Genomic DNA, 56,435 nt, shown 5'->3' with positions numbered 1-56,435 from the left:
AGATGCAGATATGTGTTTATGTAAGTTTGAAAAAGTAGAGACGGATATACAACAAACTGGTGACACTGATGACTCAGGAGAAGTGAGATTTGATGGGGTGAAGGGGAAAAAGAGGGTTCACTTCTACTTTAATGTTCAAATTGTTATAATGAGTTTTTATTACTTTTACAGGGTTTTTTTTAATTATAGAAATTTAAAAAATAAGTCTTCGAAGACTATGTTGATTAGGTAGGGGTGAGCCAGATAAGATCATGAGCATTTGGGAGGATTTAGAAGGTGTCTGAAGGTAGTTTAGGAAGGTTAGAGAAGTGGCAGGATGTTGAATAGATTGGAATCCATTTTAACCCCTAAGGAGATATAGATATAGATATATGTAGATATAGATATATATGGTATTGGCTAGAGAGGAACAAATTCCAGAAACATTTCTAAGAAAAAAAATCAAGAGGCCTTTAGTGACTGACTGAATCTGGGAGAAAAAAGAATGAATGTGAAAAACAAGCATCTGCACTTGGGTTGCTGGGGTCAAAGGCTGACACTAACACAGATAAGGCAGTTAGGAGGATAACGTAGAGGTCCCAGAAGCCTTTCTAATAATGAATCATTGAGTCAACTATTCCCAAATGACCATTCACTTTAATTTATAATTGTTTAGATTAGTTAAGATTTCACACGTTTTAGGCTACAGGACTAGGTGCTTTGAGTTAGAGAAAAGTGTCCGTAGCTTTTTGGAGTTTATTACAGTAAAAAATACTTTCGTTTATCCATAACTTTCTGCTTTTGTTCTTGACCTTATCGGACATTTTGTTATTTAAAAAGTAATTCATGTTCACTGTAGTAAGTTTTTAAAAAAACAACTAACAGAATTATAAAAGTTAAAAATTTCCAAATCACCACTCCATTTTCTACTTTGTATTAACAAAAAGGGAGTATGATGGAGGGGTAAAGCGTGCTTGCCCTGGAGCCAGACTCCTTGGGTTCAGATCCTGACTGTTACTAGTCAGCTCAGGCTACTATGACAAATACCATAGACTAGGTGGCTTAAACAGTAGAAATTGATTTCTCACAGTTCTAGAGGCTGGGAAGTCCAAGCTCAAGGAGCTGGCAAGGTGGGGTTCATTCTGAGGCCTCTTCTATAGGCTTGTAGGCTACCACCATCTTGCTGTGTGCTCACAGGACCTCTTCTTTGTGTACACGTTGTTAGGGGAGGAGAGGTCCTCTTCTTATAAGGGCACTAATCCCATCATGAGGGCAGTACCCTCAAGACCTCATTTAAACCTAATTACCTTCCAATAGCCCCATCTCCAAATACCATCACATTGGAGGTTAGGGCTTCAACATATAAATTTTAGGAGACACGATTCAGTCCTACATTTCTGAATTCCTACATTTCCTAAACCACAAGACCTGAGAAAATTATTAAACTTCTCTGTGCCTCAGTTTTGTCATCTGTAAAATGGGGGAGATAATACTACTTAAATCCAGGTGTAAATGCATTAAAAATATGAAGTATTTGGAATGTTGCCCAGCATGTAGCAAGCTCTTGACAAATGTAAGCTGTCATTTTATTAATATGTATGTAAGAAGAACTAGAATTTATCTTCTGACCAAATTATAAGCTATTGGAGAAAGGGGAGCTATGCTTTCCCACTGAAATACTTTTTGTTGTCAGATTTTTTTTCTCTGCTGGGGAAGATTCGCCCTGAGCTAACATCTGTTGCCAATCTTCCTCCTTTTGTTTTTTTCCTCCCCAAAGCCCCAGTACACAGTTGTGTATTCTAGTTGCAAGTCCTTCCAATGCTTCTGTGTGAGCCGCTGCCACAGCATGGCTACTGACAGTCGAGTGGTGTGGTCCCAGGTCCTGAACCTGGGCCGCCAAAGCAAAGTGTGCTCAAAGCTGGCTCAAGTCAAAAAGTTTTAAAGAAGCACTACATTTACTTGGTGCTTAGTTAAAAAACCACCACAGCATATACAGAAAAATGTGTTTCTCTCCTACTGCATCACCCAGTCCTCCAGTCTCCTACCCAGAGACAACAAATATTACAGGGGTTTTGTGTATGCTTCCAGAGATAGGCTCTGTATTTACAAATATATATATTCCCCAAGTTCCCACTCTTAGAAACCCACACACAAATAGAAGTATAAATATACAGTGTTCTAAACCTTACTTTTCTTTTTTCACCTAATACATCTTTGTGATCCCACTGACCCACAGTAATGTTATTGTAATGACTTCAGTTTGTATTCTTCAGTGGCGAATGCAGTGCTTTGCACCTAGAAGGAATCCAAAGCATACTCAATAGAAATACAGACTTTCAGAGCTGGAAGGGTATTTAGAGACCAGCCAGTCCATCTCTTATTTTACAGGTAGGATAATTTGCAGGAAGTCAAAATGACTTGCCTAAGGTCTTACAGCTAATATATATAATAAAGGAATGAATGAGAGTCAACTTAAGGGACCACTCACATCATTTCAATAAAAGTGTATATGTAGTTGAAATGTTAAGACAGTACAAGTGTAGAAATAAAGAGGATCCCTGTACATTAGTGATAACTAATATCTGGACAGTGTTTTCCAGTTTAAAAAGTGATCTCATACGCGATAGTTCTTATAATCTTCTCAAAGCAGACAGGTAGCCCTTGTCTCCATTTTACAGCAAGTATAACAGGCAGGAACATGGACTTTTTAAAAGTAGGTATTAAAAATAGAGAAATTTAATCTGTCTTTGGATCTAAGTAGAAGCACTGTAGAGTGCCCCTGAAAAAAATGGACCATGGTATTGAGAAGCACAGATGGGGAACCAGGAAGTAGAAATGGACTCATGCAATCAAGGTTACACTGTGCTTAGAATAGATCACAACATTCCTCACCGGGTTATGGGCAAAAGTCAGACTTTAATGTCATGGGTCAGTCCCAGATACTCAAAACAAAGATGAAGATGGTTCCGTGGTTTAGTAAATTTTTGCAAGAGATACTGCTGGCACGATTCTAATGATTTGGTTTGCACAAGTGGGTCCATGCACTTTGTGTGTGTGTGTGTGTGTGCAATGTCCGAATGTTAACTGCACTTGTGTGAGCGCATACACTTGCTGATGTGATGCACTCTCAGCTCTGGAAGGTGCCTCCATACTATCTGATGGCGTTTGCTCTAGGACTGCTTAAAGGTTAAGGCTCTGCTCCCTCGCCCTGCACTGCTAATTTGCAACTAGGCTTCGGGTTTCCCAAAGCCACCGAGAGACAGTGCCCCGCTTCCCGTACCCACCCAAGCTCCAGAAGGAGGGAGGAAAGTAGGGCGGAGGCCAGTGCCGCGCATGCGCTCAGTGCACGCAAGCGCAGCCTCCTCTTCCTCATCACCTCGCACTCCCACCCCACCTCCGGGAAGTCATCCCGTCCCGCCCCCCTGGGGAAAAGGAGGGATACGATTGGGCATTCCGGTTGTCTATCAGATCAGTCTCTCTTCTGCTCAATACCATTGGCAGCCGGGGAAAAGGCCAGCCGGTCGCCGTCGGCCTACTCCTTCGAGACTCAGCGCCACCGCGGAAGCCACTATTGGCGGAGGCCAGGGACCGCGACTGCTCACTTCCGGCGCAGGCCTCCACGATTCCTCCCCCGCCCTCGCCGTCGCCCTCAGCCTTCCCACCCCCCGCCCTTCCACCATGGCCGCCTCTGTGTGGTGTAGGGAGAAGCTGGTCCTCCGTGTGCTCCTATAGCGCTTACTGCCTCACCCTCACCCCCTGGGGGCCGGATCCAAAGGAACCTCGCTCCCCAACCCTTGGGGCACCAGCCAGAAAGATTTCCTGCCCCCTACTTCAGGGGCAGGTCTCCTCTTTCTCCCACCTCCTGAAGCAGAAACTTAGGGTTTTCCCTGCTTCTCTTAGGGTCAGAAGCCAGAAAGGGCTCCCCTTCCACTTCTGCAGGGGCAGAAGCCTCTCCTGCCCTTCCCACAGGGGCGCAGACCCTCACCGCAGCATACTTAGGAGCTAACGGCTTTTCCTCAGCACTGCCACTCCAGAGGCAGGACCAGGGCCGTCCGCCTTCGCCTCCTCCACAGCAGCGGCCTTTCCGAGAGGAGGGAGGAGTGGAGAGGCCAGCGACCCTTGCCCTCCCCTCCCCCACTTGTCCCTCTTGCCCCCAGTCCCTGGCAGCCCAGAGTTCCTCATTTCTAGGATTTCCCACCCATCCACTCCCTGGCCTTTTCCCGTCTCCTGGCTGCAGCCATGGAGTTACAGAAGGGAAAGGGGGCAGCAGCAACAGCTGCTTCGGGAGCAGCGGGAGGTGGAGGAGGAGCGGGAGCAGGAGCCCCAGGAGGGGGGAGGCTGCTACTTTCAACCAGTTTGGATGCCAAGGATGAGTTAGAGGAGGTAGGTGTGGGGGGTGGGAAAGGGAGTTAAGAAATCGGGTTGAGGAGGGATACTGGAGCGGATACGGGGTGGGGGTGGGGGAGGAGGCCTTCAAGTTTTTCTAAGGCAGCACAAACACTGCTCCAGACTTCCTGCTCCTGAAGGAAGAAGTGTGGGCCAACTTCCTGGACAGGTTGTCATAGCAACCGCAGCCACTAGTATGAAAATGGGTGGGGGGGTGTTGATGAGGAAGGGATACAGCATCCAGGTCTACGAATTTATTTTTGACATTCCTTTCCATGTAGGGCCACAGCTATTCGTAATATTTATCGTGTTCCAGACTTAGGTCATATATTGAGGTGAGAAGTAATGTATGTGTGTGTGTAGGTGTCTCAGGAGCTGATAGGAGCTTGCAGCAGACCTTGAACCCTCCTATTAGATAGTATTGACTTTGTGTAGACACAGTCAATTGCCAGTGATGTTACCTGGGCATTCAGAATGAGTGAAGACTTAAGGAAAAGTGAGTAGTGTTTAGTTAGGTAGCATCAACTACAGCAGTGGGGTGAGGAGCTGAGTGGGACCTAGGGAACTCTCCTTCAGAACCAGATAGTACACACACCAAGGAGAGAACACATAGATAGGAGAGCAGGTAGAGTGAGGCGACGTGGTGCACCTGGATGGGAATTTTAGACTACATGATAGTTGACCCTCCCCTCCCCAACTTGTTCCTTTTGCCCTGTCCCTGACAGCCCGGAGTGGATTGCGTACTGTATCCCTTTCCACTGCTACACACGAAGAGACACACTTAGGAATATGAGACCCAGAACTGGGCCATGATTGCTGAACTGTTTGGAAGACCCAATACATTCAACTTGGTGGTTATCCAGGGACAGGATGAGTAAATTAACAGGCTGTGGCTCTTCACTGGCCATTTCCCTGCTTCTAACTTTGTCACTGCCCTTTATCAGATATTAGAGGGTGGGCAGGCAAGTAGGTGGAATTCATGGTTTAGATTTGAAGAAATGTTAGTTCAGATACAAGATGCTGGAACAGATATGCAGAAATAAACTTTGTGCATCAAGAGGTGGCTGGATAGCAACTTTGAGGATTAGCCATCAGCAAATGTCTGCTCACAGACTGGCTTCCCATCATGCCTCGATCCCATAATTCTATGTGTATTTGGATAAATCAAAGTTTGTTTTCTGCTGTTGTTTTTTGTCAGCTAAAGTAGATATAATTAGGAACATAAACAGTGCTTCTAAAAATAATGTATTCCCAAAACAAATAGGAATGACTTTAGGATCGCCTGGCAATTTGAATTATCCACTTTTTTAGAAATGGCCACTGTCATTGTCAAAGTATTTATTGAGCTCTGTGTTCTAGTACTGGAGCTCTAGAATTGTAGAAAGAAAATAGTCGTCTGCCTTTGATCCCTGCACCAGTTTGGGGTGAGGGGAAAAGATCCCACGGGTTGGATGAAAGTCTGTTTATTCCTCACCCTGATTGCTAGAGGGGTCATCCTGCCTCTGCTCTCCTTTGCACCACAGAGTAGGACAGCATCCTGTTGTTCTGAGCAGTGACGTGTTTTCTAATAAACGAAGTGATATGGCTGGAGGGGACCACAAAAGAGAGGAAGCATTTATTTTCTTGCTTTTTTGAACTGTCTGAGAGTGAACTTTAAACTGTTTCCAGGGAGAAGGGCAAGGGAGGGTCTCTTTTTTTCCTGATATCCTTCGTGGTGTAGATGTTTTCCAGCATGTCTCCGGCTCCCTCCTCTCCTTCTTTGCCCTTTGTCCTTTGCATTTGAATTTTCCAGCACGTTTTCTTGCCGCTCAGTTTTTAACCCCATGTGTACGTGTGGTTCCCACTAGACCAGAGTGTCTCTGAGGGCAAGACTTATTGGCTTCTTCCTCTGGGTCTCCCCACAGATCTCTGCACACAGAAGTAATCAAAACCTGGTGTTGACTGACTGACCTCTGCTTGTTCTGGCTTGGTGATTTTCCAACACAGGCCTCCCTATTGCCCAGGAACACGGAGGTAGCTTCCTGACCATATAGTATATGCTTACTGTGTGCTGAATCTGATAGGAAAATAGGGACTAGGGAGAGAGAGCCAAGATCTGCCTTCTAGAGCTTATCATCTAACCACTGAGTTAACACACCCACAGGGAAGGTTAAGAAGGAAAAAACGAGGTAGTGTAGTGATGAGACAGGGGTCATTGTAGCTGGGCGTGGTGAGGAAAGGCCCTTTAGAGGCCTGGAGGAGGAAGCACTGGTGAACAGCATCCTAGGCAGACTAGGACTTTGGTACCCGAGGGAGCATTTGTTGTATCCTTTCTTCTTGGCCCTGTTCCTGTCTTTGAAGGGGAAATTCTTGCCCATCCCCATCCCGATTTGGGGAATGAGATAAAAATAGTGCCAGGGATTGGAGACATGTAGAACATGTAGCTTCTAGTCTCACAAGCCTTTCCAGCTCCTGGTCATTCCTCTGCTGAGAAGAGCCCGGTCCACCTTGAAGTCAGGCTGAATGCAGGTGCTGTGGCCCGAACAAGTCATAACTTCCTCCTGAGCTGTGGACAGGTCTCACGGTATCATTTGGTTAGGGCTCTGTCCCCTCCTGGTTTTCTCCAAGGAATAATTGATATCCTATCTGTGAGGAAGCTCCAGGGACTGGGCTTTGAGTCATCTCTAATTTTTTTCTTTAAATATTTTTTTATTTTTCCTTTTTCTCCCCAAAGCCCCCCGGTACATAGTTGTATATTTACTTTTTTTTTTTTTTAAATATATTTCTTTTTTTTTTTTTTTAAAGATTTTATTTTTTCCTTTTTCTCCTCCCGGTACATAGTTGTGTATTCTTCGTTGTGGGTCCTTCTAGTTGTGGCATGTGGGACGCTGCCTCAACGTGGTCTGATGAGCAGTGCCATGTCCGCGCCCAGGATTCGAACCAACGAAACACTGGGCCGCCTGCAGCGGAGCGCGCGAACTTAACAACTCAGCCACGGGGCCAGCCCCTGTATATTTACTTTTTTACTTGTGGGTCCTTCTAGTTGTGGCATGTGGGACGCCACCTCAGCATGGCCTGGTGAGCGGTGCCATGTCCATGCCCAGGATTCAAACCGGCAAAACCCTGGGCTGCCGAAGCAGAATGCGCGAACTTAACCACTTGGCCACAGGGCTGGCCCCTAATTTTTTTTCTTTAAATCCTCTTTTCACATACAAGTGACTCTGGTTGCAGAATACTTAGAACCCAGCTTGTTCAGTAATTCTTTATTAATGTGGGTCCTTGGGGATTTCGTAGATTAGATCACATCTTCTTTTTCCGAAGATGGTGAATCCTTCTTCAAGGCCACTGGCTTCCCATAAGGGGGCAGTATTTAATATGCACTTTTTATCAGACTGTTCACCTGGCTGAAGGAGGGGAAACAGGTTAGGGCATCCCTCTGACTTCAGTCTCCAGCTTCAGGTATATACTGGCAAACTGGAAGGCCTTCCTCGCTGCTCTGCCCCGTCTCCATCTACTGCTGCTGTCATGGAAACCATGGTCAGGTAGTCCTGCTACTAGAAAAATTAATTCAGGAGCTCCTAGAGATGGTAAATATTTACTCAGCTCTCCGAAGTGCTGTCGTGGAGGGCTTACTCTGAACAGAGCCATTCTGCCAGCAATTGCTGGCAACTGCACATAGGATTCCATCTGTACTAGGGGCCTCTGGAGACGGGGAAGGGGGTACTACTGCTTGATTGCAGGGATTTGGCCTCCTTTGAGGGGATGTGGCCCTCTGTCACCCTGAATGATTTGTACTTAGTTCTCCCATCCATGTTTGGAAAAGTAATTTCTGTAGTTTGGGAAGAGCAGCATCTTTTATATATACTCTTGTTGCCTCGAAAGGACTCGCCTTCACACTTCTTTCTTCATTGCTTTTGTCCACGCATCCAAATTCTGGACTCTCCCGCTTTCTACATCCTTAGCTGGGCCTCCCTGTTCCAGGAGGCCACTTTTCTTCTTGACTGGGCAGTGACCCAGAGAACTGCCTCAGGCCTCTGAGTGAAGTTTAGAATATCGAGGAGGGGTCTAGAGAGACCTGGGTCAGTCCAAAGTCTCTGTGTGTCTCATCACAGCTGGAGACTCGGCCAGCCCACAGGACTGTGAATCCAGCTTTTGCGGGAGCATCTTGGTGCAGGTCCGTCAGTCAGGCTTCCTCCCCTCTCCCCTACCCTTTCCTCTTCTCTCCTAGAAGGCGGAAGTTTACAAAGGGTTAAGTAGGAGAGGAAGCTTTTCAGCCTGGTCAGGGACTTATCTGTGTCCTGGCCTGTAGGAGGAGGGGTCAGTTCAGGAATCTTTGAGGACATGCCCTTGGAAGTAGTGGCAGGGCGTCTGGTCCTCATAGGTTTCGTTGTGCAGTTGCTGGGCTTCCTCACAAATGGAATAGATCCTTTCATCTGAGACTGGGTGCTCACGTATGTTATCTCATTTAATCCTCAGAGCAACCTTGTGTTATAGACTTTATGTCTGTTTTTCAGATGAGAAAACCAGGGTTTAGAGAGGCTAAGTAACTCACCCAGGATTAACCTGAGGCAGCAAGTGGTGGAGGGATCCCTCTGTACAGTGCTCGTCAGTTTGCTCATCAGCCAGCTGCCGTTGGACTTCTCTTGTATCGCTGTTGATTCCGCAGAGATCCCCTCCTTTGAGTAGGAGGCAATATCTAGAGTTTTAGGATGTTGTGCTGCTGCTTGTTCGCCATCTCCTTCTACTCTGAAACTGCTTGTTAACCTAGGCTGGGTAAGCAGGTCTGTCCCTGTCCTGTCCCTGTGTCCGTCCGTCGTCTGCCCCCCGCTCCCCAGCTCCCAGCAAGAACAGTCTAGACCTAGCATCTGGGGGAACTGATCCTCTAGTCATTGATAACTATCTTGGATGGTGGGGGATAAAATTTAAAAAGAGAAAATCCAACCTGAGGTTTTTCTTCCCCTCCCCTTGTCATACAGGAGCTGCGCTAGGTAGTGATGGATTCCAGAGCTTGTGGGCGAGGTGGGTTGTGAGAGTCACAGCTCAGCTTTCCTGTGATCTCACAGCTCCTTGTCACAAGTACGCAGGTGCTCTTCATTAAGGCTGAGCATACTGCTCTGACCTGATTTGGGGGGCAGTCAGACCTGATGTGGGCCTGTGGGTCTATTTTAGGTTGAAGTTTTGTAGCTATGGGAGCTCCTTACCTTCACACGCAGCTCTACCCTGTGCTACCCTATACTCTTAGACGGGGTGGTCGTAGACAGCCTTAGGACGATGGTTAAGGGAGAAGCGTGATTCTCTCGTTCCTAGACCTCTCCACTTGTCCTTGTTTGTCAGTTCCTTGCAATGCTGCTGTGGAACCAGTTCTCAGCAGGGTGTTCTGGGATGACCTCTAGGATCTCGGGGAAGTAAAATTACCTGCCTTTGTCCCTGTTGTGCCGACATCATCATGAGTGGGAATTGGGAAGCAGTTTTCCTTAAACGGTTCTTGGGTTAATTCTCAAGATAAAGTTTGATAACGGTGGTGGTGATAATGGAGAGGCTCACTGACTTAACGTGAAATACATTTTAGCGATATTCTCTCAGTATTTAGGAGTAAATACTGCTTCGCAGCAGGGGCTAGTGACTGAGACCTCCTTGGGATGTTGCGCATGTGCCGTGTTAGAGGTGGCCTTGAAATCACAGTGGCTGATGGATGGGCTTTAATGCAGCCATCCCCACCTGTATTTGACTAGAGACCCTTGCAGGTGTTAGTTTGGTGTTTTGTTCTCCATTAGTCCTTTTCTTTCCTCACACTCATTTTTTTAAGTTTAATTTTAGGGGGATACATTTCAAACATGAAAAAGTAGAAGAGTATACTTCCCCTGGAGCCATCACTCTGCTTCAGTACTTACCAGTACATGGCAGTCTTGTTCTCTCTCCCCACTCTCCTTTGGATTATTTTGAAGCAAATCCAAGATATATCATCTCCTCTGTAGATACTTCATATATTTGTCCATGAGAGAAGGGCTTTTTTTAAAACATAGCCACAATATCATACCTAAAAATATTACCAGTAACTCCTTAATGTAATAAAATATTTGTTGTTCAAATTGATGATCTCATAAATTCTTCTAATTGGTTTGTTCAAATCAGTTATCAAACAAGGGCCACATATTGCATTCAGTTGATGTATCTCTTTGATTTCTTAATAACTTTATTTTAAAATAATTTCAAGCTTAGAGAAAAATTATAATACATAGGGCTCTCATATACTCATTACCCAGATTCACCAATTATTAACATTTGCCACATTTGCTTTGTCGTTCTCCCTCTAGATACATACTGTTATTTTAACCTTTTGAGAGTAAGTTGCAGCCATGATGCCAGTTAAGATTTAAATACTTGAGTGTGTATTTTCTAAGAACAAGGATCTTCTGTTACATAATCACTGTTCTGTTACCAAGATTGGAACACTTAACATCAATATGTTACTATTATTTATAGTACCTATTCACATTTTACCACTTGTTCCTATCACGTCCATTATAGCAGTCCAGGATCACATATTGCATTTGGGTTTATTGTTCTTAATTCTTTAATCTGAAACAGATTCTTCGTCTATCTTTGTCTTTCATGATCTTAAACACTTTTGACAGGCCAGTTATTTTGTAGAATCTCTTTTAATTTGGATTGTCCGAAATTTCTTCATGATTAGACTGAGATTATTCATTTTTGGCAAAGAAAAAAACCCATAGAAATGATGTTATAGCCTTTTCTGGGCACCATATCAGAGGCAAGTAGTCTCAGGTGTCAGTTTGTCTCATTATTAGAGATACTAACTTTGATCGCTTGGTTAAGGTAGTATCCTCAAGGATTTCCTGCAGTTAGTACTTTTGCTTCATAATTAATAAGTATTTTGAAGCTACGTAAATATCTTCTTTCTTGTGAAAGTTTCACCTCTGGTTTTAGTATCCACTGATGATATTTACCTGAATCAATTTTTCCTCTCATCATTCCTTCTGCATTTACTAGTTGGCATTCCACTGCAAGGAAGAACTTTCCCTTCTCCTTTATTTGGTATGTCTATATCCATCAGTGCAGACTCATGGATTCTTATCTTATTCGATGGGTTATAATCTTAAGCCTCTTTTAATACATGGTTTGCCCTTCCCTGCTTTCTATCCTTGCAAATTATATGTTAAAGAAAGCAAGTCACTTGTCCTGGTTTCCACATTCTGGATTTTGCTGATTATATCCACCTAGTGACTTGACTTGTAAACTGGTGGTTAGATCTAGAGGCATGATGAGGGTTAAATTTTTTAAAAACTTTTTTGAGGCCAGAAATCCTTCATTGGTGGTGTGTGACTTGGCCTGAATTTTTTCTCACCCCTTCACAGAGGTTGGAAAGATGTATGAGCATTGTGACTTCGATGACTACGGGTGTCTCAGAGAGAGAGGCCAATGACGCCCTCAACGCCTACGTGAGTATATGCGCTCCCCATATCCATTTCTGCTGCCTTGACAGCTTTGAGACATGATCAAAAAGGTAGAAAGACATAAGTGGCTAGGAATCAGGGGACTGAAGTTAATGTCTTGACTCTCTGAACCAGGCTTCCCAACTCCTCTCTCTCTTACTGTGGGAATCCGTCTCTTGGGGCCTTAGCCATCTTTAAATAACTTTAAAAAATCACTCAGTTCTATAGTGACTTTTTCTTTGCACATCATTCTCACATATTGGATCTTTTATGTTTCCTAATCAATCTGGGAGACTGAGAGGATTTTAAATAGTTAGACGTGTAAAGGACTTAAAGTAATTCCTAGCACATAGTGAATGTTCAGTAAGTATTTCCTATTTATTATTAGTATATTATTCTTACAATGTCTTCACCTTACAAATATCAGAGGTTCAACGATTTGCCCAAGGTCTTGACTTGTAGGTATGCTTGTGACTCCATGAATGACTGTTTGCAGCTCCCTCTCTACTGAAGGCTGGTAAAAGTGGTGGAGTAGAATTTCTGTTCCCATTTTAAACACTATATTCTGCTTCTGTCCTGCATGAAGCCTTGGAGAAAACAATAAGGGTCCGTCCTTTCCCTCCACCTCTCTCCTAAAACAGATGCTTCATCACTTGTAGGAGAAGGAAATCGTCAGATTTAAGATTTGGTGATTCTCCTTTGCAGGTTACTCAGGAGTCCCAAGTTTTCGGGGGGAAACTGCTCGAGAGCTTTCCTCCTGTGAGTGACACCTAGTCTTTTCCTTCCTCGTATCCCAGGTGTGCAAAGGCCCCCCGCAGCATGAGGAAATCTGTCTGGGCCTCTTCACCCTTGTCCTCACTGAACCTGCCCAAGCCCAGAAGGTAAGACTCCCTGCTCTAGACCCACCAACTTCTCAGATACGATGCGGGACTGTGGTGAAACTTATGGTTTAACTGGCATGGTACCAGACCCTTTGACCAGAGCTGCGTCATCTTGTTCTCCAAATACAGGTACAACTCCCTTTCCACTCTCAGTGAACTCATCATTCTCTGACTTACGTCCTTTCTCTGTCTCTAGATTCTGAAGCAAAAGGCAAAAAAAAGGCAGTTGTGAAAGTGAAAAGCATTTAGAGTTTTAAATTTTAGATTTACAAGTGAAGGCTAAAAGACTTGGAATTTAATCCAGAAAAGAGAAGAGAACAACTGTGACCAAGCCCGTTGAGAGTTCTTTTCCAGAAGAGCGGGACCAGTAGTTTGCAGGTTCTATCAGTGGCAGGTGAATGGAAAGCAGGCTTAACGGGGCAGCAGGTAGGTTTCAGTTAGACAGCTTAATGTGAGCTGACTGATGCGGCCATAATGTGGTGGCTAAGAGAGCACTGGGGCACGCTGGCCTCAGACTTCCTCTGGAAGACTGTGAAAACTGTCTGGAGTTCTTCACAATCGGGAGAGCCTCCTTTGTGTGGAGTGAGCTAAGTGGGGTCCTTCCTTGAGGTGAGGGGCTGGGCAGGATGATCTCTTCACATACTGTTCTTTCTGTAATAAAGTAGCAAAGTTGTCTTTTGCCTCTAGATGCTCCTTTTCCTGCAATTCTGTGTCTTTTGTCTTGGCATGATGGTTTAGAAGTATATGTCTGACATTAACCGTGTGACACTAACAGAGAAGAGCCCGCTGTAGGGGAATTCAGTATTCTCCTTGGCCCTTCCTTAAACAAGGGGAGTATGGATGGAAACAAACATGCTCTGTGCCCAGCATTGTGTTAGCCTCTATCTGGACAAGATCTCATTTAATCCTCTCAAAAAGCCCTATGAGGCTGGTGATTTCGTCCTCTCCCCCACAACTGCTCCCAGTTTACCTGTTAGGTAACTGGAGGTCAGAGACATTGTTGTTTATTCAAGGAAATCCAGAGGAAAATCATTCCCAGGGACAAGGACAGGATGCCCATGGTCCCCTGGCATAGCTTGGGAAAGGATTTATGGGCATGGCAACCTGACGTGTTTGTAGTCCTCTGATGCCAGCTGGAGTAGGGTCTGAGGTGAGGGTGGGTGGTGGGGCAGTAAGTATTCACAAGTCCTTGGTTTCCCAGGCCAATTTCTGGGCTGGGGCCTTGTTGAGTTAAATTGCCATTTCATCTTCCTACTGAATTTGTCATCAAGATCCTTGAAGACAAATGAATGTCTCCAATTTGGTGGTTTTAAACAGTGATATGCTCCAGTCCAGCCCCTCTATTTTAAAGAAATTGTTGGCAAGGATAGGGGTGAAAGGATTGGGGTTAAAGTTTAATTTTCTCTTGTGTGGGTTTTTCTAAATACAGTTTGTGTCGTTTAGTCATCTCAGTGCATCTTGTGCGCTAGGTTTTTTTTGGTTTTTTTAAAGATTTTATTTTTCCTTTTTCTCCCCAAAGCCTCCCAGTACATAGTTATATGTTTTAGTTGTGGGTGCTTCTAGTTGTGGCACGTGGGACGCCGCCTCAGCGTGGCCTGATAAGCAGTGCCATGTCTGCGCCCAGGATTCAAACTGGCAAAACACTGGGCAGCCAAAGCGTAGTGCACGAACTTAACCACTCGGCCACAGGGTCGGCCCCTAGTTTTTTTATTTGTTTGTTTCAGGTAGAATCTGAATCAGCTGGGGTGAATTAGTAAACCTCAGTGAAGGGGCAAGGTGTATGTGGTATTTCTAGCTCTTTGCCTGGCCTGGCAGTGAGAGGCCACAGGGCTCTGCATTATAAATGCTATGTCATGAATTTGGCCATCCAGACACGGCAAGGGACTAGGCACCTTGTCTTCTTTTTGCCCTATGAGAGCCCCATGAGGGAGGCCCAGGCCCTCGCCCTGGGTCTCATAGCTAGTCAACAGTTCCAGCAGGATTATGCTCACATGCTAAAGATTTCCAAATAAGTCCCCTACCTGGGAGCCTCCTCGGCAGACAGGCCCCCAGGTCAGGCCTCTTCACACAAAGTGGGTGGAGGCAGGGAATTAGGAGGACACAGATTAGGCAAGTGAGGAACCATCAGGTGGTGACTCATTCGGAGACCTTGAGCCAGGTCAGGGCATGGTGGAAGAATTAGTGATGTATCTCTGGTAGTGCTTTGATCCCTCTCCCTAAAGGGGTGATTATCTTGTGAAATACTTCTGTCCTACGGGAGTTGTGGGTGGGAGTTACTGATGAGGGCTGATCCTAATGTATTGTTTTAGGCTTCAGCTTAAAACAGGGGGAGTGTTTTCTAAGGGTTTACTTGGGGTTAATTCTGTCTCTGGAACAGAAACCTCAGGATCTTTTGCAGGTTTGGCTGTTCCTGCATCTTCACAGGCCAAGAGATGGGAGGTGGGTATGGTGGAGAAGGTGGTAGTGGAAACTGAGTCCTGAACATGTTAGAAACCTGCTCTGGCAAAGCATGAGCTGAGGCGCCCCTGTCAGTGCTGGCAGGCAGGTCCAGAGAGTTAGGGCCAGCTCTCTGGGACTTCTTAGTGGGCGGAACTAGTGTGAATTGAACAGGTGGACAGAAGAACTCAGATAAGGAAAAAGTAGGTCAGGGATTGGTGGAGAGTGGAATATGCATGGGGTGACTTTCATTCCAGTTATACTTTCTTGACTTGCATCTGCCTACTCAGCAACTCTTACGTTTATATCCTTTGATTTTGTTTATTTCCTGTTTGGTGTCTGAATGAAATAGCTGGGAGCAGGCCTGGCTGGGGGACTGGTGAGGTGGGAGGCTAAGTTGGAAGCCTTAGCCTCTGTGTAGGCTCCAGCAGTCAGCAGATAAAGGGAATAGGAAAGGGTCTGACATCACTGCCCAAGGTCTCTCTTCATCAAGAAGTTATGGATCCAGGCCCTGGCAGTACTTGGTCCATGTGCTTTTCTCAGCAGGCAGCTCCAGAAAGAAAGTTGGGGCTGTGAGAGCCCAGGCTGGAATATCATTCCTTCTAACACGGTCAGGGCAGACGTGCTGCCTCAGCACCATGCCATCACCTCTCCTTTCTTTCGAGACTCTGCTTCTCTTCTCTGTTCCCCACAGAGTTTTTTTTCTCCTCATCCACTTATGTTCCAAGCCAGTCAGCAAACTGGCACAGAGGTTGGTGAGACAATTGACAGCATCAGAAATATGACACTCCTGTACCCAGCTGCCATGTGTTACCAGCAGTTGTGGTTGATAAGATCCCAGATGGAGCGCAGAATTAGGCAGATGGTCTCTGCTTTCCTGAGAGACCCTGTCTGGCCTGAGACACTTGTCCTCCTTCCCTGTCCTGGGTCTAGGGTCCACATTTCTGGGAATTCTGCTTTCCTTTGAACAGACAGGGCTCCTCTCTGGTGAGTAGTATCTCTCTCTTTGGCCTGGCATAGATTTTCCTTCTGCCTCTGCCTCCCTCATCCTCTTTGCCTGTTCTGTGACTCACAACTCCGGGGCAAGCTGCACGGCCAATATTTGCTGACCAGCATGTTGGCAGCAGTTTGCTGGGTCCCCTTGCTTGTACTTTTGATCTCCCAGCCCTCCCCCCAGATGGATTCAGAGGATAGTCACATGTTCCTGTGGGTATGAAAAGTTTGTGGTAAATGGGGGAATCTCTAAGTGTTGATATTTTCATCAAATCAGTAGGTTTGATTTAAGGATAATAGAGGCAAGAGCAAGTAACAATAGCTGGTCTCTTAGAAGTCCCTAGTCACACCAAGGCCAGGAAGCAGCTGGTCTTCAGGAATACTTCTCTTTTGAGTGGTGAAGATGAAAGAATTTGGAAATGTAGTGGTCTCAAAGCCACCGTAGTCTCCTCCCTCCATGCCCAGCAGCCTCTTCTCCTTTTCGTGATTTCTGACGTTGGTGTAGAGCATGGAATCTAGAATTAGACTACCTGGTCTTGAATCCTGGTTCTTCCTCTTATTTCTAATGTCACCTGGGGCAAATTAATTTGACGTCTGTATGCCTGTTTTCTCATCTGTAAAAACAGAGAAAATAATAAATAGTACCTATTTCAAAGGGTTGTTAGGTGAATCAGATGCAATAATATGTATAATACAAAGTTTGTGAATAGTACCAATGCTTGTTAGCTCTTATAATCGCTATTATTGTTGATGCCACCCCTGCTACTGGTCTTCTGAGGTCATGGGATGCTATTTACCTAATTTTTACCGTTTGTGCTGAGACCTGGACAGCACAGAACTCAGCAGCCTAAGGAGGTCGCTAATGAGGTCTGGTCTCTCTAGAGAGACAGATGAGGAAAGCTCTGGAGGGAGGGAAGCAAGAACTCTCAGGAAATTGGCATGCCTTCCCTCACTTTCCCCAGGGTTGGGTATGCTTAAGGACCCCTCCTTTTTTAATACTTGGCGGAAGCAAAGGGCAGCCCAGAGAAAAGAAGAAACATGTTTAGTTAAGGAAGTTCAGTTTGATTCTGCTCTTTCTTTCTGGGGTCCTGGTCCCTGGATCCTTATCCCTTAATACTCCTAGCCCTTTGCTTCATCTGGCTGGGCCGATACAGGTCTAAAAACCTCTTTGAGATCCTTTCTGGCCTATTCAACCAAATCCATTCTGCAGTGACCTTTTACTGGCAGATGAAAAGCAGATGGCCTCCACCTGGCTTTGCTCAGCTTATGGCATCAAACAGTGTGACACTTCCTAAGAAGGGAGTTGGGGAGACAGGGAGCCTGTCTTAGCAGGCTTTTCTGCCTTATTAGAGAGTAGCTCAGTCCCTTTTCCCTACCTTGTGTGACAGAGCAAAAGATAGGTTTGGGATAGAGGAGCCCTATGGAAGGAGAGCATCCACTCACGTCCCATTGGTGGTGTTTAGGTTGAAGAGGCTGGGGGCGGGGAGGGGGCCGGGCAGGGGACCCGCTATGGGTGGGGTTAAGAGCCTCTCCTCAGCTTGCTGGCTGCTCACAAACCTTACCTTTCACAGTGTTACCGGGACTTGGCTCTGGTGAGTCGTGACGGCATGAATATTGTCCTGAGTAAAATCAACCAGATCCTTATGGAGAAGTACTTGAAGTTGCAGGATACCTGCCGTACTCAGGTAAGGCCAGAAAGGAAAGAGATTCAGCTCAAAGACGTAGCAGAGGATGGATCCTCTCCTAAGGGGAAGGGAAGGAGGAATTGACACACCTCTGCCTTTGTACACCTAAATTGTAATGTGATCAGATTAGCCCCTTTCTCAAATTCACAGGCCCTTCTCTTCATCTGTCTTTTCCTCTCTCCTTTAGTTGGTGTGGTTGGTACGGGAACTAGTGAAGAGTGGGGTTCTGGGAGCCGATGGTGTTTGCATGACATTCATGAAGCAGATTGCTGGTGAGTTTGATGGCAAGAGCATAAAGAAGAAAGGAGAGGAGCCCAGAGACTAAATCCAGGCAATGGAGAATGGTTAAGTGCCTGAGGGACTCTTTCCTTCTGATACAGGCATCTTCTGACCACCTAAGTTGCAGAAAGAAATTGAAAAATCACAGGGGGCCTTTTGGAGCAATAAGTCTTGCCTCATTTTCCTTCCTGCCAAACTCGGGGCCTGACGTAGAATAGTTGGCCTATTTTAGCCAGTCCTCACTCTGGGGTTTTGTGGCGTGTTTGATCAAGAAGGATGTGGAAGGAATGGGGAGAAAAGTGAGGGCAAATAATTTGTTCCCATTACATTATGTTTTCAGAAACCCAGACATCTTCCCTGGCTCCACCCCCATGTTCTGAACACTTTCTCCCTAATAATTATGATATCTGATTGGGGCCAGTTTGAGGGACAAACTATGTCACAGAATAGACCCTGACATTTAGGTTTATTATCTTCTTGGCATCGGTGACATCTGTCTGAGCCACTGAATATCCAAGAGGCCTTCCCATGCTACCTCTTCTACTCCCAAGATCGCGTGTATTTGTTTAAAATTGACCCTGCCTTTCTATCTCACCATTGCGCATTGGTTCTTTGCTTCCTCTTCAGGATTTTATGGAACACTGATGCTCCTGTTTTGATGTGTATAAACCTTAATCTCTGTGATGTGTGACTATGTGCACATTGAATTTTCAAATTAGGACCTAGAACAAGGCATAACGTTGTTGTGCTGGCTATTTTTATCCACTCTCCTGGCACTTTCTTCCCTGTTTGGCACTGCCAGTCCCCACCTCTCATTCTAAGACTTTGTTCTGGCATTGCTGCATGTTAATTCTGCCCCAGGAAGTTTCGTAGCAAGCACAGAAGACTGTGATACCTGGAAACAGGAAACCCTTGGCCTGTCATGAAGCTGACACAGGATTTGGGACATCCAGATGCTGGACTGCAGCTGTTACTAGGCACCTGTCCCTCTCAGACCCTATCTGAGATACCATCCTTTCTTTCCAACTGTGGGCTTTTCATGTCTCCTTCCAGACGTGCCCTTTCCAGGGTCAGAATATTCCCTCGCCAAACCCCAATCTGTGGAAAAGGAGCAGCTCTGGTTTCTGGAGAAATCCCTTCCCTTCCCTTTCCTTCTTTCTGGAGGCAAAGAGGGAAACTTTAAAGCCTGACAAGGCGGTTTTTCCTGCACTCAGAACATCAGTGATGGGATAGCAGTTAAGGATGGACCAGCAAGTTGGGTGAAGAAGTGTATTGGATTAGCTGTCGCTAATCATAGCCATTCTGATTCTCTCTTTTCTCCCCCTTTGAAATCAGGTGGGGATGTTACGGCAAAAAATATCTGGTTGGCAGAGAGTGTTCTGGATATCCTGACGGAGCAGAGGTAGAGTCCACCGTGAAGGGTGGGGCAAGAGCCAGATACGGCCATGATGGGTGCAAGTGTGGGAAATGGGCATGGAAGGATTGTGAGAAAGCTCTTAGGGGACCGAGAACACCTTCGGTAAGAAAGGATGAGGTAAGGGAGGGAGAGGCAAGTGTGCTGGTGACAAGTGAAAGAATTAATGCCATGGTTTGGCCCAAGGGATGAAGGAGTGGGAAAGAAGGTCTTTACTAAAATATCTCAGAGCCCAGGAAAAACCAGTTTCATCTGATAAGGGTTTATTTTTGATCCAGACCGCCTTGGAATGTTTATCTTTGGGGGGTGGTGGGGGAGAATGAGCTCAGCAGAGTGGAACCAGCCAACTACCCAGGCCTGGCAGGTACCCCTTTTCTCCCTTACAAGCCTCTCCATCCAACCCATACTCTCCTTTTGAAGTGGCGGGGGGAATGGTGGGAGTGAAGAGGTGATCCAGATCAGTGAATCCTGCTGGAGTTTGCCTAGAGGGCTTGGAGGTCCAGTGGTAGAAAGGGCATAAGGGGAGCATATTGGGCTTTCTGGTTGATGCTTTCCCTTCCCCATCAAAGTAAAGGACCAGAAATTTTATGAGAGCTGTTTCATAGCTGAACTTGTTTGGGGGTGAGGGTTTCCCCTTGGTCCTGTGGCCTCAGTCTTCCTATTGATTGATTTCAGAGGCTGTTTCTGGGTAAGGATGCCATGGTGGTCAGTGATTGAGAGAGCTCATAGTACCCATTATTTCCTACACTGTAGGAGGATGGACCTCCTCCCTTATTCACACTTGTGAACGGGGTTGCTGTGTTCTGCGCTGTGCCCAAGCTTAAGCTGTGCCAGGTCTGCTGTGCAGTGCCACCTAGTGCCCTTGGCATGGACGTGCAGCTGGAGGCACTTCTTTCATTATTGGTACCATTGCACAGCGCACGAGATCCTAGCAGTTTCTCACTGGGTCTCTGTTTCTCTTAGGTCTCTCTGCCTGGCTAGTATCCTGGGTTGGAGGGTCTCACCTTCTTCTCTTTCTCTTCGTTATTCCATCCCAGGATTCAGATACGTTCGTCACCTCTGCTAGCAATCATCCTAAAAAGTGATTTTTCTCATTTTGTTCCTGGTGTCAGATACCTCCTGTTCTCAATACCCTAAAGCTGAATTTCCCTCATTTGGGCAACTAGAGCACAGTCTCTGTACAGCTGTCAGATAGCTGCCCTACCTTTTCAACTGCCCTACAAAAAATTCACATCTTGTGGTGCGAGTGAGTCCCTAGAAGTTTAAAACTTCCACACCCTCCCTCTCACTCCCTTCCAAGTGTTTTTAGGGCTGTGGAATTAAAAGGTAGCAGGTTGGGGAGGGGGACCCTCCCCAGTGTCCTTGGCTGCTGCTTTCATTCTGTGAAAGGAAAAGGCCAGAGTCTCTTAATTAGATGGCTGGAGCGCTTTTCCGGAATCAGGATGTTGCCTGGTTGGATTAATTAAATTCCCCATCTTCTTCCTCTGGTTCCCTGCCTTCCAGCAGGGGTGCCAAAGCCCTTACAGGCTGCTTGCTTGGGGGAAACAGCTCCCTAGTTTTGACGCTCTGAGACAGCCTTGGAGTTCATGAAGTCTCCGCACTGTGTCTTCCTACCCCTTTTAAAGCAACAGGGAACGCACAATTCTTTCATTGCCCCCTTTTCCCCAGGGAAATTCTAAAACTCCTGGGAAATGGGCTTTGCCATCCAAAATCACATTCTTTTCAGATTGTGATTTAGGGCAAATGACTCATTGTCTGGGAGTGGGATCAGTGGCCCCAGAGAGAGCCAGGGGAAGGTTTGTGGCATGGTGGGCTGCTAATGACAAGTGTGATGGAAGGGCTAGCACAGTGTGTTCTAAAACCTCCAGGTCCCTGAAAGGCTTGTGGTAATCCCCAGAGGTCCTTGGACATTTTAAGAACTACTGATTTAAGGACACCTCCAAAACTTTTTTCCCCATAGTCTGAGATGAGCAGAACCTATGGTTTATCCCTGTCTCTAGTCCCTCACACAGTGCAAAATAATTTTACTGGAAGCTAAGCAGTTACTTGGTAAAGAGACACTGCTTTCACCCAGTACTTATCTTCACTGGGCACTTGGTAGAGTGGTAGGAAGTTGTTCCTCCCTTAGCCAGTTGATGGTCTCAGACAGATACTGACAGCAGGAGCGAGCAGTCAAGCAACCAGAGAACCTAGTCCCCGTGCTAATCATCAGACATTCCTGAGGCGTGGGAGCCAAGCTTGGGGGGCATTGGGAGAGTGACGAGGTCTAGACAGAGTCCAGGTGCCAGTGTCTTCCTTCCCTGCAGGGAATGGGTACTCAAGAGCAGCATCCTCATTGCCATGGCTGTTTACACATACCTCCGCCTCATCGTCGACCACCATGGAACCGCCCAGCTCCAGGCCCTGCGGCAGAAGGAAGTGGACTTTTGCATCTCACTGCTTCGGGAACGGGTGAGGACAAGAACAGTATGGGGAAGTGAAACCCAGGATGGAACACCTCTATAGGTATTGCGAGGTGACATAGGCCAGAGGTCTTGTTTTGGAAAGATGGAGGTGGTTCAAAGTCTGGTGGTTTTTCGTCATTCTAAGACAGATGAGGTTAGAGAGTGGGGGAATCAGTGTGGATAGCCCAAGTTGCTAGAAATGCTGCCTGTTATGCTAGCATCCTAGGGTCAGCTTCATGGACACTGCTACACCACAGGCACAAGCTGTGCTTGTGTGCCCTCTGTTAAGTCATCCTTCCCACCTGCCCGCTTGGGTAACTGCCGTGGTCAAGTGGGGTTGTGAATTGTCCATGCTCAGATCTCCCAAGAGAGATCCTAGAGCTCTGCTCTCTAATGCAGTAGCCACTGGCCACAGGTGGCAATATAAATATTCATTAAAATTAGATAAAATTTTAAAATTGAGTTTCTTAGTTGAATTGGCCACATTTCAGGTGCTGGTTAGCTAGATGTGCCTCCTGGGTATCCTTTTGGACAGCACAGGTAGAGATCATATCCACTCTCACAGAATGTTCTCTTGGACTGAATGAGTTTTGGGGTAAGGTGTCTGGGACTCAACTTGTCAGTCCTCTCCTTTTGGATCTTGGTCTCCCTTGACCTGGGTCAAAACAATGCTGGGAGGAGAGGGGTGTAGGTTAATGTGAAAGCCAGCAGGGCTTCCGCAGTTTCCAGTAAACTCTCATCCTTGATATCAGTCCCCAGTTTCCAGCTCTCTTCCCCTGAGCAGTTAGGAGCCAACCCCTTGGTTCCAGAAGAAATAATATAGTCCCTTCGACCCTCTTTCCTTCCCTTTCTAGAACGTGTTGTTCCTTTGTCCTCCCTGTAGCAGGTAAACAATCCATGTTTTTCTTCTTTCCTGTCCTCCCCGCACCGCCCCCCCCATCAAGTTCATGGAATGTTTGATGATTGGCCGGGACCTTGTGAGACTACTTCAGAATGTTGCCAGGATACCAGAATTTGAACTGCTTTGGAAAGATATTATCCATAACCCTCAGGCCTTAAGTCCTCAGTTCACAGGTAAGTAAGGCTGGGTCTCCTGTGCTTGAGAGGTGGAAGGTCAGTGTATGTACTGCTAAGTCAAGAGGGCAGAGGTTGGTGGGTCAGAGGCTGTGGCAGTCAGGTGGAGGAAGACTGGGACAGGGCAGGCCCTGCCAAGTACAGCTGGATGTGGGAATGGCAGAGGTACAGAGCAATTCGTGTGGTTCCCAGACGGCCCGTACTTGGCAGACTCAAGCTGTCATTACTGCTATGAGAAAGTGAGATAGAGAACTGTGGTCCTCCTCCTCTCCCGGCAGCTCCTTGGCTCAGGAGGTGAGCTGATGACCAGTGTCCAGCTTCACTGAGTCCAGCAGGGCAGTCAGAGGTCAGCTTGTGAGACTGAGTCAGCAGAGGGGCTGGAATGAGTCCTGCAAGAGAAGGCTCCTCCCCAGAGCAGTCTTGCCTTTGAATTCCAAGGACCCAGCTTGGCCAAAATCCTCTGTGGGGGAGGGAAGAGTCTGTGTGCCTCCCTGTGACAAGGTCCTTTTCATATGGCTCCCCTTGCCAGGGTTCTGCTTATGGTTTGAGCAATAACTGTACAGCTTTGCTCCCCACCCCACCTCCAGCATGCGTGTGTGTGTGCGTACACAGCAGGAAAGCGGTAGTCTAGGACCTAGGAAGTCAGGAGAGAAGAGAGGGAAGTCCTGGTTCTGCCCTATCTTGTACTGCTCTTATATTGAACATGTATTGTGTTGTTTTGAGTGCCTGCTGTGTGCTAGGCACATGTATGTTAACTCATTTAATCCTCAGGACACCCCTGTAAGATGGCTATTTTACTTTCCATATTTACAGATAAAGAAAATGAGGTTCAAGGAGATTAAGTAATTTGCCCAAGGCCACACAGCTAGTAAGTGTCAGAGGCAGGATTTGGATCCAGGTCTGTCTGACTGCAGAGCTTGTGCTTATGCCACAACACCACATTGACCCCAGGACCCAGTGATGGGGCCCCCAGGAGCAGGAAGAGAGCCTAGGGTTGTCCACATTTTCCCCTTAACTTTCCCACATGTTGCCAGCTAGAATGATGTGAGTAGGGGACTCTGGATGGCCAGCAGGAGAAGAGAATGAATATATCTGGGTCCTGGGGACGGTGGTTGGTTGGAGCAGAACATACAGAATGCTGGCTAGAACCCCCACTTGTTCCTATGCTCAACCTCTCTGGGTCTTGTCTTAGAATTCCCCATGAGCAAGACCACTGGCCATCAGTCACCTGGCCCAGGTTCCCCACCTGCCTTCCATTCCTTCTGGTCCTTAGGCTTCTCTCTTTTTTCTTCCCTTCCACACTTGGTTCAGGTATCCTGCAGCTTCTTCAGTCAAGAACATCCCGAAAATTCCTAGCATGTCGTCTAACCCCAGACATGGAGACTAAGCTCCTCTTCATGACATCCCGGGTAAGCTAAGCTATTGCAGCAGGAGGAGAAGTTGCAGGCACTGGCTGGGCTGCTTCTTCCAGCCCAGAGATCTGTTTCCATTGAGTACTGACTGGTGGAGTGGCAGTCAAGTGGTGCCCCCATCTCCCTGGCATTGGGCATGATGGTGCTAAGAACTGGGAATGCGGTGTTGAATAAGAAAGATGCAGTTTGAACTCTTGTGAAGCTTTCAGTCTATCTAAAGCAATCATTAAACCAATAATTGTGTGCAAATGTAATTTCAAATGTGAAATGCGTTATTAAAGATTAGAGTGAGAGTGTTCATTCTGGGAAACTCTCAGGAAGAGAGCTATGGCCTTTTGGTTTCTAAACATGGCTGAATTATGAAAGAATTGCTTGAGGAGCATGTCAAAAATACATCTTCCTGGGGCCCGGCCCGGTGGCATAGCTGTTAAGTTCGCACGCTCTGCTTCAGTGGCCTGGGGTTCGCAGGTAGAGGCAAAAGTAGAGGACGATTGGCACAGATGTTAGCTCAGCAGCAATCTTCCTCAAGCAAAAAGAGGAAGATTGGCAACAGATCTTAGCTCAGGGCCTATCTTCCTAACAAAAAAAAAACCCAAAACTTCCTGGATCCCACTCTCCCAGAGAATCTGATGAATCTGTATTTTTAACAGACATTCCCGGTAACAACTCCTCTGCAGCCAGCCCGGAGTGAGGGAACCACTGCTCTAGCCAACTTTCAGTTTCCTAAGTCATCTAGGAGAACTGTCTAGATCAGTGCTGTCCCATGTGGTAGCCACTAGCCATGTGTTGCAATTTAAATTCGTTAAAATTAAGTAAAATTAAAAATTCAGTACCTCAGTTGGAGTAGCTATATTTTAAGTGCTTAGTGGCCACCATTGTTGCAGAAAGTTTTATTGGACAGTGTTGGCCTAGATGTATCTCTTTTTTTTTTTTTTAACGTTTCTGCTGTCTGTCTTGCTTGAATGTGGGGAATAGAAGAGGAAAACCAGATCTTTCCCCTTATTTAGTGTTGCTGTTTGCAACCACTTAGAGTCTGTTTGGGGAAGGACTTGCTGCAAGGAGGTTTGGAATCTCTGTACCTTGGATAATGATCCTGTCAGGTCATTCAACATCAGAGAGCTGTCAGTCAGTGCTGAGTGGGGAACAGCCTTAGCCCTTGTTCTCGAGGAACATTCCTTGCTGTTCATAAGTGGCTCAGGAAAAGAAGAAAACATTATGCTTAGGACTAGAGATTCGGTGACCAACACCGGAGTGAGGAGCCAAAACTGGACTGCAGTTGCAGTTGGGGGTAAATGTGACATCAGGTTGGTGACAAGAATGCATGTACCACTGGCACGAGAGGTAAGCTAGGAAGATTTTCGGCATTTTTTTAAATTAAGGAAGATTTAATTCAGGACGTCTTCCCAAAGGAGGGGAGACTTGAGAAGACAGTATGAGTTAAGGAATAAATGTGGGAAGAAATTGAAGTCTAGGTTGAATGGTTGAGTGGTGCTCATTTTCCTCTGTCCAGAGATTCCTTCCAGGTTTCTCTTTCCAATGTCCCCTTCCCCCAGGTGCGGTTTGGTCAACAAAAACGATACCAGGATTGGTTCCAGCGCCAGTACCTGTCAACTCCAGACAGTCAGTCTCTGCGCTGTGACCTCATTCGCTACATCTGTGGGGTTGTCCACCCTTCTAATGAAGTGCTGAGTTCAGACATCTTGCCCCGCTGGGCCATCATTGGCTGGCTCCTGACAACGTGCACGGTGAGGGGCTGGGCCAGAGGGTAGAGGCTGTTGGATGGTGAAGGGTCCCTCTGCCCTCGTCTTCCCCATATTTCCCTACTTCTTCCCAATTGTCTGGGCCACCTGCCCCTGAAAGGTCCTTCTTTCACTCTCTCTCCCGAGTGGCAGCCCTGTCCCTCCGCCTTCGTGTCTCTGGGTCACGTACGCTCGTTAGTTCCCATCTGGGTTTGGGGTTGAACAGGCTCATCTCTGCCTTTACTCCTGCTCCCCCAGCCTGGATTTCTGAGGCGCCCCTGTCTTTCCTTTTAGCTTCCAGAAACCACATGTGGTTATTCCTCTGAATCGTTCCTTTCTCAGATTCTGGACTTGTGTTCCTTAGACCCTGACTTTCATGCCTTTTGGCGGCAGCTTAGGACACTTCCCTTCTCTAAACGTAGTGCATCCACAGTGCACCCATTTCCTTCCCAGCCTTTTCGTCCCTGTGCCAGGGGCGGGGAACTCTCCTTCTCCCTCCCACCTCTCCTGACAGGGCCCCTCCCCCATCTGCCTGGGTCTTTGGAATGTGCTGATTCAGATGTGACAACAGGCTATTCCTAGGGGTCTTTCCTTCAGGAATACGCCTGGGGAGCCGGCAAGGGCAGCCTAGAGGCTGGTCAGAGTGCTCTCTCCACTGGGGTGGGGGGGGGGACAGGGGACTCCCAGGCCCAGATGTTCTCCCTTAGGGGATCAGGGACATGTTCTACCGGATGTATGAGAACAGGCCAATCCCTAGCGCCTAGGTTGGTGAGATCACAGGGTGCTCACACTCGTGTACGGACTTGGGTGCCCCTCACCCTGTGGGGGTTCCACCCTGTCTCACTAGGAGCTGAATTTCACAGGTGGAGCAATCACAAGAGCCCTGGAATCTGCCTTGGGCTTCTGAAGGGGAGGGAGCTGGTTGTTGAAATAGCCTTCTTTTTTCATTTCTCTTTTCCAGTCAAATGTCGCTGCCTCTAATGCCAAGCTGGCTTTGTTTTACGACTGGTTGTTCTTCAGCCCAGACAAGGATAGCATTATGAACATAGGTATGTGACCAAGACCAGGCCGTGCCTCTTCCATCCCCCTGGCCCCGCCGCCTTGTCTCGGTGAGAGCAGTCATAAATCTCAGAGCAGTGTGGAGCGGAGCCTGCTTATCTGGGAGCAGTTCCGTTGTTCCTCATTGGTGCTCCCTTGACCTAGAAGGAAAATTGCTTCACTGGGGCCAAGCGATCACTCCACCTGCTTTGCTCCATAGCTTTATGCTTGGACTTCGGGTGGGGAGGGCCTAGGTAGAGGAAAGGGCTGTACCATGTCCTGCTTTTCCTCTCCTACTACCTCCCTCCTCCAAGCTGAGTGCTCGGGACAAGGGAGATGAGGACTCCCAGCTGTTTTGGGGGTTGTCTGCTTTTGAGTCTTCTCGATGGGAGTAGGGGGATGGGAATAGACATGGCTCTCTCTGGAGCCATTCATCTATATTGATACCTCATTTTATGGAGCTGGGAAGAGACTGTCTGATGTAGGGGAACCCTTTAATTCCACATTCTCCAGAACCGGCCATCCTGGTCATGCATCACTCCATGAAGCCCCACCCAGCCATCACTGCCACACTCCTGGACTTCATGTGCCGCGTAAGTGCTGTAGCCCTCTTTTCTCCCTGTGCCTGGCTGAGCAGAGTTAAGTGTGTGTCCCCTCTGACCTTATAGGTCAGTGACTAGGTCTTCCCGGTGCCCCTTGACTACGGGGGCAGAAGTCGTCGTAGGTCCTATCTCCCAAGTTAGGGAACGCCTCCCTTCCATATTCCCACTGTCTCCAGCTGGACCTTCCCATGTCTCCATGGAGTCTCTCAGCCTTGGGGATGATGACTTCACGTAGAATGTAGTCTCCTTGAGGAGCAGTTCTAGTAAGAGTTTCCCATTTTAGCAGCTTGGAATGGTCCGAAACTTTCCAGTTTTTTCTGCAGCCATACTCCCCAATGTCCCCTGATCAAAACTGAGGCAGCTGTTTAGGTCTAATTCAGCAGAACACTCTGGCTGGCAAGTCCTGTTCTCATTCTCTCCTTCCCCTCTTCCCTCCTAGATCATCCCCAACTTCTACCCGCCTCTGGAGGGCCACGTGCGACAGGGTGTCTTTTCCTCCCTCAACCACATTGTGGAGAAACGGGTCTTGGCGTAAGGACTTGAGGAGTCTCTGGGGCAGGGGGAGGTGCTTTCTCATTTTTCCCTTGGTCAGGCACTTCCAGAAAGTGCCAAACCACTGCTGACCCTTCCCCTTGAGAGGTGTAAAAAGTCCTGGCTCCACCTCAGGCTGCTGGGCATGTTCTCTTAAGTCAGAGGAGTTTCTCTCCTGCCGTCATATTACAGAAGGCGTCACGTGCCTCCCCTGTCCCCTGGCGACCTTTCTGAGGATCTGAGTATGGCCCAGTTATACTGGCTGGGCTTAGACCTAGCTCTTCAACTCCATGGTGAGTTAGAAGTGGGGAGCTCTGATGCTGACCTTTCGTGTTTCCCATTAGGCATTTGGCTCCTCTATTTGACAACCCTAAATTGGATAAGGAGCTGCGGGCAATGCTGAGGGAGAAGTTTCCTGAGTTCTGCAGTTCGCCCAGCCCACCTGTGGAAGGTATGGAACGCTCCCATCCCATCCCTTGTTTCAAAAGAGGGATGGAGACATTCAGGGCCCCCGTTTAGGATGTCGTCCTTGTGCAGTTCTCCACCTCTCCAACACTCTCCAGTTCAGCTCCTCCTTCCCCGGCTTCTCTTTTTATTCATTTTTGTGTTGCCGCCTTTGGCTCTCCATCTCCGTCTCATCTTATTTGACTTTCCCTGATCTCTCTTGCTCTCTTCACTCCTGTCTTTTCTCTTACTGAGCTCTCCTCAGTAGCTAGAAGGCTTTCATGGAATATGCGCATCTCACGTTAGCTTTGCCCATCTCTTCTGTCTTCCCAGCCCTGGGCCCTGGCCCCTGATGAGAGGTCATCAGGTTGGGTCTCAAATCTTGTTCCCAGTTCCAGACACACACACACACATTTTTGTTTTAGGGTAAGGGCTTCAGCCAAGCTGAATGTCCCAACTTGGTTTTAAATTAAAGAGCACTTAGGACTGTCCCAGTCTTATCTGCTCGCTGATCCTGAGCTGAGCATAGAGGAGTCATGTCCTGTGCTTTCTTATTCCCGGCAAATCCCCTTGCAAGTCCTAGAGGGTTGTGAGGACAAGACGTTTGTCCTTCCAGGGTCCATATTCCATTTAGGTTATAAACTCCTTGTTCTCCCACTTGCCCTCTGGTCTCCCCTTCCCAGAAGCATGGGTCATATTAGAGGATGTGGGAGCCCATCAAATGCCTTGTCTTTCTTTACTCCCAAGTCAAAATTGAGGAGCCAGTTTCCATGGAGATGGACAACCATATGTCAGATAAGGATGAGAGTTGCTATGACAACGCAGAGGCAGCCTTCAGTGATGATGAGGAGGATCTCAATAGCAAAGGTGAGGCTGGCAGCAAAGGTAGTTCGGCGGGGGGTGTCAACTTCGAGAGGGCCAGTTGGCTGGAGCAGCCTCTGGTCTCTCTGTCACCTTTACCCTATGAGATAGTTTTGTTAGTTTTGTTTGGATGGGACTCCATGGTGCAGAGCCCTGCACTTAGCACTGAAGCAAGAGGGCAAACGGGAGAAGTGGCCCCTGCTGTCGTTTGCTTCCCAGGGCTAGGGCAGGCACATGCTCAGGGAAGCGCTTCAGGTGCTCCCACAGCACTGAGCGAACAATGCGCACCACATGCGTGTGAGGAGGAGCACATTGCGCAGGGGCTGCCTCTGTTGCTGGTGTCTGGGCAAAGTGGCATCTTTCCTAAATCCCTCCCAGGAAAGAAGAGAGAGTTTCGCTTCCACCCTATCAAGGAGACAGTTGTGGAGGAGCCAGTCGATATCACCCCTTACCTTGACCAGTTGGATGAGTCCCTAAGGGACAAAGTGCTCCAGCTACAGAAGGGCAGGTGGGAGCTCCTGTCCCAGGCTTTCCACCTGGTGCTTAGTGGGGTAGCAGGATGGTCTTGGAGGGGACGCAGTGGGTGTACGGAGAGGTGGCTGAAGCTGCACGAGAGGTGCTTCTGCAGTTTAGGTTGGGAGGTGTGGGCTGGGAGTGGGGCAGCCTTGCTCCCCAGCACACCGAGGTCTCCCTCCATTGGTTCTGAGGAGAAGAACCTCTGAGATCTGAAGCAGGATTGTGGGGATTTCCCTTCTCTTTGGACCTGTGCCCAGAGAGCAAAAAATCCTGCCCTAAAAGCTTCCCCACCAAGCCTGGATTCACACAGAGCTCCTTTGTTTTCTCTCTGTGCGTGAGTGTGCTTGTGCACACTGTTCTGGGTGTGTGTCCTGCCCTCTATCATTTACGTCCCTGAGATTTCCTCTCGCTTCTGCACTGCAGTGATACAGAGGCCCAGTGTGAGGTCATGCAGGAAATCGTGGACCAGGTCTTGGAGGTGAGGAACCCCCTACTTAGCGAGGAAGCAGCCCAGCCTGCACAGCTGAGAGCCCCCCAGACAGCTGTCTCCCTCCTTCCCCTCCCCCAGATGGGTCCCCTCTGATGCGGGGAGGGGCTTGCTGATCCTAGAAGTGGAAGCAGATGAGTTCAGGGCTCTGGGTAGTGGGGGCAGGAAGGCTTGGGTCTGGATGGTGATAACCGCCCCCCCCCCCCCCCCATCTCCCTACCCAGGAAGACTTTGACTCGGAGCAGCTGTCCGTCCTCGCCTCCTGTCTACAGGAGCTCTTCAAGGCCCACTTCCGAGGGGAGGTGCTGCCTGAGGAGATCACCGAGGAGTAAGGCTCATCTTTCCTGACTATCCCCCCAGGCCTCAGGGAGCCAGAAGGATGCTCTGATAGCCTGAGTCCAAGAGGCACCTTGCTGTGGACTTGAGAAGAATAATTTGTTCACTTGTTTTTATTCTCCCACATACTAATTTATTTAAAGAAGGACTTATTTTTGCCTGCTGAATGCTGAGCGTATCAGGGCGGTGGGCTGGCACCCCTCCTTCCCTGTGTGTCCTACTCCTGCCACTGCGCCCAGCAGCCCCAGCCTTTGCTGCTTCCGGTGGGGTCGGACCCTTGCCTGGACCCTCCCTGAAGGGCAGGAATCTCTCTTTGAGTGACGAGGACAACCCAGGTTGTGGTTGCATATTAGGAACCTGCTTTCCCTGACCGAGCCTCTGGGGCAGCAGCAGTTTACCTTAGTCCAGGAAAGGAGCAGGCTGGCATCTAGCCTCAAGCTGGTCATCCATGATGTCTGCCTGCAGCCCGCCCTTCCTGGGGTCACATCGACTCTCATGTATCACCCTCCTCTTGTAGGTCCCTGGAGGAATCTGTGGGGAAGCCTCTCTATCTAATATTTAGGTAAGCATCGACTGTAGGAGATGTTGACCCGTCACCGTCCCCTCTGTCGGCACGTGTCCACTTCAGTCCTCGGGTAATGGGACTCCCTTTCCAGGAAGGCAGGGGTGTGCAGTGGGCAAAGACAGCCCATGCCACCCCAGGGCTCCATAGGAGAGTCCGCCCTAGGTGAAGCTCTGCTGCTTTCCTCCCATCTCACACCCCCAGGAACCTATGCCAGATGCAGGAAGACAACAGCAGCTTCTCTCTGCTTCTGGACCTTCTCTCCGAGCTCTATCAGAAGCAGCCCAAAATTGGCTACCACCTGCTCTACTACCTGAGGGCCAGGTGCGTATGGTCCCCACATTAAGAAGGCGGCAGGAAGCTTCCTGGAGAGCCTCTCTCCTACTGTAGGTCCATTCCCTCACCCTTGGCTGTTATCAGCAGAGCCTTCCATGTGTGTGCTTTTTTTTTTTAAATAACAGCTTTAAAGTGTACAATTGAGTGCTTTTTAGTATATTTACAAAGTCATACGACTATCACTACTGTCTAACTTAGAACATTTTCATCACCCCAAAAAGAAATCCCTGCCCATTGGCTGCCATTTTCCCGTTCTCCCTTTCACTCACACCTGTCAACCACTGCTGTGCTTTCTGTCTCCAGATTTACTTATTCTGGATATTTCATCTAAATGGAATCATACAATCTGCGATTTTCCTGACTGACTTTTTTTCACTTAGCATGATGCTTTTGAGTTTTATCACCCTTGTAGCATGTATCATCAGTACTTCATTCCTTTTCATGACCAAATAATACTCCATTGTATGGATATACCACAATTTTTTATCCATTCACCTGTTGATGGACATTTGCGTCCTTTCCATTTTTAAGTCTGTTGTGAATAGAGCTGCTATCAGCATTCATCTACAAATTTTTGCATGGACTTGTTTTCAGTTTTCCTGGGTATATGCCTAAGGATGGAATTGCTGGGTCAAACTATTTTTAAGTTTGTGAGGAAATGCTAAACTATTTTCCAAAGTGACTGCCACCATCATACATTCCCATCAGCAATGTGTGGGAGTTCTAATTTGTCCCCATGCTCCCCAACCCTTGTTATTGTCTGACTTTTTGATTCTAGCTGTCCTGAGTGTGAAGTGGTATCTCACTATGGGTTTGATTTGCATTTCCCTGGTAGCTAATGATGTTGAGCATCTTACTGGCTATTTGTATATTTTCTTTGGAGAAATGTCTATTAGATCTCCTATTTTTTAGTTGGGTTATTTGTCTTTTTATTGTTGATTTTTAATAGTTCTTTATATGTTCTAGATAAAAGTCTCTTATCAAATATGTGGTTTGCAAATATTTTCTACCATTCTCTGGGTTTTCTTTTCACTTTCTTGATGGCATCCTTTGAAACACAAAAGTTTAACTTTTTTTCTCTTTTCATGAGGAAGATTGCCCCTGAGCTAACATCTGTGCCAATCTTCCTCTGTTTTGTGTGTGAGACGCTGCCACAGCATGGCTTGATGAGCAATGTGTAGGTCCATGCCTGGGATCCAAACCTGTGAACCCCAGGCCACTGAAGTGGAACACACAAACTTAACCACTACACCACTGGGCCAACCCCAAAAAGTTTTAAATTTTGATAAAGTCTAGTTTATTTTTTCTTTTGTCACTCGTGCTTTTGGTATCATGAAAATTTACTCCTATGTTTTCTTCTAAGAGTTGTATAGTTTTGGTTCCTGTATTTAGCCCTATAACCCATTCTGAGTTAAGTTTTTTATATGGTGTGAAGTGGGGGTCGCCATGTGTTACTGCTCTCGTGCAGGAGAGAAGGCTTCCTCTAGCCTGACCTGAGCTCCCTCTCTCCTGTTCTTGACTCTCACCAGTTAGTAGCTTCACTAATTGTGGTCAGAGCCCTGTCTGGAGCACTGGGGAAAGATGGGGAAAAACAAGTGTCTCCTGGTTCCTCTAAGTTGTCACGCCCTTAGGGAAGGCAGGGGAGGGCCATTAGACAGATTAGCCCTGGGCATCCAGGGCAAGGGATTCTGGAGTGGGCGTCTGCTGAGGGACGTTGGAAGCTGGGTACTGGGTCCTAGGCTTGGGCTGCTGGCTTAGGCCCAACTGGTCTTGCAGCAAAGCCGCTGCAGGGAAGATGAACCTGTACGAGTCGTTTGCCCAGGCCACCCAGCTGGGTGATCTGCACACCTGCTTAATGATGGACATGAAGGCCTGCCAAGAGGATGATGTGCGGCTACTCTGCCACCTCACACCCTCCATCTACACGGAGGTCAGTGCCTCTACCTGTATCCATGGGATGGGGTGCAGTGCAGGGCACGCTCACGGGAGACTGCCCTATCTCATTGCACACAGCCCTGACCCTCTGCCCAGCCCCACTGACCTCGGTGGACCATCTCTTCCCACACCACAGTTGTCCCCTCCTTCCACCTCTCTTTATTAAAGGTTGAACAATATTTAAAACCACCAGAACTCCTATCCTGTGCTTTGTCTGTGGTGTGAGTTGGGGCCTGGGCCTCTAAACTCGGCTTCTTGGCTTTGGCCCCATCTTCTGGACCCCGGGACAGGTTCCCCAACCAGATCCATGTTCACATATCCCAAGCCCTCTTGCTGTCTGATGGCTGACCCTCGGATCCTCTCTAATGATTCTCAAAGACCAGGGCCTCTGTAGCGAAGACTCGGCTTTCATGTCCCTGGCCCGCTCACAGTCTCTTCTGGGAACTGGGACATAGGAGGAGGTGTCGGCTCTTCCTTCTCTCAGTGAACTTTCCCAGGAACAGGGAAATCAGAGCACTGGGTGTGGGCCTGACAGGAGGGACTGTGACCTCAGCCAGAAACTGGAGGGAGGAGGGTGCCGATGCCCAGCAGATGGCAGTTTCCTCCCTGCTCCCTCCTTGGTGAACTTGCCTCTCCAGAACGGGTCCTGCCTACCCCCCAACTCCCCTCACACACCCCAACACTCTTTGGACCTTCTCTTCTTTGGACGAGAGTCATAGATTGGATTTCTTTGCTGCCAGAGACGCAAATGCTTGTTGCGTCTCCACTCCCTCACAGAACTGACCGTCGTGTCCCATCCCTTCCGGCTGTAGCTTTGTCTCTAGGTAGCGCCCCACTCCTTTCCTTAAACACACACACACACACACTCCTCGTGGTGTGCACACACACACAGCAAAACTTGGGTTCTTCAAGGATTAGATTCCCAGCTTCATAGCTGTCAGATCTCTGTTTCGGGATTTATGTCTGGCTAACCCAGCTGTCCCCTGGGCATGTGGTGAGGAAAGGGGACGGGTTATGAGGTGAAAGCCAGGGGGCACACCTGGACTCCTGCCCTAGTTTCTCTCTTTGTCTGTCCAGTTTCCAGATGAGACCTTGCGGAGCGGGGAGCTGCTGAACATGATCGTGGCTGTTATTGACTCTGCACAGGTGAACACAGGGCTGCACCCGAGAGGCCTGGGAGGCGGGACTGGGGAAATCAGGGCCTCTGCCCCCGCTAGGCCTGCAGATAGGGAGCCTGTGCTGAACAGGCACACTGCTCCTGCCTGCTGCTGTGTGCACATTAGGCCGTGAGGGCTGGAAGGAACGTGGAGCCCCGGGGAGGCAGGCTGGGGCTGGGCCAGGCCCCCTGGAGTTCCCCTTATTCTCCATATTCTTTGGGCATTCCAGTCCACAGGGAAAGTCAGGGGGCTGTTTTTTAGCTCTCAACTGGCCTTCCCCTTGGCTCAGAATGAAAATGGTCAGACCATTTCTGTTTGACCTTTCCACCATGCGTGCGTCCCTGAGAGGCTATAGCTTTGCATGTGTCCATTCTCAGGCCTGAACTGGGATCCCATTTCTGTTCCTCCTCTCCACTCAGTTGCCCCATCCATGAAAGAGGAAGCTTAGCACTGAAGAGTCCTTCCACCCACACCTACAGTCCAGAGCTCAGCTCGTGTGGCCCTCTCCTCCTCCTCAGGCCCAGGCTGGGATGGCTCAGGGGCCTGGACTATGGCCAGGGAGAGAAGTTGCCCATTCTCCCTCTGCCATCAGAGCATGAGGGGTGGTTTTCCTTAACTATTTTTGCCCCAAATATGCCTGTGGTTACCACTCAGGCCTGTTGCTCCTTTAGCAGCCCCTCCATCCTTCAGAGACCTGGCATCCATCATGTGTCAGTTCCTCCCCATCCCTTTAAACTAGGCTGTCACTTCCTCAGGGTTTCCCTGTGTGAGCCCTGCTGCTTCTCCTTCCATAATGTCTTCCTGGCCTCTTAGAACCAGTGGGTTCTGCCTTCTTCCTCAGCTCCAGGAGCTGGTCTGCCATGTGATGATGGGGAACCTGGTCATGTTTCGAAAAGACTCGGTCCTCAACATACTCAGTAAGTGAGCAAACCCTTAGGTACCCTGGGAGAAGGGGGACGGGTGGGCAGCCCTGTGTATTTTCTAGTAACAGGAAAACTGGTTCTGGGACTGACAATGGGATAGAATGTCACTCCACCCTGCTGTGTGGTCTTGGGCAGTGTCTCTCTGGATTCCTATTTCTTGCTCTGTAAAATGGAAGACTTATCTTTGCCCCCCCACCACCCCCTCCCCCACCCCGGGGCTGATGGGAGGACAGAAGCTCTGCGAAGGCTTTGGGACTGCGCTTTGTGTGGAAAGAGAAAGTATCTGTAGACTTAGGACCACTGTCCCCGCCCCTGTACCATCCCTGCTTGCAGTGCTGGTAGTCAGTGCATTGGCCCTCTGTGTATGTGCATGAGAGAGAGAGAGAATATGTTTCTTCTCTGTCTCTTGCAGTCCAGAGCCTGGACTGGGAAACCTTTGAGCAGTACTGTGCCTGGCAGCTCTTCCTGGCCCACAACATCCCCCTGGAGACCATAATCCCCATCCTGCAGCACCTCAAATACAAAGGTGAGTAGTGCTGTGGGTAGAGAGCATGGGGGAGAGGACACTCCTGGTCCTAGAGGCCTCTAGGCTTCTAGCTGAGCCAGATCCACTGCTCCCCTTCCCACCGAAGGGTGGAAGGGCGGGCGCCCTGTCGGTCGCTCCTGCCCTTTAGATGACTCCTGCAGGCCCACTCTGAGCCCGGCACGGGGCTGGGGCTCAGGTGGCTGGGGATTTTATGGGAGTTGGGTGGGGGATGTTCTTCCTGTCCCTTGTGGAAGATTGTCCTTGCTCCTTCCAGTGGTTGGGGATGGGAGAGGTGCCAGGATTTTTTCCTGTTTTTATGCATTCCTCTGAACACCCTCTACCCTTCCCCCACAGAGCACCCAGAGGCCCTGTCCTGTCTTCTGCTCCAGCTCCGAAGAGAGAAGTGAGTTCCACCCCAGGGGCTCTTTAGCTCCTCATCCCAACATGCCAAGAGATGCTGCCATATAAAGGGCTTCTGTCTTGCTCCTTTGCCCATGTTTTTTCCTGTTGTTGACATCTGCTTATTCTGCCCTTCCCCCAAGGTGATTTACAAATAAGCAGCTCTCCTGGGATCTGGGCTTCCTCTCGACTTTACCCCCCTGCCCACCAGGAGCTGCCCTCGGAGGTGGGGACCGGACATCCCTGTTTCCTGCTACCACAGCAGTTCTAATCCCCGGTGGCTGCTCCCCTCCCCCACGCTCCTGAGGCCACAACGTGGCTAATCCAAGAGGGGGAGGGTCAGCACAGAGGGGCCACACACCCCCCTCCCTCTATCACAGGCGCTTTTCCAACAGCCCCAGATAAATGGGGCAACAGCTGTGTATCCTTTCCTTCCTATCTCCTTGCCTGCCTTCCCCCTTTTCTCCTCTCTCGCCTGAGAGACTAGAAGCGGGACAGAGTGTCCTGAAGGAAGTGGGCAGGTGGAGGGCTGGGTGGGGCTGTGGCTTCCCAGCCCCGTCTCCTGCGCCTTCCTCGGCTGGGCAGGGCTAGGGGGCGTCCACACACCACATGCTGGTCCTCTTGCCTCCCTGGCCCAATTCCTGACTGTTCTGGGCAAAGTAGGGGATATTTGATGGGCCTCCTCCCAACACACATGCACGCACCTTCTACTACCACAGAAACTGAAGAATCTCACTTCTTGTCTCCTGGCTTCCGCAAACAATGAACCCAGGCATTCCTTGGCCCAAAGTGAAGAGGGAGAGGGATGTGAGAGTAGGAGGCTACAGCGAGACTCGTGTGGAACAGGGATGGGGAGGCTGGGGTTTGGCAAGTAAGTAGGTGGGAGAGATCCAGCGGTGCCTGAGGCCAGCTGTGCGAGCAGTTGCCCACCGCCCCTCTTACACCCCCAGGCCCAGCGAGGAGATGGTGAAGATGGTGCTGAGCCGGCCATGCCACCCTGACGACCAGTTCACCACCAGCATCCTGCGGCACTGGTGCATGAAGCACGATGAGCTGCTGGCCGAGCACATCAAGTCCCTGCTCATTAAGAACAACAGCCTCCCACGCAAGAGGCAGAGGTGGGACATGGGCCCTGTGGAGACCCTCCAGGCCAGGGCTGCCCGCTGTCCACAGCTCCACCAGGGCAGTCCAGTGCGATCTCTGCCTGGTTTGTGGGCGACATCTAGTGGTCCGAAGCTACATAGCATGCAGGACCACTGTGGCCCCTTCCCCTCTTTTCCTAGTGCCCTGTGGCTGGTCCCTGATCTAGGCACACCTCCCTTCCCCCACTCCCCCCCTCCCAGTCCTCCTCTCCCCCTCTCTGGATAGTCTGCCTCTCTCTGTCTTAAGGTGGGACCCTGATGGGGGAGGGTGTCTCCCACTCCTGGAGCCCTCACCTCAAGTTCAGACTCTCGCTCTCTGACTTCCCCACAGCCTGAGGAGCTCCAGCAGCAAGCTGGCCCAGCTGACTCTGGAGCAGATCCTGGAGCACTTGGACAACCTGCGTCTTAACCTAACCAACACCAAGCAGAACTGTATGCTTCCCAGCCCTCTCTGAGTCTGGCATGCACCATGCTGCTTTGGCTCAGACCACCCCTGGAGCCGAGTGGGGCGGGGGCAGGAGAAAATACCTCTTGGGTACCATTGAATAAGCCCCAGACATCTCATTGTTCTTCCTTTCCTGCTCTCCCTTCCTTTTCCCTCTAGTTTTTAGCCAGACCCCAATTCTGCAAGCTCTGCAGCATGTCCAGGCAAGCTGTGATGAAGCCCACAAGATGAAGTGAGGCTCCTTGCGCTTTTGGCCTTGGGAAGTAGTGGGAGAAGGCCTGGGGGCTGGGGGGGCCTGCGGGGGACACAGACTTAATGACCAGCAAGACCATGGGGTTGAGGAGAAATAGAGACCTGGGTGTGGAGCAGAGAAACGGTCGGAAGGGCGGCCATAGGGCCAGGCTGCCCCCGCTCTGAGAGCTCATGCTCCTCTCCCGCAGGTTCAGCGATCTGTTCTCCCTGGCCGAGGAATATGAGGACTCTTCCACCAAGCCACCCAAGAGCCGGCGAAAAGCAGCTCTGTCCAGCCCCCGAAGTCGAAAGAATGCCACACAGCCCCCCAATGCTGAGGAAGAGTCAGGCTCCAGCAGTGCCTCGGTGAGACCCCTAGCCATGCACGGGAGGGGCAGGAGCTGTGGGGTGCAGGTGGAGTTGGGCCCAGCAGCTGCCCAGGCTACTGATCCCCACCCCCATCTCTTCCAGGAGGAAGAAGACACGAAACCGAAGCCCACCAAGCGGAAACGGAAAGGGTCCTCTGCAGTGGGGTCTGACAGTGACTGAGGCCCTGTGCTCCCCATCCCATCCCCAGTTGGACTGCCCTCCCCTACTTGGTGAATCACAGGTTATTAGGGGCTGGGGAGATAGTGGGTGAAACACCCTCTCCCCATCCCAAAGCTCACCCGGTGGGAAGCCCGTGCTGCCTCCTCTGGCCCAGCCTGAGAGCTGCCATGCAGCCCCCAGCCCCTCCTCCCTTCTCTCTGGGGGCCTCCGGCCCCATCACACTGCTGCTCCCACCGATACTCGGGTTCCCACTGAAGCCAGAGGCTGTGCAAAACTGGGCTGTGGTGGAAGTCCTCAGCCCCCCGCCCCCTCCCCCAGCCTCCCAAAGAGCTATTTCGAAATAGAAGAGAAATGGCAAAGGGGAGCTGGCCAGAGAGGCCAGAACGAGAGTAAAGACTCAGTGTGTGGCGCCCCTTCCCACCCCCCTTTCAGGTCTTGATGTGCTCTGAGCAGGCATTACAGTCGCTCTCCATACACCAGTACGACACGGGCATTTAACCAGTGACGTGGTCAGGCTGCAAATGCCACCAGTGTTCAGGCAGGAACCCGAGAGGGAGGCTACAGCCCCACCTGGTGTGCCCTGGAGGCTTGTGTTGGCCTGTGGTTGGCACCTCAGGCTGGGCCAGGGCCCCGGGGAGGCAGAGACACCCTCCACAGAACTGTCAAATGGTCCCACTTCTTTGATTCTGTCTTTTGTTTCTTTCTTTTCTTTTCTTTTGGCAGAGATAATCGTGTTTTAAACATTGTTTTTAAATGACAATAAAACAAGCCAGAACCTCTTTTGTGCCAGAGTTGCTGCCCCTACTCACCCTGTGCACGTGCAGGTAGTGCCATTTAATTGGCAACGCTCCTTGTGGCTTCACAACTGCCCCCTTTTCCCTTCCTGCCTGCCCCCCTTCTTGCCTGGAGCACAAGGTGCTTGGCTTTGCCCCCCATCCTTCCTGCTGCCGCTGGTGGCCTGGGCCAGGCACTGACCTGTCCAGGCAGAAATTGATGCCAGCACCATCTCCTCATAGGCTGAGGTCTGTCCTTACTCATCTCAAGAAACTAGAGGCTTCCAAAAGCTAGTGCTTGCCATCCTCCAGCTTAGTCAGTCTGTGCTTGCAGCTACTGGAGGCCTCACTGCGGGGCTGAGGGCTGCTCCCTCTCTCTGGAAGGAGACGAGGTGCCTGGCGGAGAGGATTCAGGTACCAGGGAGAAAGAACCCTCTTTCTTCCAGTCTGGCCACTTGCTGAGCCATGGGTACCAGCAGAAAAGAGCTCCTTGGCTCTGCTTTTGTGCCCTAGCGGTCCAGGGAGGTTGGATGGCAGGCTGAGGGGAGAGGAGTGAAGTTTGGGCTGACTGCAGACAGCACCTCCTATTTCAGCCTGCACATATGTCTTGTACAGAATCCAGGTTCTCCCGCATCTCAAAGCTGCTACTCTTTCCTTTGAAAGGTCTAAACCGCCTAAGGCCCCCTTTTCCTTCCTCGCTCCTTCCCAGTTTCCTCTGCCCCAATTAAAACCAGGATGGAAAGCATTTGCTGGCTGGCCCTAATTATTGTACCCTTGCCCAAAGGGAGGGGCCTCCACCGTGGCCTCTCCAGGAATCTGTCTGGGCCTCCACCTTTCCCCTACTTAACTCTTGCCCCCACCACCCCATCCCCTGGGGTTGCTGCTGCAGCTGGCAGCTGGAGGGAGGGCACGGGTCTGGCTCTCTTGCCGGGACTTGCAGCTCCAAACAGGCAAGGGGCTGAGTTCTTCAGTCTTTCTTGGGAGAGCAGTGGCACCCTCCCATCACGGGTGGAAAAAGGGATAGAAGAGGGAAAGATGGACTGGGAGCCAAATCAGACCAGGACTTCAAAGTCTAGCCAGTTGCCTAAACTGCCCTTGAGGAGAAAGAACCTAAACTGGGACACGACCCAGGGATTGAGGAAAGGCTTCAGCGCTGACTAGGACCTGGTAGGGTGCGGGCTGCGGGGAGTCCCGGAGGGAGCGCGTCCAGGGCGGGGCATAGTCTTGGGGAGGGCCAAGAGTGCGGGGCCGCCCCTGTCACACGCACTCCTCCCCGGCCTCTGCTCGCCGCCCGTGGGGAGGGGGGAAGCTGGGTGGGAAGGGGCGTGTGCCAGCGCACGCGCGCTCCCGGGAAGGAGAGGTCTAAGCAGGAACGAGCGGCCCCAGTTTTTGGGAAGGGAGTATCCAGGCTGTCTGCAAGCGGCTGGGACCAGACGGGGCCGAGTCGAGGAAGAGGGCACCATGGCCGCCCTCCTGCTGCTGCCCCTGCTGCTGCTGCTGCCGCTGCTGCTGCTGAAGCTGCACCTCTGGCCGCAGTTGCGCTGGCTCGCGGCAGACTTGGCCTTCGCGGTGCGCGCTCTACGCTGCAAACGGGCTCTTCGAGCGCGCGCCCTGGCCGCGGCGGCCGCCGACCCGGAAGGTCCCGAGGGGGGCTGCAGCCTGGCCTGGCGCCTCGCGCAACTGGCTCGGCAGCGCCCCGCGCACACCTTTCTCATTCACGGCGCGCGGCGCTTTAGCTACGCGGAGGCCGAGCGCGAGAGCAACCGGGTGGCGCGTGCCTTCCTGCGTGCTCGAGGCTGGGACTGGGGGCCCGGCGGCGGCGCAGGGGGCGCCGGGGAAGGAGAGCGGGCGTCGCACGGCGCCCGAGACGCGGCGGCCGGAAGCGGCGCGGCGCCGGCGGTGTGGGAAGGGGATGGCGCGGCCGGAGCTGGAGAAACCGCTGCCCCTCTGGCACCTGGGGCCACCGTGGCGCTGCTCCTCCCCGCCTGCCCAGAGTTCCTGTGGCTCTGGTTCGGGCTGGCCAAGGCTGGCCTGCGCACGGCCTTTGTACCCACCGCCCTGCGCCGGGGTCCCCTACTGCACTGTCTCCGCAGCTGCGGTGCGCGCGCGCTAGTGCTGGCGCCAGGTAAGGCTGCAGTGCCCACCCGACGGGGGCGGGACCAGCCGCAGAAAGGGGCGTGTCAGGGAAGGGTTGGGGCTCGCAGGGAGGCAGAGCTATCTCTGGGGTTCTGAAAAGGTGAGTGGGGATATGAGTCCCTGGGTTTGTGAAAGGATGCAGCTGGGTCTTTAGTTCCCAAGGATTCCCGAAGAGTCGGGCTCCAGGTCCCAGATCCGTGACGGGTCGTCCGTAGTCTTCACCTTCACCCAAGAACAGTGCGGAGCAAGGAGGGGCGGGGGCCGGGGGCAATGGGCTAAGGGGTGAGGAAGGCCTCTCCGTAGCGGTCGAGCCGCCCGAGCTGTGCTTTCCCACCCCATCCAGAGTTCCTGGAGTCCCTGGAGCCCGACCTGCCGGCCCTGAGAGCCATGGGGCTCCGCCTGTGGGCTGCAGGTCCGGAAACCCATCCTGCTGGAATCAGCGACTTGCTGGCTGAGGCATCGGCTGAAGTGGGTGGGCCGGTGCCTGGGGCCCTCTCTGCCCCCCAGAGCATAATGGACACGTGTCTGTACATCTTCACCTCTGGCACCACGGGTGAGGGCTGGACACCGTGCTTACCTCCCAGAAACTATGACAGAGGAAGAAGGGAACAGGAACTGTGACCTCCTCAGTTCCCCAGCTACCCCTCCAACTCCCCCCCGCCCAAGAGGATGCTAATCCCAGCGGCCATATCCTCTCTCTCGCCAACCTCCCACCCCTCTTCATTTCTCCACCTCCCCAAACTTCCCACATTTCCTGGCCGCCCTTCTTCTCGGCTTCAGTCTTGCCTCCGCCTCTTTCTGTGGGAAACCCAGCAGGGGCCAAGAGAGAGGCAGGGCTTGGAGGTCGGGCCCTTCCCCTGATCTCCCGACCCCCACCCCGCAGGCCTCCCCAAGGCTGCTCGGATCAGTCATCTGAAGATCCTGCAATGCCAGGGCTTCTACCAGCTGTGCGGCGCCCACCAGGAGGACGTCATCTACCTCACCCTCCCACTCTACCACATGTCTGGCTCCCTGTTGGGCATTGTGGGCTGCCTGGGCATTGGTCAGTGTCCCCCACCCTAACCCTCCACTCAGTCCCCCAGCACGTGTTTGTTCCAGCAACCATTTATTAAGTATCTGTGTGGTGTGCTCACCTGGGGATGCTTCCTGAGTCCTTCAGGGTAGAGAATCAAATGTCACAGCAGGGCCTTCCCGGGCACCCCACTACAGTGAAGGCTAGTGTCTGGGAAGGAGGGGGTCAGGGCTCCCGTGGAAGCCTTTAAAATCACCTCCTTCCTTCTCTTCCTCCCCGCTTCTGGCAGGGGCCACCGTGGTGCTGAAGTCCAAGTTCTCAGCTGGTCAGTTCTGGGAGGACTGCCAGCAGCACAGGGTGACAGTGTTCCAGTACATTGGGGAATTATGCCGATACCTCGTCAACCAGCCCCCGGTACGTGGGCACAGATCCCGGGCAGAGCCGAGGCAGGCAGATGGGCAGTGGATGGGAGACACTGAGACAGCTGTCAGGACGCTGGAGGGAGAGGAAGCAAGGAGAGGAAAGTGGCAGGGTGGGAAGGAGCCTGGGGTGGGAGGACAGCTGATGCTGAGGGCATCTGACGGAGGACATAGTGCAAGGGGCTTCTGGGGAGTGGGAAACAGAACTTCTCTTTGGGGAGCTGGCATCTGGGTATTGAAGCTCCTGCCGATCTCCCGACTCCTCTCAGACCAAGGCAGAACGTGGACATAAGGTCCGGCTGGCGGTGGGCAGCGGGCTGCGCCCAGACACCTGGGAGCGTTTCGTGCGGCGCTTCGGGCCCCTGCAGGTGCTGGAGACGTATGGTCTGACAGAGGGCAACGTGGCCACTTTCAACTACACAGGACGGCCAGGCGCTGTGGGACGCGCCTCCTGGCTTTACAAGGTGAGTAGCGGGGAGGGAACTGGAGGACCCAAGGCACTGGGGAGGGGCTGGCGCGGAGGGGCTCATGCAACTGAAATGACCTTGACCTGGTCTCCCTTCCCCAGCATGTCTTCCCCTTCTCTTTGATTCGCTATGATGTCACCACAGGGGAGCCGATCCGGGACACCCGAGGGCACTGTGTGACCACATCTCCAGGTTTGTCCTCAGGTGGAGTGGGCGGGGGTGGTGGAGCTGGCAAAGGAAGGTTGGAATTGGAGAGTGGAGTCAGAGGCAGCCACCCCTGACCCCAATGACTCTGCCAGGTGAGCCAGGGCTGCTGGTGGCCCCTGTGAACCAGCAGTCCCCATTCCTGGGCTACGCTGGGGGGCCAGAGCTGGCCCGCGGAAAGCTGCTGAAGGATGTCTTCCGGCCTGGGGATGTTTTCTTCAACACTGGGGACCTCTTGGTCTGCGATGATGAAGGCTTTCTTCGCTTCCATGACCGGACTGGAGACACCTTCAGGTATCTGTCCATAACCTCCTGAGTCCTTTCCTGGGCATCTCATCTCTGTGCCCAAAGCCCCTAACCTCCCCACCCTAACCTCCCGCCCCAGCCCAGCTCCTCATCCAACCTCTCACCTCACACCTGCAAACCCTGCTGCCCTGTGACCATCTGCGCCCTCCCCTCATCCCTGACCTCTTTCTCTCCCCACCCAGCTCATAAGGCCCTGACCTCTGACTCCCAGTGTTACATCTCTGCTCTCTGGCAGGTGGAAGGGGGAGAATGTGGCCACGACTGAGGTGGCAGAGGCCTTGGAGGCCCTGGGTTTTCTTCAGGAGGTGAACGTCTACGGAGTCACTGTGCCAGGTGCCGAGGCATGGGAGGCAGGGGGCACCCGGCCCACCACCCTGAATGGGTGGGTGTTCCTCGGGTGCAGGGAACATGAGGCCTTGTGGTGGTCAGCCACTGCAGCTGACCCTGCCCCCACCTGCCCCACCACCCAGGGCATGAAGGCAGGGCTGGAATGGCAGCCTTGGTTCTGCGTCCCCCCCACTCTTTGGACCTTCAGCAGCTCTATGCCCATGTTTCCGAGAACTTGCCACCTTATGCCCGGCCTCGATTCCTAAGGCTCCAGGTAACCAGCCACTCCTGCTCCAACCCCTCACCCCAAATATCCGCAGTGGTCAGTGGCTCCCAAGCCCCACAAAGGGACCCCCATGTCATACACCCTGTGAAGAGAAAGAACATTTCCTTCCCAGACACAGGCATTCACCCCCTTCGCTCCCTGTACCCCTCCTCCAGACCTGGCTGCCTCCCTTCCCTGTCACCTGCTCCCCTAAACCCTGACCTTGTTCACGCCCTTTCCCCAGACCTGCCCCTTAACAAATGCAGGGAACTCGCCTGAACCACCTGGGCAGAGTACCCTTTCTACAGCTCCCTCTGACGTCCCCTCCCCAGGAGTCTCTGGCCACCACAGAGACCTTCAAGCAGCAGAAGGTTCGGATGGCAAAGGAGGGCTTTGACCCCAGCGTACTGTCTGACCCGCTCTACATTCTGGACCAGGCTGGGGGCGGCTACGTGCCCCTCACCCCTGCCCGGTACCATGCCCTCCTGGCTGGGGACCTTCGCATCTGAGAGCCCTGCGTGCCGAGGCGCCTGAGGAAGGGACTTCGTGGGGCGGGGCACGGCAGGTGTATGGGGGCTAGCAGGGATCTTTTCTATACCAGACTTGTAACCATTATTTTGTAATAAATGGGGCTGGAACCAGTCTGCCTCTGCCTTTCTGATCTACAGTATCCCTCTTCCCTGGCTGTCTGTTGCTCCGCTTGCCTCTGATGTTTTCTCCTGGCACAGAGCCCCTGCACTCCTGCCCGGAGTTTATGGGGGCCGAGCTCAGTGTCTGGGCCTCGTTATTGTTCCTCTCAGGGGCCCTGTGGGATCCTTGTCCTTGGAGAACCCCTGGTGACTGATATCTGTTCTGTGTGCGACCGCCCCAGTCACTCCCTGAGCACGGGGCCCCGCTGCTCTCTCTGGGGAGCTGGCGGGCCTGAGGGGTTTGCTCAGTAGCAGAGGTGGACAGAGGCATGGAGACGCGCCCCCGTGGCCAGTGGAAGCATCTCCACAGACTCAGGTGTGGTTGGGGCCTGGGGAGGAGTCTCAGCCAGGCGAAACCAAGGTCTGATTTTGGGGAAAAAGATACTCTAGGCACCCTCTCCCCTCACAGCTCTTTGATAAGCCAGTCAGAGGGGATGGAAGGGGGGGGGGCCACTCAGCCCCCAACTCAGATGTTCCTAATTTTATCTAATCTTAGTCATACATTCCCAGAAGTAGCAGCCCAGGTAGGGGCCCCTCAGGTTCTGGGAGAGTTTGACTGAAGCCCCTCCTTGGAGCAGGGCTCGGAGCCTGTGTGTGCGTGTGGTGCAGGAGGGATGGGGGGATCAAAAGGAAAAAGGCCTCTCCTCAGCCCCCTAATGAGGCGTCAACTTTATCTCTCCCCTCCCAAGTCCTCTCCCCAACCTGTGAGGTCAGGGGACGCGCTCCCCCACCAACTGTGGGTCTCTATGGCTCACCCTCCTGCTCCAAAACGTACACCTTGCCCCGGCCTCCACCAACAAACCCAATTCGGAATCACCAACAGACTAATTGAAGCGCACGCTGAGGGTGGGTGACATCTTCACACACTGACCAATAAATGAGGAGTCTGGCCCATTCTGCTGCTCACCCCTCTCATCCACCCCAAGAGGCATGCAGTAGTTAGGGTGTGCCTGGGGGTGGCAGGGGGTGGGATGCGGTGGGTAGGCGCATCACGTGGCTACAGGCGGTGCCTCCCACAGCTGCTCTCTTACAACCTCAACTCAGCCCAGGTTTCCCAGGACTCTGAGCTGAGCAGCCTTGTCCTCCCTCATGGGATCACTCAGCCCGTTCTTGCCCCCACAATCCCTGTTTCATTGGGTCTAAATCTGCACTGTCCACTAGGGTGGCCGCTAGCCGCACGTGCTTATGGAGGGCTTGAAATGGGGCCAGTCTGAAGCGAGACGTGCTATAAGTGTAAAATACCAGGTTCCAAAGACTTAGTTCCAAAAAAAAAGAATTAAAATATTTCCGTAATAATTGTCTTTATTGCTTGTATGTCGAAATACTATTTTGGATGTATTGGGTTAAATAAAATATATCAAAATGAATTTCACTTGTTTATTTGGACTTTTGTAAATGTGGCTACTAGAAAATTCAGAATTAAATATGAACCAGGTTGTATTTCTACTGAACAGTGCTGGCCTAACTCCTCTCCCACACCTCGCTCTGCAGACCTGCAGATGCCGAGTGTAACATGGCGGGTGGATCTGTGTGGCGCCTGCTCTTGGGTGTCTGCGCTTCAGCAAGGACAGCTCCGAGGGGGGAGTTCTGGGCCAATCAGCGGAGCCAGGTGTCCGGGGCTGGCCTTCCATCCTCCAGACCGAGCCTCGGCTCTGAGCCGGCTTTGCCACAGAGGCTGTAACTACTGGCAGAAATTGAGGGCTGCAAGAAGGCAGACCTGTGATCCAAAAGAATTAGGTTTTCCATTTATCACAATTAAAAATAAACTTGAAAAGAATTGTTTTCCTACAAAATATCCTTTGGTGTAAAATAAAACGGAATTAGGAGATAATTTGTGAAGATGGACTAGATCAGTCCTCAGGTGGTGCTGTCCCCTCTCAGGAGGCTGGTGCTCCGCTCAGGGATGTGGCTGGAGGGCGGGGACCCGGGAACTTGTGTCACCCCTGCCTCCAGTCATGGCCAGTCTCAGTGCTGTGTCTGTGGATTCCCCGGGGCATCTGACAAATTGAGGGACCCGTAAAGGCCCTGGGGGCAGCAAACCACACTGCCTGGCTTTCTTTACAGCCAGCCAGTTAAGAATGGTGCATATATATATATATAATTGAGTTCTTAATAGTTTACATCATTGTGAAATTTCAGTTGTATATTATTTCTTGTCTGTCCCCACATAGGTGCTCCCCTTCACCCCCTGTGCTCACCCCCTATCCCCTTTCCCCTGGTAACCACTGAACTGTTTTCTTTGTCCATGTGCTTGTTCATATTCCACATATGAGTGAAAGCATTTGGTGTGTCTATCCCAGTCCAGCTTATTTCACTTAGCATAATTCCCTCCAGGCCCATCCATGTTGTTGCAAATGGGATGATTTTGTCTTTTTTATGGCTTAGTAGTATTCCACTGTGTGTGTGTGTGTGTGTGTATATATATATATATACACACACACCCACCACATCTTTATCCAGTCATCAGTCAATGGGCATTTGGATTGTTTCCATGTCTTGGCTATTGTGAATAGTGCTGCAGTGAACATAGGGGTGCATATGTTACTTTGGATTGTTGATTTCAAGTTGTCTGAGTAGATATGTTAGTTCTTTCTTTAGTTTTTTGAGGAATCTCCATGCTGTTTTCCATAGTGGCTGCACTGGTTTTTATATTTTTACATGACTGAGAAAACAAAAGATGACTTCACGACATGTAAAAATTACATGGGATTCAGCTTTCAGCGTCCATCAGAGTTTTGCTGGAACAGGCCACCTCATGCCTTTCTAGGTGCTTTCACGACTCAAAAGCAGAGCTGAGCAGCTGTGACAGAGACCCCACGCGGCCCTGGGCAGAAGCGCTCCGCAACCCGCGCTCCGGGGCCTGGTCCTCCCGGCCGGGGCCGCAGATTTCCCCGCGCCCAGGGGACGAGGCCCGCGCCGGCGCCGGGGCGCGGGGACGGGGGATGGGGGGCAGCTGCCAGGGAGGTCGGGGGCCCTCGGGCGACGCTTAATGATCGCTCTCTGGGGGGCTTGGCACCAAGTCCCGGGCCTCGGGCGCTGCCTGAGATGGCAGGCTGGAGCAACGCCGCAACGCGGCGGCGGCAGGGCCTCGCTGGGGGCGCCCGGGACCCCCGCGAGGGAGGGGCGGGCCCGGGGTGGGAGGAGTCACCCCCGCGTGGGCGGGGCGAGCCCCTCGCGCCTTCCAACCCGGAAGGGCGCCTGCGCACTTGCGCGCCGCGGCCGCTCTCCGAGCTCCCGGGAAAACGAAAAGACGAGCGGAGGGGTGGGGTCAACGTACCTGGACTTCTCTTCTTTGGGCGTCTTTGGGACAAAGGAGGGGAGGACATTTTTTTTACTCGAGGTATAATTCATATACCATAAAATCCATAAAATTCAGCTTTTTGAAGTGTAAAGTTCAGTGGTTTTAGTATATTCATAAATCTGTGCAACCATAGCCGCTGCTAATTCAGAACATTTTCATCACCCCCAAAAGAAATGCCTACCCGTTAGCAGTCACTATCCATTCCCCCCTCACCCCAGTCCCTGGAAACCACTAAGCGACTTTCTGTGTCTATGGATTTGCCTATTCTGGACGTTTCACTTAAATGGAATCAGAGAATATGTGGCCGTTTGTGTCTGGCTGCTTTCATTTAGCATGTTATCAAGCTTCATCCGTGTTGTAGCATGTGTCACGATTTCACTCCTTTCTTATTTTACCAATTTGGTGAGGTAAAATTCACATGACATAAAATGAACCATTTTAACGTGAACATCCAGTGACATTTAATACATTCATAATGTTGTGCAATCACTGCCTCTAGTTCCAAAACATTTCCATTATTCCAAAGTAAAAGTCCTTAGCCATTAAGCGGTTTCTCTCCATAACCTCCTCCCCCAGGCCCTGGACAACTACCAATCTGCATTCTCTCTGTACGGATTTATCTAGTCTGGATATTTCCTTTAAGTGGAATCATAGAGTAAGTGACCTTTTGTGTGTGGCTTTGACTTAGTATAATGTTTTCAAGGTGCTTCCCTGTTGTGGCATGGCTCAGGACTTCGTTCCTTTTTGTGGCTGAATAATATTCTATTGGAAGGATATACCATAACGTATCCATTCCTCAGTTGATAGACATTTGGGCTATTTCTATTCTTTTGCTATTTGAATAATACTGCTATGAACATTCATGTACAAGTTTTTGTGTGGACATATATTTTCTTTTCTTTTTTTTTTTTGAGGAAGATCAGCTCTGAGCTAACTGCTGCCAATCCTCCTCTTTTCACTAAGGAAGACTGGCCCTGAGCTAACATCCGTGCCCATCATCCTCTATATGCGGAATGCCTACCACAGCATGGCTTGCCAAGCGGTGACATGTCCGCACCCGGGATCCGAACTGGTGAACCCAGGTCGCCAAAGTGGAAGGTGCACACTTAACTGCTGCGCCCCTGGGCGGCCCCTGTTACTGTGGTTTTGATCTGCATTTCCCTGGCTAATAATGTTGACCATCTTTTCGTGTGCTTACTGGCCGTTTGCATCTTTTCTTTGGAGAAAGGTCTATTCAAACTCTTTCCTTGTTTTTTAACTGGGTTATTTGCCTTTTTGTTGTTGAGTTGTAAGAGTTTTTTTGTATATTTTGGACTCGAGTTTTCTGTCAGATGTATGGTTCACAAATATTTTCTCTCATTCGGTGTGCTGTTTTTTCACTTCCTTGATGGCGTCCTTTGAAACACAAAGGTTTTAAGTCTTCATAAAGTACAGTTTGTCTATTTTTTGGACAGGGAGAATATTGCAAGAGTTAGTTTTCCCATAAGGACAAATAGAGATATAAAGATATGCTACATTTTATTTTGTAGTGTGCTTGTTAATCGTAGTATTGGTGTTATTATTTGAAACTATCTTATGGCATATTGTATAATAATGCATATATTAGGAGTCACTGTTTCCAGAGCAAGAGAAGAAAATGATATAAGTATAAAATAAAAGAAGTGAAGTAAAAATCTTGTAATGTCACTGAAAAAGCCTAAAAGTAATGGATAGTGTGCGAGCCATGAGATCTCCCAGTGCCCAGCTCCTTAGAGGGAAGGCTGATTCCAGGTCTGGGGCAGGAAATACTCAAGATGAACCTCGGGGTATCTTGTGCCAGAAAGTAAAGAGACCAAAGAATGAGGTAACAGCAAAAGGACATAGAGTTCCCACTGCCTATAACAAGGCAATGTGAACGTCAAAGAGATTGAAGAATGCACTTGAAACATTGAATGTACAAAATGTAGCTGTTCGGAGTGATACTAAATGGGGCAGGGAGGATAAAGGGAGAGGGAGAGAAACACACAGGATACAGCACCAACTCCTTATTCTGAAAACTGGCAATTAAAGGAAAGAGCTAAGCACTTATCCTTGTGTGAATTGTATTTCCGGGCTGTATGTTTCCTGTGCAAATTGTATTTCAGGGTTACCAAGTCATCCTAGTTGATGAGGGAAAGTTCTTCTTTACAACAGACTTCCAGTTAATGAATAAGAAAGGAATGATAGAGTCGGAAAATCACCACTTTGCAACCCCTGATGAAATAATTGAGTCAGGCAATTATCATCAGTGAGTAAAACTGTTAGATGAAATGTTGATGGGGAATTTTACAACGGAGGGATCAGGTTGTCACCACCAGAAGCCCCTACTCAATCTTAGAATCACCAAAAGTGGGACTCCCAGCCATCACGTACCCCCTGAAGAGATGCAGTGTGCAGCACACGGCACCACCTGTACAGCTTTCTTCCCTAAAAGTGGAGCCTGAACCCAACTAAGCCTCTAGGGCCAGCATCCATTTATAGAGGGACATATCCCATAACACCAAAGAAATCAAAAAGATCCAGAATATGGGTAACTCTACTGGAAAATGTATTGTCAATGAAAATTGTCCATAGCCAATCTATAAATGAAAATTTGGGTGAGTTTATTCTGAGCTAAAATGTGAGGACCATAGCCCAGGGCCCTTCTTCCCGAAGGAAGGAAGGGCACCAAAGAAGTGGGGTGTACGGAGGGGTTATATACCCCCAAAGAGGATGTTTCACATATGATTGACATGCCCCTTTTACAATAGTTGCGAGACTGCTCTGTCGGCACAGCGATTGATGGACACAGCAGGTAGGTCTGCTGTCTCAGTGGACACAGCAGGGTGGCAGGGTGGCAGTTCGGTTGTTTCAAGCTTGGTGGTCACAGGGTGGGTGCAGCAATAAGTTCCTAGCCTAAGGAAAGATGCTTATCCTTCAGGAAATGCCACTGTGGGGGGAAGTTGCATCTTTATCTTAAGGTCATTTGTTCTTGTCTTTGGGACATAGCAAATGCTTAAGCAGATATACAATGCATCTTTAACAGCCACGTCAGGCCCTTTTGGAAAAAACAAAGTCAGGCTGAATTAACGTTACACCAAACGGCTTCCTCCTATACTCCAATATATCCTATTGCTTGCCACTTCTATTTGTCAGTATCCAGTATCTTCAACAACTCAATGATATATGGGTGGGGGGTGGGGGCAGGAAGAAGGGTGCTTTCAATTAGATCCTTAAGAGACATAACAACTAAATGTAGTGTATGGACCTCGTTCTTGGTTTTAAAAACAACAAAATAGAGTAAAAAGACATTTTTGAGACAATCAGGGAAATTTGATTATGGACTAGTTATTATGTGATATTAAGAAATCATTGTTACTTTTATTACATTGTGGTTATGGAAAGAAAAGTTTGTATATTTTAAAAGATACACATAATTGTATCAGTGTGGAATGTGATGATGTCTGGGATTTATCTGAAAATGCTTCAGCAAAGAAAAAGGGAAAACAGGGAAGATGTGCCCAGCAGAGGGAACAGAGCATGTGAAGCCTCAGTGACTGTCAAGGGCCAGGACAAGGTGGGGGCAGGTGGGGAGTGGTGGGATTGCCTGGGACTGGGTCCTGCAGAGCCTTGGAAGGAAGATTACCCTGAGGGCATGGGGAGCCCAGCACAAGAGGGACGGTGTTAGGGCGCATGCTCAGGCTGCAGCAGGGTGGGCAGTGAGGGGCAGAGAGAGGCGGGAGACCCCCTGCCTGGCTTTCCACTCTGCTCTGCACTGGGGCGGCCACACTGGGATCCAGAAAAGGCACGGGGACCAGAGCTGAGGGAGTTCTGGGCAGGGGTTTGCAAGACCGCTTGGCTCTTCTTCCGTCTTCGCTTTAATGAAGGCTGACCAAGAGCCTGTCAGGTGCTCCAGGCTTTGGGCACACGGTAGGGACACACAACGTCCCTGCCCTCGTGGAACTCACACTCTAGTGGAAGAGACACAACAAAACCAAGCAGATGTGAAAGGAAACATCGTGGAGACACAATGGACAGGAGTCCTGTGGAGTTTTGTATATGCTGCTGTAACAAATTATCACAAACGTGGTGGCTTCAAACAACACAAATGTATCATCTCACAGCTCTGTAGGTTGGACTGCAGGAAGAGGTCTCACTGGGCTACAACCAAGGTGCCGGCAGGGCTGTGTCCCTTTCTGAAGGCTCCAGGGGAGAATCCATTCCTTTCTTTTTCCTGTTTCCAGGTCACCTGCATTCTTTTGCTCTCTGCTCCCTTCATCTTCAAGGGAACTTCTTTCTCCCTCTGACTTCTTCTGCCAACCTCTTCCACATTTAAGGATGCTTGTGATTATCTTGGGCCCATCTGGATAATCCAGGATAATCTCCTTATTTTAAGGTCAGATGACCAGCCACCTTGATGTCATCCACAGTCTTAATTCCCCCTTGCCATGTAACCTAATATATTCCTAATATATTCCTAGGTTCCAGGGATTAGGGCATAGATCTCTTCAGGGGCCATTATTCTGCCTGTCACAGATGGGGAGACAGATGGAGATAGACAGAGATGGAGGCAGAAGAAAGGGTATGGAGAGAGACATAGATCCTGGTTGAAAGGAGAGATGTGGAGAGAGAGCAAGCAAACAACATCCCAGGTGCGCGAGGGGAGTCCTCGGGAGGATGTCATCTGCCAGAGAGACTTTCTGGGGAAATTGTTCCAGAAAAGCCTGGGGCTGTTCAGGGCTGGGCCAATTGTTGATAGTTGGGAGAGAGGAAAAGAGGAGCGGCTCTCGACAGATCAGTCCAGCCAGCATTTCCTGAACATTAAGGCTATTCAGACTCTATCCCTGCGACAGACTTCCCAACCTGGGGCTCAGGGGGCCTGAGCCAGTGTTCATGGGAAGGTGGGTTTATCTCCTATCTCGAGGATTATAAAAAGAAGTGCTTAGAATGTAAAATGCTGCAGTCACTTTGGAAAACAGCATGGCAGTTCCTCAAAATGCATATGACCCAGAAATCCCATTCCCAGGTGTATACCTAAGACAATTGAAAGCATCATCTCCACACAAAAACTTATACACGAATGTTCATGGCAGCATTATTCATAACAGCCAAAAAGTGGAAACAACCCAAACGTCCATCATCTGGCGAATGGGTAAACAAATGGTGGTATAGCCATGCAATGGAATAGTATTCAGTCATAAAAAGGAATGAAGCACTGATGCATGCTACTCTGTGGATGAACCTTGAAGACAATACGCTAAGTGAAAGAAGACAGACCCGAGAGGCCACATGCGGTTTGATTCCGTTTATGTGAGATGTCCAGAATAGGCACAGCCAGAAAGTAGATGAGTGATTGTCCGGGGCGTGGTGGGCAGATGGGGAGTGAATATTGATGGATACAGTGTTTCTTTTAGGGGTGATGAAAGTGTTCTAAAATAGATTATGGTGATGGTTCAACTCTGTAAATATAGTAAAACCGCTGAGCTGTACAGCTTAAACAGGTGAACTTTGTGGTCTGTAAATTATAGCTCCATAATACTGTTCTTAAAAAGCAGCAGCAGCAAGAGGAGGAAAGAAGTCGTGCTGGGCCCTTGAGGTGCAATGCATTTCGCTGGATCCTCACAACTCGGGAAGATGGTCTTGCCCTCCTTCCCATTTTACAGGTGGGGAAATCTCAGGGAGGCGAGGGGCCCCAGCCCAAGGCAAGATGGCTGTCAGCCACAAGCTTGGACTTGAAGCCAGGTCTTCCATATTGGTCCATCTTTGTCCTGTGGGCCAGGCTGGAGTGTGAATTCGGAGGTGACAAGGCAAGTGCTACACATAAGGAGGCATCTTCTCAGTAGGTATTGGAGAGGGGGGAGTTCTGACAGCAACAGGGAGAAGCAGACAGGGAAGAGGAGAGTGACACAATCCCGCAAAGGTGCCCCTCTGCACGCTCCATTCTAAGCCCTTACCCCATTTAATCCTCCCAGTCGTGGAGGGAAGTTGCTTCTCTCACACATCCACCTCCATTTTATAGACAAAGCAGGCTCAGAGAGGTAAAATTGCCTACAGAGGACACACAGCTCATAAGTGATTTGGACCACATCTCCCTGACCTCAGGACCTATAATCCTCTTCCTGTCCAGTCTGCTCTGACTCAGGAGTTTGCTCAGGGGAAAGGATGGGAACCCACTTCAGAGGCTCCAGGACAGAGAGATGCAAGGCTGGGTGAGGGAAGCGCGGTGGGGAGGCTGCCAGCTCCCTCATCTCACACAGTGAGGACTGCTGGTCTGGGAGGAGGAGGCTGGGCTGGGAGAGGCAGTGTTAAATGAGCCGATTCAATACCTGTGAGGAAGGTGGGGCGAGCTGGAGAGGAGGCTGAGCATGCTGGGGCGCAGACTGAGCATGGGGGCTTGTGCTGAAAAGATAGGGGCACAGCCTAAGCTAGGCAGGGCAAAGCCAGACACCAGAAGCTGAGGGGAAGGAGTGAGGGGAGGGGGGCTCACAGAGAGCCAGTCAGGGGCCAGACTGGCTGGAGCTTCTGGGGTGGAAGCCTGGGTTCTGCCCCAGCCAGATTTCCCCACCCTGCTTTTTCTCCTTATCCTCTCTCACAGACACGCTACATCTTTCCGGAAGCTCTGTTTTTTGGGAGGTAGATACTGCAGAAATGGCAATGGTACTGCAGTCAGTCCCTTTCTGAGTCCCTGGCTCCTTTGGTAAAAGGGTAGTCCCTGCTTTCTGCATGTTTTAGATGGTTGCCCGCCAAGGGGAGGGGGTGTGGGTCTCTTTCTTCTCTTTAGGATGGGGCAGTGGAGGCTGGGTCCAACCTCCCGCCGGCTGGCCGCCTCTTGGCCCCTGACGGCCCCAACCCATTGTCCAAACAAGAATAGAGAGAAGAGCTTTGGAAAGTGACACTATGAATGGTGAGGGGGCTGCTGGGGCCGTGACCAAGCTAATGGGATGAGCTCCCCCATGATGGGCCCTGGCTCAGCACCTGGGACAGCGACTCTGCTAGGAGGTTGGGGGCTCTGTGTCCCTCCCTGGGACCCCCAAATCAGACTCCAAGCACCCCCTGTCCAGGCCCTGGATCCCTAGAGATGGTCTCAGGGGAGCAGATGCCCCAACTCCCCCTAGAACCTCACTCTCATTCAGAGTTTGAGAGGGAGTAAAGGGTGGGTCTAGCAGGCTGGGAGAGGATTCTGGAGGCTGGGAAAGGGGCAGGCTTGACCCCCCAACTTTGCCATGCTCTCATTGGCTCCTGCCCCCTCCCCTTTCCATGCCCCAGTTGTCTCTGTGTCTGGGTCCTGGCCCTGGGAGGAGGGGACAGTGGGGATGGGAGTGGGGAGGGAGCTCAGGCTGAAAGCAGAGAGACACCCAGGTCCA

General features: G+C 50.4%; 2 protein-coding genes across 2 annotated transcripts; both read left to right on the top strand.

Moving 5' to 3' along the window:
• The first annotated feature begins 3,619 nt into the window (after window positions 1–3,619).
• INTS3 (integrator complex subunit 3) lies at window positions 3,620–39,954 on the top strand. Its single transcript, XM_046681941.1, has 30 exons — window positions 3,620–4,362; window positions 11,721–11,804; window positions 12,596–12,679; window positions 17,680–17,793; window positions 17,981–18,065; window positions 19,408–19,474; window positions 21,793–21,937; window positions 22,875–23,004; window positions 24,316–24,413; window positions 25,970–26,161; window positions 27,117–27,204; window positions 27,707–27,786; window positions 28,235–28,326; window positions 28,671–28,777; window positions 29,518–29,637; window positions 30,010–30,139; window positions 30,571–30,625; window positions 30,859–30,962; window positions 31,488–31,532; window positions 31,737–31,856; window positions 33,645–33,798; window positions 34,881–34,949; window positions 35,802–35,877; window positions 36,296–36,409; window positions 36,764–36,812; window positions 37,759–37,926; window positions 38,282–38,382; window positions 38,555–38,627; window positions 38,836–38,992; window positions 39,098–39,954. Exons 1-30 carry the CDS (start codon window positions 4,219–4,221, stop codon window positions 39,173–39,175), a joined length of 3,123 nt encoding a protein of 1,040 aa, XP_046537897.1. The 5' UTR covers window positions 3,620–4,218; the 3' UTR covers window positions 39,176–39,954.
• A 1,293-nt stretch (window positions 39,955–41,247) lies between these two features.
• SLC27A3 (solute carrier family 27 member 3) lies at window positions 41,248–45,745 on the top strand. The gene is made up of 10 exons (XM_046681942.1): window positions 41,248–42,073; window positions 42,428–42,637; window positions 42,968–43,126; window positions 43,386–43,510; window positions 43,785–43,979; window positions 44,084–44,174; window positions 44,282–44,480; window positions 44,728–44,825; window positions 44,963–45,093; window positions 45,417–45,745. Exons 1-10 carry the CDS (start codon window positions 41,410–41,412, stop codon window positions 45,591–45,593), a joined length of 2,049 nt encoding a protein of 682 aa, XP_046537898.1. The 5' UTR covers window positions 41,248–41,409; the 3' UTR covers window positions 45,594–45,745.
• Window positions 45,746–56,435: the final 10,690 nt, after the last annotated feature.

This window comes from Equus quagga, chromosome 13, assembly GCF_021613505.1.
Source record: "Equus quagga isolate Etosha38 chromosome 13, UCLA_HA_Equagga_1.0, whole genome shotgun sequence".
NCBI lineage: Eukaryota > Metazoa > Chordata > Mammalia > Perissodactyla > Equidae > Equus > Equus quagga.
The sequence above is the reverse complement of the archived record's forward strand: the minus strand, read 5'-3'. Positions and strand labels throughout refer to the sequence as shown.

Coding starts and splice junctions, on each gene's coding strand:
- SLC27A3 (XM_046681942.1), top strand. CDS start 41,410: ATGGCCGCCCTCCTGCTGCTGCCCCTGCTGCTGCTGCTGCCGCTGCTG. Junction 42,638..42,967: donor CTTCACCTCTGGCACCACGG/GTGAGGGCTGGA, acceptor CCCACCCCGCAG/GCCTCCCCAAGGCTGCTCGG. Junction 43,127..43,385: donor TGTGGGCTGCCTGGGCATTG/GTCAGTGTCCCC, acceptor CGCTTCTGGCAG/GGGCCACCGTGGTGCTGAAG.
- INTS3 (XM_046681941.1), top strand. CDS start 4,219: ATGGAGTTACAGAAGGGAAAGGGGGCAGCAGCAACAGCTGCTTCGGGA. Junction 23,005..24,315: donor CTTAAGTCCTCAGTTCACAG/GTAAGTAAGGCT, acceptor CACTTGGTTCAG/GTATCCTGCAGCTTCTTCAG. Junction 38,993..39,097: donor CAGGCTCCAGCAGTGCCTCG/GTGAGACCCCTA, acceptor CATCTCTTCCAG/GAGGAAGAAGACACGAAACC.